Raw genomic sequence first — 72,089 nt, 5'->3', positions numbered from 1 at the left:
AAATATTTTATTCTAAAAATAAAGAGATGAAGGTTTGACAATGGGAGGACATTCAGGGAATCTCAAAATCTAAGGTGGAGTGGTGAGGCTGGGTTGCTTTTGTGAAGTCAAAATGGAGGTATTCAAGTCTATAGATGGAAGAACTCTGAGGTGTGGGTCTCTCATAGGTTTTCACATAAACACTGTCATCCTTCAAGATCATGGGCAAGGGTTTAGGTACAGAGAAAGGCCGAGTCACTTGCCAAAGTCTTTGTGTGTGGGAATGAAATCTGGGGAAGGCCCAAACAAGAGTATTAGAGGGCTTGTTAGTGGACGCGGGTTTACGTGAGGATGGAAATGGGATTGCCTGCAAGGAACAGCAAGAGGAGGCTGGAATAACGCTGACTTCTCACTGGGCTGTATAGGATGGACCATGGAAGAATAGGTAGCCCCTACTGTTACCATTAAATAAAGTGATATTCTGGAGTTTTGGGTGAAGACAGAAAGTAGATGTTCTGTGATGTGGTTGAGAAGTATGCCTGTTATCAAGTTATTGTCTCTCAGTTTTAAAACCACCCTTCTATGCTCTTTTTTGTGGTTCTGGGCCTAGGACTGCAAACTACATTGTAGCTTTGCCAGCTGCTCCCTATTAAGCTCTGACATTAGGGGACACCAGAGGGAGACTGGAAGGCTGGAAGAGGGAGAAGGGACTTTGTCCTTCCTGATTCTCTAGCTGGACCTCAGCAATGCTTGTTCAACCTGGCAGTGGATGTTTATCCCAGCAGCAGGAGGTGTCTCCAGTTGGTACTTTTTCCATACTCCTTGTCCAGCCTCATTGTTACCCTCGAAGACACCACCTCCAGCCAGATAGAGTCCCCTCCTTTGAGGTCCCTTTCCACCTCTGCATGGCTCTTCCTCCAGCTTCTAAACTGCAATAATCTCAACCTCTTAATAAAATTCATTTGATTGTAATTTAATTTATAGTAATTATTTTTAATAAACATGGGCAATTTATAACAACTGCTTCAAAATTTTCTTGAAAATTTAAATATTTCAAACATAAAAATGCATAGAATATGAGTGTAAAGAATTCTTAACATGTTGCTATGTTTGCATTTTTTAAGAGAGAAAACACAAAAAGAGTTGAAGCCCTTTTGAATAAACCCCCGATTACATTTCCCTCTTTTCCTCCCTCCACAAAGTTAATCAATATCCAGAAGTTGGAGTATATATTTCACATCCGTGTTTTTAACTACCTATATAGTTATCTATAAACAATAAATAATGTTTTTGTTTTTCCAAACTCTATAAAATGATATCATACTCTGTATGATTCCACAACCTACATTTTCATTGATCACTAGGTTTTCTAGTTTTATCCCTGTTGGTACGTCTACCCCTAATTTATTTACCTGAATTGATTTTATAATATTCTATTACATGATTATGCTGCAGTTTACATAACAAATGGTCACTGATGGAAATTTAAGATGTCCCATTTTTTCCTATTGCAAAGAGTGCTGGAATAAATGTCTTTGTATGTTGCCTTGTATACTGTGGCAGAGTAGAACATTTCTTTTGTCCTCTCATCACTATCTCCCTTTCCTAACCTTTCCTGAAAGTATGTGCACTCTCCAATTTACTAGAGTGCCACGTATTCTGTAAGGTTATTGTTCCAAATTATTTTCACACAAGCAGAATGTAAAAGTTCCTACTTCTCCACATTCTTATCAAGACTTGATATTTTCCAGACTTTTAATTTCTGCCAACTCAATAGACATTAATAATATCTTACCATTCTTGTAATCTACGTTTCATAGTTCTAAGTATCTGTCATCTGTTTTTTGATATATTAGTTTGCCTCTTCTGAGAAGTCCTTGTTCATATCCTTTGCCCATTTTTCTATTGGGTCATGTGTATTTTTCTTCTTGATTTGGAGAAATTCTTTATATATGTTATATGTTAATTCTTTATTACTTATACACACCACAAATATCTTCTCCCAGTCCTACTTTATCTTTTATAGAATCCTTTAATATACTGAAATTCTTATTATCTTAATATAATCAAATATATCAACCTTTCTCTTTATGATTTGTGGGTTTGGGTCTTAAGAAATGCTTTTATCCTGATATTATATTTTCTCCAATATTTTCTTCTAAAAGATTTAAACTTTAGCTTTTCACATTAAGATACTTAATTCACCAAGAATTTTGTGTTGCTTTTTTTCCCCTGTGGCTTAACTACTTGTCCTAGTGTCATTTTTTGAGTAATAGATCGTTTCCCCACAGACCAATGGGGCAGTCTTTGTTCTGTCCCCACTCTCCATTTATGAAGGGGTCTCTATCGCGGCTCTCTATTCGGATCTGCTGTCTACTTCTGTTTCAATAACACTTCATCATGATTACAATAGCCTAATGGCACCAATACTTCCTCCTTCTTAATCTACAGAAAGTGTCTTGGTTATTCTTTGTGCTTTTCTTTTCCATATGAATTTTAAGATCAGCTTGTAATCTTCCCACAAACTCCTGGTGGAAATATAAATGAAACTGAATCTTCAGAGTTCCTTAACAAATGTTTTCCCATCTCATTCTCCCAACAAACCCAAAAAGGTAAATGGGTCGCTATTCCATTAGAGATAAAAATATATATATATATTAGAAACATTTAGTAACTTGCTCAATACCATAGGGGAGGGCTGAGACAAGAACTTGGATTTCTAAATCGTGCTTGCGTGTGTGTGTGTGTGTGTGTGCGTGTGTGTTCGGTTTTTTTCATTTATTTATTTCTAAAATTGTGAATATCCCTTTTTTCCAACAATAGCACTTCACAGTCCTTGGTATGGTAATCTATACAAAAGATTTACTCAATGCTTTGGTGATTTTGATCATAAAGAAGAAGAGAAAAACAAGAAGGATGTGGTGAATAGAGGGAAAAAAAGGAAAGACTCTAAAATTTTCTTCACCTGAACTTGCAGACTTTTCTCCAGTCGTGGTCTTTCTTCCCTCTAGCTCACCAGTCTTTTATTTACATAAAATGAGACTTTATTACACACGTCAGAGCAGTGATGAAACTGGCTTCTCTGTTCTCGCGCTGTGTTTTTAGTTAACTTGTGCGGGGTTCTGTGATAAAAACATAAAATTCTTTAAATTGACTCTGCTCCTGTTTTTGCAAGATACGCATAGAAATATTTAAAGAATTTCCGTTTCAGAAGCAGTTCAATAGAAAGAGTCCCAAAAAAATGAAGATCCAATTATGAACAGTATAAAATGACCAAGAAAGGAGAGATTCTCAGAAGATGCACTATTTTAAGTATTTTGGTTAGTTGAAATATCGTCTAACCACAATCTGAATTTTTCAATGCATATATCACAAAGATTTCTTAGAAACTATGCTCAGATTTTACTTTGCTGTAATTTTAGTTTTTCTATCTTTATCAAAATCTAGCCCTGGCCAAATAGTATCTTAAAGAAAAAGAATTTGAAATCAGTATATATTAAAATAATAAGGTCACTAAGCAAACTATCAGCTGTAAAACATAAAAAAGTTAAAAATTCCACTGACTTAAACCATGCAAAAATTTTAATAGGATATAATACACACGCCTGTGGTTTTAAGAAGTGTTAATTAGTTTGATTTTCTAAAATTGTATTTGTTTACTTTCATCTATAAATCTGTATGGCTCTTTAAAATTGTAAGATCTTTTGTTGAAACAGAAAACAAATCTTGCAAAGATATTATTGTTATTACTGATAGCTAAAATAGTTTGTAATTTGAAAGTTGAGTAGGAATTATGATGGTATAAATGTGTGTCAACCAGAAACACAAATGACTAAAGTATTACCTGTTCTCCCCCACAGCCTCGCCCAACCAAAACCCTGGATACACTATGGGAATATCTCCAAGAGGCAATATTCATTCTCCGAAACATCTCGCACAGTATGTAGCTACTGGTACCTCAGGACAGATTGAAGAAAGAGAAAGGGAAACAGGAAAAGGGGCAGACAGCTGGATTAGACTGCACTGTGTGTATTAGTGATGGGTAGACTTCAAAAGACTTAGAGGTTCATTTTGGACAGGTGCCCAGAGATTCGCGGGCTTACCCAAAACCTTCCATAACTTCTGATTTTAAAATTGAGCTAGAATTCCTTTGAGACCAGACTTTTGGTCTTCAGTCATATTCCGTGCTCCTCGTCCTTACAATCGATGTATGCTAAGAAATTGTAAACTTTTAGAACCCTCAAAAATGAGATTCCTACTTTAAATAGATAACTAACAACGAAGCATGTTTTAAAGCTTTGAAGAAAAACTATAAACAGTATGTTTTTCCCTGGGAGAGATGGAAATTTCTTTAAAAATGAATCTATTTAAGTCCAGTTTGAAACAGTGTTGACAATTGAGCTTTTGAAGACGTGTCTGGGGACACGTGAACTCTTCATGGGTGTTCTAATTCTTCTCCAAAGATTGGTAATGGGTCCTTGACTGGTGTGACTCCACGTGCAGGACTCCCAGGGAGGGGCAGGCTGGGAGACGAGCAGAAGGGCTGCTACACCAGGAGAGCCTGGCTGGGAGAGTCGACATGGAACTTGCCCATCACTCCAACTACAGAAACGCCTTTTCACTGAGCACAGGAGAGCTACTCTTCAAAGAACATGATCATTCTTTGGTCTAATTATCATGTATGTAATTAAATGTCTCATGTAAGATTTATTATTACTAACAAAACTTACTATGAAAAAAGTTATTTTTATAAGAAAAGAGGTAAAAAAAACTATTTTTTGGTATGAATAATAAATTTCTAATGTTTGCTTTGAAACACAATAAACTATTCTGGTATTTATTAGTATGATTCTGAGTAAGGCATGGTTTTACTCTTCTCTACAAACGAATACCTAAGGTCTGGACTGAACAAGCAGTAATGAAATAGACCCAAACAGCTCTTAGTGCGGTGACCACAAGAATCTTCTTTTGACAGGACTTATACAGTGATCATGGAGAGGACTATTTTCATGACTTGATTTATGAAGATGCAGCTTCCTGGACTCCACATCCCACAACAGGTGCTGCAACGTCCAATCTTTATTAAATTGCAGGAGGCTCTCCAGTAGGCATGAATAGCAACGATTCTCCAACAGAATCAAATCCGCTAGCAAGCATGGCTACATCTTGGACCTTATAAAAGAAATTTACTATTTATTATACACACAATTTTACTTCCACAAGCTTTAAGCAATAACACCTAGAGAATAACTAGCTGTATTTAAATAGCCGAAAGTTTCTCTGTCTCTGGAAAGCCATTATCATAAAAATATTTGATGTTAGTGCAGATTTTACTTGAAAATGCACAGTTCCTGCCAAAATAGCAGATCCGCATGCTCTATCCTAATAAAAGTATAAAAATTAGTAACAGTTGTCCAATGTCAATCTCATGCTGAAAGCAGATCCTCAACAGATAGGAAAACTACATTAGGACCTACGTATCTGTATAGTTGTCTTCTAGGATTTGTCTAAAGCAGACCTCATTTGGTATTTCAAACCATTTCTAACTAAGACCGCACTTGTAATTTGAACTATTTTGTATAATTTCGTTCATACTTTCCAAAGCTTCTCCAATCACTCTCATTACTTACTTGATTTTTGAATTCTCTTGATAAGACAATAAATACTCTAAGAAGAAGACCAAGATCCATGGTATCTACTAATTCTACTAATTATTAGTGCGGTGTACTAAATGAGGATCAGGAATAAGAAGCAGAAATTAATTTCATTGTTAATTTAATTCAACATACAATTTAAACATTTTTCTTCCCCAAACATTTTCCTAGATCATTTATATGCAGTAATAAAATGAACAAATTTTAGCTTCATGCTCTATCATCTACCTTAGCTTTGGAGACTATGGCTGACTGAAAATTCATGTGAACGGGAATAAAGACACAGAAGTTCTAGATTGTTCTCCAAACTATTAAGGAAATTGATCCTGTGCATCCAGGATATTCCTTCTTCTATTAGTTAATCATTTCTGGAACATTGACTATGTTCAATATTTACCTTGGGAACCTCTCAAGAGAAAAGGTAAATTGTACTGTTCACATATATTGAAATAATAAAGAAAAGCAGAATAGTCGTCCTTTAAAATATTATATTAGATTACCATTATACCTTCATACACTCTGAAATAGGCGGTGTTTTTGGTAACATGTCAGCAATCCTCACAACTTTTAAAAATTTTGGAGCCGTGTTAACACATGTCCACTCAAATAAATTAACGCTTCCATCCCCACTGCCTCGTTCAGGACAAAGTAGCTCACGTGCTCTCTCAAACAGAGAAATAGAAAGGAGTTTGGACAGGCATTTGATAAATTACAAAGAAATGAACAATTTTAATCTCATACTACTACCCCGAAAACCTTTGAAACAAGGAATGTCATAGTATGTATTTGCCTTGAGTTGCGGGATGCACTCAGTACTCAAGTTGACTACAACGTACTCAATAATGTGTATCTTTGGAAATTTTCCCTAAAAAGAGACCTCCATACTGAAATAATCAGAGGAAAAGTATCAGAAGCTATACCCCTTAAATCAGCATTTAATTTACTGAACAACTTTCAAAAATCACATACACAATGTACTTATTAAAGGACAACCATATAAACTGCTTTGGAAATTGTGTATTGACAAGTTCATAATTTCTTACCTCTATATATTTAAATTAAGACTTCAATAAATAAACCAGTAAATGCATTTATTATTAAAAAGAATTTTCTTTAAAAATTCAAATCTTAACTTATTAAAAAATATAATAAAAGACTTTTTTGTACTTTAGTATGCAAGAATTAGATTGCTTGACCTCTCTTTTAATGACTTAATTAGCTGTCCTAAAGCCCAGCTGGGCCTCTGCTGACAACATAGCTAGATATTTCAATCAAGCAGCGTTATGGAGAATAAGTAATAAATGCTACCTTGTCACCATACAGTCCCAAACCATAGTGCATGCTGATAATGCTAAATTTGATCAGTATGCCTCATATTTCAATTAGTCGTGGTCTGAATCACTAAAACTGTGTAATGTGTATGAATTCCTGATATCAGATACAGAGCCACAGGCTCCCACAGTTAGAAGCCATTGAGTTTGCTTTTATTAGCAGCCAATTAATGGCAAAAATCTGCATCGCTTTTAAAATTTATAACCTCTATTCCAGCTGCATCCACAGCTCCTGCTATACTGTATACAATCAGATCCGTATCACTGTGGCAAGTCAAACAGCTGCAAACTGTATTCTGTCTGCAGAAGTAAAAAATCCTTTCCTACAGAAGCTTTTTTTAACCTCTTAGAAGTTCTTTTCAAAGCCCAGCAGCACCAGTCACTTTGCGACAATGAGCGATTTAATACAGAGAGAAGGAAATCTACACCAAGGTAACCTCTTGGGATGTGCTAGGTTTTCAAACGGAGTGAAACCCTACCAGTCAGGCACTGCACAAGGGCAAGCAAAGCCACTTCTCCGGCCCAAGGCTAAGAAAATATAAACATCTAAAACCTGACCCTCGTCCAGAGTTAACCCATTGACGTCTACACGGTCATTAAAACTAAGTGGTATTACACAAGTCGAATATGAAGTAACTTATGTACAATTTTGGTGTTCAGATTTGTATGCCTGAACCTTAGACGAAGCCCTAATAAAATCTGTGGAGATCACATTCCCCCATCAAGAAGCAGTTTATTGCATACCTCAAAATTTCTAGACATTATTTTTAGGAACCAGACTCTTTCCGACATATGATAAGACAGGAAATTTAGAGGTGATCAGATTTAGCAACAAAGCATAATTGCTTTCTGTATTACGAAGGCTGTACTTTCAAGATTACCAAGGGAATAGTTCAGCTTTATGGTATTATATATTTTAAGTTACATTATAGTACAAGCTATTCTCTGAAGTCTGAAATACTTTGATATCCGATCATTAAAATGCTGTTTGGAGAAATAAAGCAGTGTTTCTTCATCGGTCTTCTATAAAATACTACTAAATTTGAAAATGCACTATATATGTATATTTATATATTTATGTTTTCTATATTATATACGCTTATGTTTATAAATGTTTATACATTCCTATATTTATATCACATAGGGTCGTGTAGATAAAAGAATTTACCTGGAAAAAGAAGAGCGTGAAACAATACTCACCAGCTCTAATACATGGCAATAAAAATGTCGTGCTAGGATACTACAAACTGTGCCATGGCTGTTTAAAGACAATAAAATCCTATTTTACAAAATTCAACTGCTAATAACCAGCATTCTTTCTAACTGCTTAAATACTGCAGTAAGACTTATAATGCCACTGTGAAATCCTAAGCTAGTACTTCAAAGGTGTTGTATCTGTTACAAATTTAATCTTCACTGCTTTGTCACAACTGATTTCATCCCAGCGGCTTGGAGATGCAGCACCGCAACATTTCTGTTGTCCTAGACAACCTGAACCAAACTGTTAAATACCTGTCTGATGCCCAAGAATCATTATCATAACACCGCTGATTGAATCTCCAATAACCCTGAAAATGTGCAATTAGTCTGTTCCAGTTAACAGAAGAGGAAAAGTGAGTTTTACAATGTGGGCAAATTGTAGGCATTTTCATGGTAGAGACAGAAATTCTGTGCTGTATTCCATGAATGGCACAGTATTGTATTCATTGGACTTAAAATATTATTCTCCCTGTAATACTTTATATCAGTACACTTTACAATTTTGTAATGTAAGTTAACATATTTTTGAACCTCAAATACTTTTTTTTTCCCCTAAATGAGGAAATACGTTATTTCATTAAGTATCATGGATCTTGGAAAACCAATATCCATTGGTTTCTGTCTAAATACCGAATGCTTTTGTCTTTGAGAAATCAAATTCAATGTTTTGCTTCCACCCAGGTACACAGTGACACAAAGGGTGCAACAGGAGCACGGGAACTGACGTGAAGAACTGCAAATTTGTGTTTATGAGGTTGCCCAGAAAAGCAGTAATGGAGCAGGGCATTGAAGTCTCCTGGTACCTTGGAGTTTAATTATAAAGCACAGGGTTAAATTCGACTCCTCAGAGTGACAGTGAAAATTTATAACTCTCAGGGACAGGTTAGGTCTGTCAACCGGCATACGGATTTAGGATTCATATACAGTGTGTAAAAGTCTGTAAATATACAAGTACCCATTCCCCATGGCAACACTGTGTTCTTATTGGACAGGATAGCAGTTCGTATGCAAAATCTTTCAAAATTGCTAATCTATTGGTCCTCTCATGGAAGCATCTTAACTACTTCATTTGCCTGGACTATTTTAATAATACTAGAGCATATTTCTCAATGAATATTTAATTACTGAGTACTATTGTTTAAATGTACCAACTTAGAAAAACAAAAGCATAGGGAAGTGTATTTATTATACGTCTCAAAAAACTACTGAGATATCTGAAGTTCTAGCTAAAAATCGCTGTTCTCTGTAAAATACACATCATCCTTACAATGTCTGGCTGAGCACGGTATAAATATGATCTGAATATCTTCAGTGAATTTAACAGCCAAGTGATGGCACAAGGTAATTTCAAAAAAATGAGAACACAATTTTGTTTATATTAATGTCTTGCATAAAATAAAATATGAATGAATCATAGTTAACACAAAGATTAGAAAACCCAGTGTTCTGGCAAATTAAGCAAAAAGAGAATATACTGATTATAAACACTCTATCCCTATTAGGAAATAATTACATTATATTGAGTAGATTTTTGAGATTATTCTTATCAATATGCCACTTAAAATGGTTTAATTCCAAACTACAATTGACGTAAGTTCAAATGCGTCCTTTAACTAGCATGGTGGGACACTATTAAACATATATTAAGTTGCCCATATGCAATTCACACTTGTGACTTTTCTCTGCCATTCATGAATTATGCAATTATCCCTAACTCATGGAAATGAAAGTGCATTAACTGCCCACTGTCATGTATTGTCTCTGTCTATGTCCTTGTGCACACATTTCCACAGTTCATTATTCATGGGTTCATCTATGCAAGTGTAAATGCTCACATATAGTATGAAAATAGTCACCCACGGATAAATAGCAACTAGACACTTGTTCGTGAAGATATATATACTTCATTCCAATAAAAAAATTTTACAGGGACCATCTCCACCCTTGTTATGGATGCCACATGGCAAACAAAACGAATGCCATCATTATAAAGCAAATGAGGCATTTCCTCACACACGAAGGGATGAAGATATTGTTCTATAAAACTGAAACAGAGCCCTTTCCTCTTTGACTACTCTCTTTCTAGCTCTTTCCCCCATTAAAAAAAAAAAAAAATTCAGCATTGATTGAAACGTCAATGAAATATTATTCTAAAAGTGTTGTACGTTGTGTTTCTCATCCTTACCTTTCGTCCATGCGTGTTGAAATATAACAATAATGATAGCAGTTCACTCCTAGAGAAGACAATAATTTGAAATAAATCATTTGGGAAAAATAAAAATATAGTGTCTTCTCCATTGCATGTTGTGGTCATGTGGGTTATTGCAAATTCTGAATTGAACATCCTAACAGTTTGCCCCTGTTGGGATGTATTCTTCAGGAAGTTTCTCCGATTTTAGTCAAATAGGCACTACTGAGCACTCGTGCAATATCTGTGATATAGGGAATGATTAGAATTCCTTCTGATTTACATTATTTCTAACATAAGCAGAATTGTCCCGATTGAAGTAATTCTTTCTAATAAAATAGAATGAATTTTATCGGATACTCGGGATTTTAATTTGTATGTAATGAAGCTTCTTAAAAATGTTGCTTCAGGCAATAAAAGCAGGATTTAACGACTTAAGAAACCAAAGTAAAATATTTTTTCCACAATATAGATTTTAATTTTATTACAGATAGTCAAAAGTCCATGTTCAGAATTTCTTTAAAAGGTTGTTCCAGCAAGATAGCCTATTCACTGTAAAATATACTTATATAAAATTAATTGGAGCATTTTTTGGTGGAAAAACAATTGTACTATAATCATCTATGTATATCCTTTGTTAAATATTATTTAAAAGCAAAACTGAAATAACCTGGGTTCATAAACAGATTTTATTGGCATCTTTATTGTATACTAAGGATGAATTAAATACTTAAGGTCACACTAGCTATAATATTTTTCTGAAAAGTACAACTTTTCTTCATGATTATGCATACTTCTCTTTTTGATTCTTTTTCAAAGCAGATTTAAAACCAGTCATCTTTGTTATACCTTCATATTTAGATGAACCTTACATAATTTTCACTAAATATTATTAAATATTTTAAGTTGGTTAAATTATATTTTTAAATTCTGCTGTATTTCTCAATTTACAAATAAATTTCATGATCCACGACTTTTATAGATGTTGATATATAAGAAGATTCTACCAGTTTTAATTAGACACAGTATGACTGAAAGCAATAAAGAAAAATGCCAGTAAGTATAAGATCAATTTTAAAACCAGAAAGACAATAAAAATAAACAGGTGGAAATATTCCGCATTTCAGATTGTATTATTTAGGAAAGACTTTTCTCCTTAGGTGAAACTTTGAGAAAGATCCCATTATTGTTAAAGTATAACAGAAATAAAATGGGGTAATCTCTGACACACCATATTTTTCATGCACATAAGTTGCAATTCACAGAAATACTTTTACCAAAGCAATAAATATACCCAAGAATGATTTCAGATAAAGCAAGTTTTCATTACTATTTAATATATTCACTTACATCATAAATAAGGTGTGACCAGCAGAAGGCACTGTTACAATAAATATATACATTCGGCTGCTCATTTACAAACTGGTTGGAAATTCTGATGAGAGTTTCACCAACTTTTCACAGCACAAATCTTCTTTTCATGTAGACACTAAGTTATGAATTTGTCCTATAAATGTAAAGAAAAAAACTCATACAATTCTTTTTTGTGTAATTTTCATTTCTATTTCAGCCCATTCACAATTTTATTACCCTCATTTTTAACTTACTTAATTCATAAAAGAATTATGTGGTCACACTTACCATTTGTAACACTGCATTTAAGGAATGTTGCTCTCTTGAGAGAGAACTCAGACCCCGTTGGAGAGTTAAACACAGATTCATATAGACCTTGCTTCAAAACAAGCTTCCAGTTTCGTTTTTATTAACCTTTAGAGGTTTGATCATAATTTGCTAAAGCATGAATGGAACTACTTGGATGTATGAACACATCTCTAATTAACTCTCTGTCAAACACACGGCTAGCGATGTTGTTTAGTTTGTGTTCGTACACAAAATCTCTTGAATGCCTCTCCAAGTTTACCAAATCCATGTTAAAGGAGCCAGCATTGCAAAAAAATGTTACGGCATATGTTTGGATTTTTGTATTTCAGAGTCCTGACTACTTTATCTGAATTACAGATTTAGAGCTTTGTGATGTGTGATAGTTATGATAATATGATCACTAACGGCACAGAGACAGGGAGACCCAAATCCCTTTGAAAATCCCTTTCTCTATTTCCTACAGCTGCTGCGAGAGTTTAATATCTGATAGAATGATGAAAAAGAACAGGCCGAACTCCAGTTTTAATAAAAATTTTAACAGGTCTACATATAGTTATGAAAAATGTTATTTGCAATGCCGATTTTTAATAAAATTTTCTTAAACCAAAGAAAAAATCCCCAAGGGGAAGCTGATATGAATGTGTTTTTCATATGTACTATTTAAGGCTCTTTAAAGGTTATGAAAGTGACTGATAAAGTAAGTTCTATTCTAGACAACACAAACCTCAAGGCACTTACACTTTTGCGTTTTAATCAAATAAATAAGCAAAGCTTTCGTTTTGTATATCAGATCAGAAACAAATATTATCATATTCCATAGTGAATTTTTATTGTTAGCAGTGAAATTCATATTACTAAATGACTACATTTTTAAACAAGTCAAAGCACTGCTAATACACACATCAAAGTATTTGATAATCTGTGAATGCATGATGCTAAGAAATAACATGTTTTCATGAAATTCGTATTTTTCTTCTTGTGTTTTTCGAATTTGAGAAATTTAGAAATTTTATAAAATTTGAAAACATTTATTTTCATGAGACAAAATAAATAAAATATAATGAAATGAAATTTAATTGAATCCAGGAAATTCAGAACTTCTAAAGAGTCTCACTATAAAGTAAAAATATCCTAACCGGAGGGTCTCACATTCAGTGACCTGCACTGGGACACGGCAATGCAAAGACCTGGTCATCAGGTTCCAACTCCCCAGAAAATAAAGTCCTGGATGGGAAGCCCCTGCCCCCAGAGGTGTTGCTATGTTCACAAAAAATGGAAACAAGGTGTTTGTAAAAGATGAGAAGGAAACTTTATATCACTGATCTAATCTGCAGCAACAGTGCATGGGAAGGCTTTGTAACTTCCAATATGCTAAACAGGAACGACAGGTTCAGTTTTAATGTTAAAACGTGTGGACTGACATTATTACCATTAAAGCCGCTGCATTCTGGTGGAGCACTGAGCTCTCCAGCAATATTCTCCTTGTCACTGTTTCCGAAACTTTTTGAGTACTAAGGAAGATACCATACACCACGTGCAATATATTAACATTTTTTTAAACTTGATAGATTTTTTAATTAAAACTAGCTACACTAATCCTAGATAACCATTCTGTTCTTTACAGAGGGGCATGCAAAATGGAACTATAAAGCACAGTCTGTATTGTATCCCCAAATAAGTAATCACTTTTGAAGGCATTAAATTTATTATGCACTGAATAGAAGAAAGTAAAACATTACCCACTTTATTACCGAGCGTTGTAAGGTTGGAATATGGAGCCATATTCTAAACCTTTTGGCCTTCTTGTGCAATTTATAGCAGGAAATTGACAGCTATTGGTTCACGACATATTTATAATCCTACTATAAAAAGATTTTTTAAATGACTTTTAAAATTCTAGAACCAAATCAAAATTGTTGACCTAATTTGTTTACTTGATATTTCCCTGTCTTTTTAGTTAAACGATATTTTTTGAATGGCTCAGAGAGCAGTTACCCTAATCAGGGGATTTAAAATAAATTGGTGGCATCAAGGTAACAAGAATGAATGAGAGAATAATTTATTGCTGTGACCATTTCCCCCCTCGATTTCTGAATTGGGATTACAGTGAATTCTCTCCAACAAAATCCCATTTTTCAGGTCCTTGTAGACACCCCTAATATTGCTCAAATAGGAGAGCAAATTTCTAAGATGATATCTGAAATGCAAACTCTTGCTTATAAAATTTATGATTGCACCAAAAAGATAGAGAAAAACACACTGCTAAAATAATGCTACAGCATTAAGTATGTCTTAAATTTCCTACTCAAAGTATTTTGTCTCGTTTTAAGGAAGACAGCTGAATGTTCTATGAGTATTTGCTTCAAATTATAAACTAAATTTTGAGATGCTAGTTTAAATATCTTTGATAAATTTCATATTTTAAGATATCATACAACTTTATAAAATAAAAACTGGAGATTTTTTCATCTTTCCAGGAAAGCTCCAAGAACTATACATGCAAGAACAAGTGTGCTAAGAAAATAAGAAATCATCTTATTTTAAAATGTATGCTTGAGACTTTAATAGAAGCTCTAGCAAAAAATTTACACTTCCAGCTTCATAGGGCCTTCAAGCAACATGCATGGATTTTCTGCGCATCAAAATGTCTAAATAGGCACACTTCTGTTCACTTGAAACAAGACATTGATACTGGTTCATAAGACAATTTTTACTCTCATGGAGCAAGGAACTATGTTCTACAACCAAACCCTTTCCAACCAAAAAATGAAACTTTAGCCAAATACAGATAAATAAAAGTATTAGTTTTAATTAGATACCATATAGAATTTATGTAATATTTTTATTCAATGCATCAATAATTTAGCATTTTAACACAATTCTGCATTTTTCCTCCAAATTTTATTGCAATGTTTAACCAGTGTACTTTGGGTTTCAGGTTCATACAGCTTCTGAACAAAATTGTCTATATCTGTGTGAAGAAATGAGATGTGGTCCCTTTTCTTCATTGATCTCATGCTTTCCATTTTAATTTGTATTTTTATCTATATTTTTCAATGGATTTTAAAATTCGGCGTTTTGGAAAAGAAAAATTATAATTACCTGAAAAATTTAGGTTGCTATTTTTATTATAGAGGAGATAGATACAAAAATTAAATACCATCTAAAATATCTCATTGCTTAACTTTCATGGTTTCCATAGAAACCACTTCAGGTATTTCTAAGCCGCAGTGACTCTAACCATTAGTCTCTATAAAGGCTTTTGTAAGCCTGGCTGGTGATTTCCACCCCTAAAACTTAACGGTGAAATAAATCACACTGAATACATGTATTTAGGGTTCAATTACACAATATTTTTAAGAATAAGCATATTTACATAAACACAAAGTGATGTGGGAGGAAAGGGAAGAAATAAATTCCTCAAATAATACTGGTTTTATTTTACTCAGAAATATGGAGCATTTCTCATTTATCTATATCTTCATAACAAATTACCATGAATTATGAGACTTGCTATACATTATTGCATACCAAGCAGTTCCTAGCTTTGAATTTCCTCATTGGCCTTGATCTGTATGGTCCTAACTAAAGATTCTGTTTTGTTAATTACATGTTTCTTACTTCATCAAATGCGTTTTTAAATCTTGTAGAATTTCCTTCAAGATTTTCAAAGACCAGGAGTACCTGCGTGATCAATTTTCTTTGTTTTCATTTTCTGAAGGAACAAGACAGACTTTCTTTAAGAAGCCAGATAACTTAGAAAACAGATAAATTAGGATGCGATTCTTCATATCACAAAAGAATTCACAGATGGCTTCCTGTAAATAGGGAGCTCCCCATTTAAGTGTTTGTTTACAGATCATTAGCTACTTGACAAAGAGGCTACCGGGGTAGAAAAACCTAGAGCTCAAGTGCTGGGAGACGCTGCCAATTGGAGATCAATCAAAAATGAATAAAATAAAGCATCCACAGAAGCAGCGTGTGAAACAGAAAATATGATTTGCTTCACATGCATGTACTTACTGCCTGTGTGTACACACTCACACTCACACTCTAAGTACACACAGACACACACATATACATACCTAAAGAGGCAGCTTGAACATAGAGCTGCATTTCCTTAGTTTATTTTAGAGATTTTAAAAATGATTCACAGTTTTTCTTTTTTGAGTGTATATTGTGTTAAAATACCTCCAATGATAGAATAAATGAAATTTCTTTTGGGCTTTATAGTGGAGTAATTTTCACATGCCTAACCCTCTTGTACAAAGTAACCGTATTCTTCTTACCACAGCAAACTTACTGAATTCTTACAGTGGACAAGACATTTTGCTAAACACTAAAGAAAAAACAAAGTGCTAGTCATTATAGAGATAAAATATAATTTTAAGGGTTTTTTTTTTAATAATGTGGTCATTAGTATGTTTATAGATTTACTATTTAAAAATACTAAATTACAAAGGATTATGTACAAGAATAATATCTTTGTTTTGATTTTGAAGATAATTGATGGGTCCCAAACCAGTAAAGCCATGTGCTATTAGCTGGTAAATGTAAAAGGACGTGGGGAAAGCTTTGACTTCAATCGGTGTTCCTCCTCTTATTAAATTTTGAAAGAAAAGAAAAACGCATATTGGGGAGAGAGAAATAAAGGTGAAAATATCCAAATTCCTACGAAATATCCTCTTGGTTTATTGTCAAGGCAAGCATTATCTTTTATTTATTAACTGTTGATGACAACCTCTTGAGGATTAATGAATAAAATTAAAATTTTACTGAAAAATTAATGGCGGATGAATTTCAATGGTTAGGTTCTCTGAGGCTTCTTTAATACAAGGAAAACAAGTCTTAAAACGTGAGAGGTTTTGCAACGATTGAGACGTTGCTCAACCATCCTCAGTCTCCAGAAGGATATAGTGACGGCTTCCAGCATGCCTAATACTATGCTAGACAGTTGGGCAATAAAACGTATACAGATTGTGCTTTCCAGGAGTTTACCCGTATTAGCTCATATTTTACCCTATGCAATAATTATTCATTCTCTACACAGTATCCTGATGACAAGCTCGGAAACCTTGTTAGATTTCCAAAATAAGTCCAAAAACTTTTAGTGCTTTATTTCTATAACAAACTTTGATCTTAGCACCCAAGTCTTATCTAGGGCTCTGAAACAAATCTAAATAAACTAGACAAGGAGGACTTTTAATGCACCATTAATTTTAAAGTATTTTAAATCAATTTTCCACCCACATTTTAGAAATAAATTCAAATTGCTGAAGCATCTTATTTAGAAAAAAAAAGATCACATATAGTGTAGAAGAGAGTTTCCCCTTCTTTCAAGTAACTGGACTTATAAAAAATTGCTTTGAAGTCTAAGTCGTGATACTTCATTTGGATTTGAGGAGGAGGGGTTAAGAATAAAGCAAAGTTGTGCAGAAAAAGTGTAAAAGAGAGAGAAGAAAAACAAGTTTCTTATTACAGCTAAATCATTTCAGAAAAAAAGAGAGAAGGATTTGGCAGAAACCACTAAGTCAAAGTGTAAGACCCTAGAAAGACAATATAAGACAAACAAGTGTATTAACAGTGGTACACTTCAAAGAATTCATAACAATTCATAACAGTCTCAATCTTCCTTCCGACTCTTTTAGCGTAGTTCCTTTATTTCAACACCATTTCGTCTCAACATTCCATCACAATCTGAGCATTCCATACGAGGAGCAGTGTGTCAGCAAATTCAAAACAAGCATTATATATTTAACTGCTAAGAAAGCACAAACTCCAAAATCATATAAGTATTAAAAATGTGGATTTTTGAATGAAATTTTATTTGAGACACTAGTTTCAGGATAATAAAACAAATCAATTATATTTTAGGCTCATAAATCAAGCGTTTAAGCCTCTAAATACATTTGTTTCTCTTCCTAATACTAGGCATAAGCACGTAGAGTATTAACATACCTTGAATATTTAGGAAATGCTTAAATTGGGATGATAGATTAAAAAAATTTGACCAATGCATTGATGGCCACACAGGGATTTGTCTTCTTAAGACATGGGTACCCATTCTGGTTAGATTGTACGTGAGATAAAGTAACAGTTTAGTGCTCATTTAAAAAAAATAAGCAATGTATCAGGGGACACAGTCTATTTCAGTTTGTTTTGGTTTTGCTGTTTGTTTTAGCGTAAATTTACAATGACTGCTTTATGTAATATAGCATTCTGGAAAGCTCACAATTAATACTGAGGGTCCTGGGTTCTCCTTAGGGCTGTATTCCTGAGAATGTGCTGAATTTCATGAAGTGGGTACGTGTACCTGTGGGAAGAGACAGATTCCCAGGGCCTGCAAGCTCATATCTCCGTGCCTCCCACCAGCGCCCACCAAGCCTGGGTGGTCGCTCAAAACCACTTCAGTAATTTGTTAAAGAAATTATTTATTCTTTGGCATATTGGCAAAGAAATTTTTAAAAAGAGCAACTCTAAAGATACAAAGAATTTTATTTAATTTGTTAATTTGATGATTTTAAAAATACATCTCAAAAACATAGTGCTCTGTTTGAGTATTTAAAACTGATATTTTGAAAAGATACATTTACTATTTACGAAACAAACCCATTTCAAATAGTTTTTAATGATATGATGCATATGTTAAAATAGGACTCATTGAAAGGTATGAAAATAAAATATTTCCAAATAAACTTCGAAACTTTTAAAAATAAACATGGCATTTATAAAGCAAGAGTATTTCTTTCTCACAAAAACTCTATATTTCAAACAATCTTATTTGTACCACCTTCTTAATTAGCTTGTACAAAATAAGACATATTATTAAATGTACTTCTTTCTATGTCTCTAGCTGAGGACCAACTTCAAAAAATGATAATACATCTTTTACAAACAGAGGGAAGTATTTGTCGTTTCAGTACCAGTCTTGTTCTATGCTACATCAGAACTGTTGCATTTTGCACTGAATCATTCTTTGAAAGCAATATAGGTATGTTAAAGGTAGGTTAAAATTTGTGTGTCTCTGAATCAGCGACACAAGCAGTGGAAAACTGAGTGACAACTCAGCTGCAAGTGAAATCAGCAATTATGATAGGTTTTTCTAAAGAATACTTTATGTTTTTATCTTAAAAATATGCCTTTTTCTTGTCTATTCAGTAAAAAAAGGGGAGGGAAAATGCATTTCACATAAGAATAAAATGGTGGCATTATTTGTTTTTTAACCAATACATCAAACATCAGACAAATATTGATATTTACTTTGAATGAAACAAAAAGAGTAGATGATTGTTCCAATTGGTTTAAGAAGTTTAGATTTAGGAAAAATTTCAGGGGATGTTATTTCTGATTTGAAGATAAAATTCCATCATACCAAAAATCATTACAATAAATATCTCTAAAGTTTAGCTAACAAATCACTAGCTTTTAACCCTGCTGATAGTACACTCATTTTAAGAAGTAAAAGAAATACTTGATAAGCTAAGAAATTTATATAATTTCATCATGATTTAATTCTTTTCTAATAATATTGCCTGTTTTGGTTCCAATATGTCCAATATTTTAATGAAAATTCCTTCCTACCTGGATATTTGAATATTGAACTTTGGCTCCTTCTTAGGAAACATCTACTAGGCAATTTAAATTATTATTGAGTATCTGGAAAAACTTCCCTTAATGAACATTAATGACACATTGATGTCAACTGTTTCAATATTTAAATAGACATTAGCAAAACAATTTTAGGTTTAAAATAATGGCTGGAATGGAAAAGTCTAGATAATTTAAACATTTCAAAATTACTGCAATTCCATGTGTAAACTTAAAAGGTCTTATTTTGGAAATCTTTTCATAAAATGAGGTAGTGGGAGAAAGATGGTCGGTGAGCCAAGTCAAGATCAAATAGAAGAAGCCACACTATTCAAGGTGACCGCACCTGGTCATCGTGTCTTTTTTGCTGTGTAGGGGGATGTGGAAAGTGGTAAGGACAACAAGCCCTGGAACAGCAGCTATCACAAGGAGGCAGAATCATTCCAATGGAACTAAAGATGAGCTAAAGCAGAACTAAAAGATGAGCCTCCGAAGTGTGATTGACAGATAAGTGGATTAGAGAGATGGTTGACAGAGCGATAGATGGATAGATAGATGGATGGATAGATGTGAAAATATGTTTAGAGTTCTCTGTGTCAAGCTATTGCATTCTTCTCTTTAACTGCCTTTATTTTCTTTCTCTTTCCATGGAACTACCCCCTCTTCCATCACACCCTCTTTCCAAGAGTTTTGACGATAAGGTGAAGAGAAGAAATTTGGTCTAGCCTAGAGATAGGTGACTGAAACAACAGACTACGGTCTAATACTCAAAACCAAAGAAAGAGATACCTGTTTTTTTGTAAGTTCTCAATGAGATTGGAGCCATAACTAAGGCTACATGTATCATAAATAGTTGCCTCACAGAATTTTCACTTTTTAACTAGTTATTGTAGGATCCTCCCACTAAAATCATGTGTTCCTTCATGCATTACAACTCTGAAGAATGGTATTATTGTACTTAGCTTGAGAATGTTTTATGGAAATAAATCTTTACAAAATATTCAGGAAATTGTTTTAAAAGTTTCAGAAATTATTCTTTTTTATCCTAACTTTCAAATTACACGGGGAAAAAACTTGAAATATATTATGTGTTGATACATTAATGCTTGGCATCTAGTTTATCTATCCCTTTTTTCATTGACTTTTCTCACAGACCTGGTAAGGTCTTAGGAAAATAAACATTGTCACAGAATGGTCCGTTCACTGACCTATAAAAATTCATCTTATAGTATCAATTTTTTTATCAAAATCATCACCATAATTTGAAACCGAATATTGCCTTGGGGAAATATCTTCAGAAACATTCTTACAACAAATTTTCTTGAACACTGTATTCTAATGTTTAAGAAAGAGCAATAATATGGAAGGCAAAATACCAGCAAGTTATAACATTTTTGTTTTTTCATCTTTAAATAAATGAACCAATTAGGACTAAAAGTTAAGAGGCAAATTATGATGCCAAGAAGTTTATGAGACTCAAAATCTCTCAGCTTTACTCTGTTAAATACACAAACATTGGATTACTGTGAAGGAAAAATATGTGCTACGAGAAATTAAGGTTGGCCATACAAAATGGTGAAATATTTACACAAAGCATATCCTCATTTTGTGTGTGTTTTTATTGTAAGATGATGATAATTCTTTTGCCAATATTTTTTTCCAAACATTTAAGTTTAAAAAACACTTGGATTAGCTGATGGGTATTTTTCTACAAAGAGCCATGAAAAATTATTAGAATTAGTACAAAATTTATATCAAAAAATTTATGTCACCTATAACGTGAAACCAAATTACTTTTTTTAATGTACCAAAATGGAAGATTATAAACATGAACATGCCACTATAATAATTTTAATTCAAGTATATTCTGGATTATATATTTTTATATACATATATTTAAATTGTGGCAACACTACAATGAATATCAGGCATTCTTCTTAGGACAAAAGGGAAGAAATATTACAGAATATTATATTATGTTATCAATCCCCCTCTCTAGGAGACTACATTAGATAGGAATAGGTTGGAGTTATAGATTGCTTTTCCCTTGCTTCTCTATCCTCCAAATAAACATCCTAGGACATACAATTATGTAAGCAGTATTTCATATGAGAAGTAGACTTTTATATGAGGAGTACGTTTTAGCAATGAGCTTCCAAAAATAGATAATGTATAAGATCAATAAAATGTTAAAGTAAAAGCACATTTATAATATACTGTTAATTAATGAACTGTATAGTCAAAGTCTAGTATGTGCTTAAATATCTTAACCCTTTTAGGTCCCACTGCATGACTGCACTGCATCTTTGCACGGTTCATTGTTCCATGGACTTAGAGACATTATGAATCAAATTCTCTCTTGAAATGTAATTCTATAGAGAACTTGACATCTTTGTTAGCCAAAAGGCTTTAGTCACCAATATGCACATCATAAATAGCAAACAATTTATTCTTAAAAATCTTCCAAAAGTAATGTTCCCTGTATTTCAGTAAGTTAGAGTTAATGTCCATTTCAGAAAATTTTGAATTAAAAATGTCAAATATAGCATTTTTGTCATTGTAAAAGTATTTAATAAGATGTTCAGGGATTTATTATACATATATATACTTTTATGCAACATTTTCCTTCAAAAAAGGGATTCGTGCTTTTCATTGGTGCCATTCAAAATCCTTATGATTTACTCTCCTCTCCAGAGTCTGACTGTACATGGCGTCGTGTTGAACTTGCAATCCTCATGCTTGAGGAACCACCACTTATGTGCCACTTTTCATCTTCAAAGTTCTTTATAAAAGTTAATTAGCGGCAGCCAATTACATTTCTAGGGAAGAAAAAGATATACTTAAGCAGTATCCTATATGAAGAATAGCCAATATATTTATATAACAAGTGCTATACCATCAAAACCAAGCCCCAAGACCCTGGGAGTCATCCGCCTTTGGAACACTGTATAAGAGAATTATTTAATCATTATAGCTTAAAGAAACATGGAGATCATCTGTTTAAAAGCTTCCTCATATTTTCCAGATAAAGAAAATGAGGACTTAAAAGATAAATGATGGACTCGAGACAACACGATGCATTAGCGACAAGACAAAACTCCTTCACTACTAATAGGTTATTGCTGACACTGAGCTCTAACAATGCGCCAGGCATGGTGTCAAGCACTTTGCCTAGATCATCATGTATAATCAGCCAATACCCAATGGTAATAGCATTCTCCCAGTTATTACTCCCTGTTATTTTAAAATGGTAAATTACTAAAGTGCAAGGATAAGAACTGAAATATTGAAGTCATCTTCTTCTACACAAATAATAATCTAATAATAAGAAAATATTTAGCCCTTTTTTACTATATATATTTTTTATTTTTGTTTATGTTCCTATTCAATTACTTAATTAAAATATAGAATATTCAATTTAGCAATAACATCCAAAGGGAAAATATTTGTCATATATTTATAACCAAGAAGTTAATTTTTAAACTACAATTTTCCATTTCATTGCAAGAAAGAATGTTTCTTTAAACAATGTCAAGTGTCTCCTAACTTTAACGCTTAAACAAAGAAATTGATAAGGCAGAAATCCTCAAGTCATTTTACACTTTTCCCAGAGGACTGTCAAACTTCAAGGAATGTCTTCACTTCCTCCTTATGATCATCCTCTTCTTGCTGGCAATAAAGAGGCCTCACAATTATTTTAATTTTTTTCAGTGAAAACAAGTCTCTTATATATAAAGGTTTATTTCCTTTCTTCTCTTCTGGACCAGATATTTCTTGTCTCAAAGTAGTCTTCACCAAAGGAAAACAATGGAAGCTTCCATTTTTTCTGGTGCTAAAAATTCCTAAAGCCAACAGATGCTCTTTTACACAGATTTGCTGAGGTTTTCTTGCTTTTGAATGAACTTGTAATGGGATACAACGGAACTCAGTGTAGAAAAGGTTATGTTGGCAGAAAGTAACATATAAATATCTTTATCCCTTAAAGAACAGGCTATACTACAAAAACCCGTCACTGTATTTTTTTAATCAAGAAAGTTCCTGCAGCCCATTTAATGACTGTAATAATAACACTCATCAATAATTTCAGAAATAGAAAATCATCCCGAAATAAGACAAACATGTTAAAACAAAGTGTAAAAAAAGTAATTACCCATAGCCTGAAAATTACTGCCCTGGCAATCTTCATATAGTCTCTCTCACAGAAGTCAAAACTACCAAACATAAATATTTCAACTTATCTTAAAAAATGCATATTATTTATGGTGAATGAGTATTTTGCTCATTTTTCAAACAGTTCTATTTTTTCCATTGAACTCTTTTCTTACTGATTGTGGTGGAAACCAGTCTTTTCATACTAAGCATTATGCATATATTTTAAGCCTAAAACCTTGTGTATACATTAATTTCGATGCATTTTTTTCTGAAATTACAAATCAGTATGAAGAAGTTAACTATTGATTTTGAGAACCACATGATGTTTATATTGATATAAATGATATTACTACAGAATATGCAAAATAAAAACTAGAGTCCTCATATATGAAACCATTCTTTGAAGCCCAAAAAGCAAACCTAATTTAAAGCAACCATAATAGAGAGCATTTTTAAACAAACCCTTTTAGAGGACATGAAACTCACCCAGATAGTTTTCTTGCCGCTCAGTTTTATTTATTTCATAGTTTCATACCCATTACATAAATACAAGTTACATCCTTAGAAATGATATCTAACCAAACCCAAAGTTTGTTTTTCTTTCTTTCTTTCTTTCTTTCTTTCTTTCTTTCTTTCTTTCTTTCTCTCTTTCTTTCTTTCTTATTTTGGTAAAAGAAAAATAGTCTTAATTGCTTTCCTAGATAACTAGGTAATTTCTCCCCTTTGCATGAATATCTGACCAACTTAACTCTTGGTCACGATCTATTTAGGATCTAACTTTCTATGAGATAAACTTCTTAAGTACATAACACAAGGTCAGTGAAAACAGCTACAAAAACAATCTGAAATTTTCTTCTAAGTCTTCCTTATATATGTCCAAATATTTTTAAATATATGTTTAATGATGCAAAGTGATGATTAAACTTTCTCTGTAAGAAGAGGAAAGAATAATTATCAGTGGTCTGTTTTATAATCAGCCCTTTATCTCAAAGCTCTAAGATCTACATGAAGGCATGAAAGGGAAGGAAAAAGGAAGTCCACACTGTAGCTGTGGTGACCTAGTTGCCAGGGACGCAGTTAAATCTTTCTATGTTATTATGCTTGGTCCATGTTGTGGTAGGTTGAAGGTTGGCCCCAAGCATAACTCCCTTCTTCGCTGTAAGAGGCTTATACCCCTCTGTCTATTGCATGTGACTCAAAGTGTCTTCTTGCAAGAGGAGGACACTTTCCTGTCCCACTGACATCAAGGTTGGCCATGTGACTTGCTTGGTCTGTAACACGTGGACAGTGTGACAGTGTGCCAGTTCTAAGTAGAAGCTTTAGGAAGCATTGTAAGTTTCTGCCAGCCCTCTTTTCCTGTGCTGTGAAAACATGTCCCAGATGGGAGCAGCCCCTTTAACCTAGACTCCAGAATGAGAGGATATGAGGGTCAACACGTAATATAAGGAGAATGAGAAATGAACCTCCGCTGTAGGTCATTGAGATCTGGGGATTCTTTGTTACTGTAACATGGCCTAACAAAAGTTGATTGATACGTATGCTGTATGAGATTAGTGACATTATACTCATTTGATAGAGAAGGACCCTGAGGCTCAGAGAGGTTAAGCAATTTTTTGAAAAAATTTGAGGTGCAGAGTTTGCAAGCAAATATTCCATTAGGAGAGAATATCTGGGCCTTGGTTTTCTCATCTGGTGAAAAAGAAAAAAAAGAAGGAATTTTTTTTTTCTGCTTCATCTCCCCAAATCCCCCCGTACATAGTTGTATATCTTAGTTGCAAAAAAGAAGGAATTTTTCTCTCTTAGAGTTATATGTAGAGTTGATTTGTGGATTAAACGAGTTAAAATAGGTAAAAAGAATAGTGCTTGGCAATAAATGTTAATTGTTGTTTTAATTATTATCGTTAGTTCTAGAGCTTTCTTTGCTCTCAAAGACTTAATTGAAATATAATGGTTATTATATTATTAAACTATCTGATAAGTAAACCACTTTTTTAACAAGATAGTGGGCCTTTGTCATGAGAAATATACAACTGCTATTGTGAATATACCAAGAACTTGCAAAAAAACATTCCTCAAGAATCTAGACCAATCAATGTAGTTAATCAGTTGGTAACAAGCTTATATGTGCAAGGAAACAGTGAAGAATCTCCAGACCAGTGCTGTCTGATAGAGCTTTTTAGATACTGAAACTTTTCTGTAGCCGTACTGTCTACTCCATAGCCACTAGCTACATTTGGCTATTGAGCCCTTGGAGTGTAGCTAGTGCAACAGCGGAACTGATTTTTTAATTTTATTCAATTTTAACTAGTTTGTATTAAATAGTCACTTGTAGCTAGTGGCTATCAAATTGGGGAGCTCAACTTTACAGCTTAACATATTGTAAGTGGCAAGGGCAATGAACTACTGTAATATTCAGATTAAGGCAATGCAATCCTCTTCCCATTAAATAAGAAAGTTTGAGGAAAACAAAATGTAAGCAATGGAATATTTAGGTGATTGCTACTCTGGAGAACAATCTACAGGGCCATTTGTACATTATGATGAATTTGTCATAGCCTGGTATTCTGCAAGCTGTGAACAGCAATTAACCAATAAATTAAGATGGCCACAATAACACTGTTTTCATAAAGCAAAGCTCCTGAGGAGAGGGGAAAAAACAGAGCAGCAGACCTCTTAGAGCTAGGAACTCTGTTTCAAGACAAAAAGCAACACTGTTTTAAACATCATCTCTGGCGATACCATCCTAGCCTAAGTCATAATCAGCTCTCAACTGGGCAATTTCCATAGCTGGAAAATATTTGTTTCTGCTCTTATCCCATCCATTCCATATTCAACCTTGCTATTCGTCAGAGTAAGATGTTAAAATCACAAACCTTATTATGTCCTATTCTGCTCAAACCCATCAGTGTCTTATCATTGCTGTTAGAATAAAATCCAATATTTACTCTGACCTATAAATTCCAGCAGGATCTGGTTGTGTCTCAGAGCATGCCCTCATCTGATGCCCCAATTCCCCTCATTCATGACATTCCAACCACTCTGTCCTCCTTTCAGTTCCATGAGACATCAAATTCTTTCCTTCCCCAGGGCCTTTGTACCTGCTACCTCTTTTTCCTAGGGCATTCTTTTCACCTCTTCCTCTTCTTTGACTTAGTTAGCTTCTACTTATCCTTTATGCCCCAGCTTATAAATCCTGCCATAGAGAGGTCTTCCTTGACCACTACTACCCTATTTCTCTTTCAACGCCCTGTGCATCTCCTACTTATCCCTTAATTTTGTGTTTATTTCCATAATCCCTGTCTCCCACACTACACTGTACGCTCAATGAAAGCAGGAAGTGTAGCTGCTTTGTAATGGCTTTGTTTACCTCTTCATTTTTAGCTGTTAGCACACTCAATAAATACATGTTGAATGAATGAATGAATGAATGAATGAACACCCTCTTGTCTTGACTACACCTTGTTTCTTTAAAGTACCCTCTCTCTTTCTTTCTCTGGCATCCTTAATTTTACTGTCTACACTGGCTTTCCTCTGTCAGTTTTCAAGCTACAGTTTCCTCCACTTGATCAGCTCTCTGCTATAGTCTGCCTTCTGTCTTCACTACAACCTACCTCCTATAGGAATGTCACTTCTTTTCATTCATAGCCATGATTCTACAAGTGGCATTTTCCCAAAGCTTCTATTTCTTCCCCATCAATTCACAACTTGCTCCTTTAAGCTTTGCTTTCTGCCCCACAATGTGTAAAAATTACAGTTTCAAATGTTAACAATTTCCTGTAATTGCCAAGTCAAATAAACTTTTATATAATGGGAATCACCAAGAATCTCGCCATATTAGCTATCAACTGTTTCCACTTTTTCTATTTACTTTCATTTCTTATATATGTATTCATATAGTTGTAATTAATGGTGAATTTTTATACTCTAGTACCAAAAGTTGCTATGTCATCACTATAACTTTTACATACAAGGATGTCCACATGTCGATGTGCTACAGTTAGACTATTCCCCTATAATTAGATTTACACGGGTTTTCACTTTCTCACCATTGAAAAAAATGGAAAGAATATCTTCATCCATTTAATATTTCTCTTTTTTAGATTCTATCCTTAAAATAAATTTCTAAAAGTAGGAACATTGGGTCAAAGAATATGAATCTATTTATTGGTCTTGAGATGTACTGGTAGACTATAAAAGATACAATCAATCTTCATTGAAAACCATTAAAATGTGGACATACCATCTTCACCATCTTCTACCAGTGAGCTGTTCCCAGTTCAAACCCAAATTGATGTCTCGATTGATTTCTCTGTCTTCCTGAACAAAAGCCTCCTCCTCACTTCACACTGAGTCTTCACGGGCCTTTCTCAGTTCTCCTTAACTTCCTTTACCACAATGCTCTCTTCTCCCCAGCCATCTGTCTATTCTTATCTTCTCCCTGCGGTCTCTGCTTCTAACTGCATCTGCACTTAAGGTCTCAAGTATTTGTTACTGAGCTGGACCTTGGGAAGCTTGCAAAAATTGTTTTGCTTTGTTGTTCTTGTTTGATTATTTTAAGTGCTTGCAGGGATGCTTAAATTTTGTAAAACTTAATTTAAAATTAACAGGGGGTGAATTGTAGATATAACTGAAACTCGGGATGCTAAACTTTAGCAAAGTATAGTTAATGAAATAATATGATCTTAGTTGATGGAAGAGTCATACGACTTGTGAGGAAGAAATCTTTGAAAAATTTTCTTAGATTTCATTAAAAAGCATATAGAAATGAACTCTGAAGTTAAAATATCCTACTTTAACCCAGTTCACTGAAGTGATGTATATGGAAAAGAGCAAAATCCCTCTCCCTTCCCTGTAGACACACATCACCTCACCCTGGAAGACAGTAGTTTAATGAGGAGAGGAAGGAAGCTACTGAAACAGAGAAGGGCAGATAAAGGCAATGCTGCGGCTGCTGTTCAAAGGTTAGGATTCAGGAAGAAGGAGCTTGTCTGCAGATGTGGAGTAGTAAAGTCAGTCAGTTTGCCTGCCCTGCTCATGACTCATCCTCAGAGAATCCATCTTGAGAGACCAAGCTCAGTGGAAGGTGGGCTACATGATCCTGACCCACATGCCCACTCACATCCACAGCGAATTCGACTGGGAATGGATTTAAAACACCCAATTCATGACTCCCCGCTTCCAAGAAGTTTCACTCTCCAGAATATGAAGTCACATACACACACACACATACAGAATGTAACTAGTAAGGTCTGTAGTGTAAAGGGAGCACAGAGCTGCTCAGAGGAGCGATGGCTCTCTGGCAGCCCAAATCCTTGGAGGCAAGTGCACAGGGAAGGGAGAAGATACTAACACGCTTACAGAGGGTGTGGTCTGCACACAGAGGGGGCATGAGAGAGATGTTCAATCAGAATCTGAAACCAGAGTCTACAACCAGAAACAGAAAGAGAACGTATAGAAGAAAGAGAGACAGGTCGGCTTTCCCCTCAGCGGTACCTTCTGAATAGCGCTCCATGAGATTCCCATGTATTGCTACCAAAAATCCCCCTCTCTCAACCTCCGTGTAATCAAACAATTCCTAAGAAGAATTACAAGCCAGAAACGTTCATACACTGAAATATTTTCTAGAAAAAAATATCACGCTGTCAAAGAATATTTATGATTGGAAAATGCTTATGATGCAGTTGAGACAAAGCAGAGTATGATCTCCACTGTGTTTAACCCACACATGCACACACACACATGTGCACACGCACACACATACTTAGAGACCCAGAGCCTAGAGCAGGAATGGTGATTCAACAACCCACAGCAGTTGACAGGTGTGCTTCCACGGGGTTCGCACCATTACAGGCAGTTCCAGCATCTATTTTGTTACTATTTTTTAACTAAATAAATTAAACAATCATTTAAATATTTTATGCCTTCAAAATGGAAAGCATTGAGAGACTGTGCATGTGCAGACACTGGAAGACCATATGCATATGTTTATGATTTAGTCACTCAGTTTATTACTCCCCTGAACACCACCAGCCACTGTGCTGGTTTTGAACATTATGTACTTTTAAATTATACTTATTCTTTGTCATCTATAGTTTAATGTATATCTACAATGGACCATTAGTTAAATAAAGGCAACATAAGAAACACCGATGTTGAAATGTAAGTTAATGAGAAACAAACAGACCCGAGAGAGAGAGAGAGATAATATTTCAAATTTGCATCAAGATGATTTCCACCAGCTCCATATGTTAAATTCATCTGATCAAGATGGCTCTGGTATTCCCAAAACAGAGGAAATAGTGTGACAATTGTATCAGGTTGACTTTCATTTATTGGGAATTAAGACTACCCACCCCCACATGTTTTTTTTTTCCTTAAGAGTGCTTGGAAATAACCTGAAACTTTCTCCCTTATTTCATCATTTGGATCAAGCATAAAAATTATTTTTAGAAATGCATTCACTGAAAAGACAACCCTTGGAAACATGAGGTAATGAAAACATGTTTTGTCTATTTTCGATACCATAAACACAGATTTCAATATATATTTTAATGAATATTTGGCCTAAAAACCATTATGTTATTTAGATATTTATTTGTCAACAAAACCTATTTGTTCTTACACAATTGAACTAAATTAAAGAGCACGCTTCTCTTGGCCACATCACTTGAGCCGAGCTCCACGTTCTTTGTCTGTTGAAAGAAGGAATTAGATGAGATGATCTTTTAAGGTCTCTTCCTGCTCTAAAACTCCATAATTATGAGGAAAGAAGACCAGGTCCAGTAAATTCCTACTTGTCCATACCCCAAATTTAATTATATATGCATGTATCTTCCCAAATGCTTTCTCTGTGGTATAAATGTCGCTGAAGACCAATATAGATTATTTCTAGATGTCAATGAAGTGCAGAGAGAGCATAGAAAATTAAATACAAACACTTCACTATATCATCCAGATTGCAAAATGATGTAAATTAATATTATTTAATTTTTACATATAACAAAGTTTTACATATACATAGTTTAAAGTGCCAAACAGTGCTAAGAAAACCAAATAAAACCAGTGGCCTTTCGCTGTCCTTCAGTTTCTGCATTCCAGAAGGAACACCTCTCAACTCTTTTAGTCGATTCTTTCAGCAGCTACTTTCCTATCGCTAAGCAATAGTCTCTTCTTACTTTGGTTTTTCAGCTATAGGCATAATCCATGGATTTCCCACAGCCTAGCTCCTTTTTCACTATCAACACCTCCACCTCACCTAACATGCCACAGATACATACTCCCTGTGCTCCACCACCCCAATATTTACAGCATAATCGCACTTAGAAAACTATGCTGGGTTTACATCGTGACTCTGTAAAACTATATCCACAGCTGAAGCGTTTGTACACGATGATTGCTTTAATTTTCTGCACAATATTCTATCTTCTCTGGAGTTCAAGATTGTCTTATTTTTTTAATTTACCTAGTTTTGGGGGGCGCTTCTTATTAATTAAAATCCAAACTTTCTGTCAATTATCAAGGTGTTTAGTAGAATTACATATTCATCTTCTTAAAGAAATCTCTTCTTGGATCTTCCTGCCCTGATCCAATGTGGACCAAATGTTCTCCACACACAGTACAGCGATCACCCTACATCTCACTCTTGAATCGCATCCCTTGTTTCCTGTATCATACGTTAAACATACACAGATGATGGAAAGATACAGATATAGATACAGATAGATAGATATCATGTTATATCTTCCGAGGATGAAAATGCAACAACAAAAAATGAGCTTGTCTGTAAAATGGCCCATCATTTTGATGCTCAGTGGATAAATGTTCACTCTTGACCATTTTTAAAGTGTTAATAGAAGAGATATACTTCCTTACTACATAAAAAGACACTTTTTTGATTCTGGGAAGTGAATTTTATTACAATTATTTTGAAATTCTAACTACAATATCATATAAAAGAGAATATTAATAATTTTCGTAACACTTTTTCTTTGGGGTACATTTGGATGTTTTAAACTTTAACCCTGTCTAACTTCTTATTTGATCATAAGCACAACCCCTGCTCAAGACAGTATTGTGTTTCCAGGAGTAGAACTTATAGTTAGTTTTAACACAAACCAACATAAGAGAAAACTAGGGAGAAAATCGGTAAGAACAGTATCTAAAAACAAGATCTATTTTTTCCTTTTCACTCCCTACTGTCAATATAAAAAATGGATGTGCAGTACTCAGTGCTATAAATATGCAAGCAAAGCCATTTAGGTTTTACAAAGCACCCTCACATATGTCATTTATCATCATAGTAACTCTGCGAAATAAGTCAAAGAGTTATAACTATTCCCATTTTCTGGAGGAGAAAACTGAGCCATAGAAAGAGTAACTCATCTATGGAGCCACAGTGAGTCACTCTCAAACTGGCATCGGGGCCCATGGTTCTTAACAGCTAGGCCTGTGCTCCTAGTAATAATATTAAGAGTAATATTGATAATACTACGATGATTATTATAATTATTATTTATGCATCTATCTAGGCACACATACTCTTTTCCTTTGCTCTTTTCAAACTCACTCATTCTGCCCGTTCACACCTCTCCCCCACACACATGTATAAGCTTATACCCCTCTCACTGTTCCCAGGGAACCAATTTTAACAGTGTATCTTTCCACGTATTTTGCCATGCTGATATAAATACTGACACAAGTGTCCATACACCCCTCACCCTCCCAAACACACCCATACAAATATAAGGGAATTTGACATTGCTAGGCTTACAAAATGAGATCATATCATAAATGCTTCTGTGAATTTTGCTTTCAAAGTTAGCATACCTTGGAAATTCCTCCAAATCAACTCAGTTTTAATGGTTGCATAATATTTCATGGTATTGACGTGCCACTGTTTTTCAATCATTCCTCCATTTATGAGCATTCTCTTAATTTTTAGTTTTTTATCACCTTGAACTCACGATGCCCATTTATGGGCTATTAATGTTCTCACTCATTAGCGTTTTAAAGTCAATGTTGATTCAGAATCCAAATTAGTCTTGAAAAATTATAATATTTTCCACAGAGTTGTAGAAGAGCTGAAGAGTCTTTACTTTTTGCAAATGTAGCTATTACTATTTTTTCAGAATTTTTAAACTTTAGGAAGTGAGGGAATTAATCATTTGAATGAAACATACAACTACATGTTGCCTAAAGCTTAAGTGTATTTTTCTGGCTCCGTGTGTGGGCTGCCACATACTAGCTGCTGTAGACTGAATGTTCGTGTCCCTCCAAAATTCACATACTGAAACTTAGTCCACAATGTGATGGTATTAGGAGATCCAGCCTTTGGGAGGTGCTTTACTAGTGCCCTTATAAAAGGGACTCCAGAGACCTCCCTTGGCCCTTCTGCTTTGTGAAGTTATAGCAAGAAGATGGCGACCTGTGACCCGGGAAGCCAGCCCTCTTCAGACACTGAAGCTGCCATTGCCTTGAACTTGGGCCTCCTGGCCTCTGGTACTGTGAGAAATAAATTTCTGTTGTTTGTAAGCTCCCTAGTTAAGGGTATTCTGTTTTAGCAGCTCCAATGGACCAAGACGCTAGCAATGTGACCTAGTAACCTTTCTGCACTTGAGAACGAGAATGACCATATTATTTTCCTCATAGTGCTGTGGAGAGAAAGTTAAATGTAACTTTAACACATGCAAGGTACATAGACTAGTGCCCAGCACATGGTAAACCGTCAATAAATAAGTGATATTGTTATCAGTCTCATTGAATGTCATTATTATTACATTTTAAGTAGCTCGGTTTTTACATGCTCTTTCTACCTAAGTAAAATTCTAGTAAAACTGCTTACCATTGCTTGACTAAAGATATTTTTTGAAGTTTCCTCTAACTTTATGTGCTAGGAAAGAACTTTCAACATTCAAAATAGCTTACAATTAAAAGTACATAAAATGGCTTCCCTTACAGCTTCAGGAAGAAAAGTAAAATTCCCCAAGAGGTTGTAAGTTTTCAGCACTCTCACTGGAAACCGAGAAATCGACCTAAGGGCTTCCTTGACGGGTTGGCTGTGGCTGCCAACAGCCAAGGAGCAGACATTTTGTTTACATGAGTTGCCATCCAGCAAATGGAAACTCAGCTGGAGGGCTGTTCCTTTGTCTTAAATTTCACGTTTAAGGATAAAAGTCGCCTTGAATGTATGAAGCCGCCAATAGAACGTGCAGCATTTCAATAACCTAGTTCAAACATTTGCATGACAAGTGTAGTAAAAGAAATTCCAGGACAAAAAGGAAAAAGCTTTTTTGAGGTTGACTGTCTAGAATTTGCCAACTTTTAAAAATGTGTGGTGAACAAAATACATATCAAATTCTATACCACTAATGAGAAGAAACATGATTCGATAACTGGGTTGTAGAAAATATTTCTTCCATATATAAAGTAACAAAGTCATCCAAGATTTTTAAGTCCCACGCCAAGAACACACAAAAATGTGGATGACTACATGGTTCTTTTTCCCCTTGGTGCTTGACTGTCTTTTCTACGTGCCTTTCTGAGTGCTCAAGGAGAGTTACTCAAACTTGACCATGTGTTTCTTAGTTGGAAGCTTTTTAGGCATGGAGAAGGGCAGGCACCGACACCAGTCAAGACTCTCAGGTCCAAGCTCACTGCCTCGCACTTAGCACTCTTTCTGCCAACCGGAAAATCATTTGTTTGAGCCACTGAGGCTTACAGATCTTTATTCTTTATCCTTGATTTTTCAGGGCGGTCCCCCCACCCCAGTGACCCTTACTAAAAGCAGATAGCGCTGGAGAAGGACAAAATTCTGATGCTGTGCTTACTTTTAGCAACTGTAGTAAAGCTTTTCCAGGGCTGGCCCTTGATCCAGCAGCTCATGTAGGCTCAGCATGCGGCAGCGCAAGGCAGCTTTAATCTAAGTCTCACTTCATCTCCCCGCTCCACACCCCCCCCCCGCCCCCCCGCTTTCTCGTTAGGATAAGTCTCAGGGAAGGAAGGAGAAAGAGAGAAAAAAGAAAAGGAAAAAGAAGGAAGTGATGGAGCCGGAATGTCACACTAGGAAAATGCACTGCTAATTACCGCGGCTGTAATTCTTGATCCGGCCAAAGTGCAGGTGCACAATTACTTTCCTTGGGGGCAGTCTCTGTTTAACCCCTGCTTCTTTTCACCACCTCTTCAGCACGCTCCCTCTTCTTCAACAGCAGTTATCTCCTCACGGTAATAACTGACTCGCTGCCTGAGAAAACGAAACCCTAGGCAGCATCCAGGTGAGGAGAGCCTGAGCCAGTGCCCCAGACAGGTTTGGGACGGATCGTGACTTTCCAGGAATGAGAAAAAGAAACCCAGTGTATTTCATGCTGGCTTTTTAAAAGACTTAGTGATGTTCAGAATGACAGCAGTGGACATGAGAGGGTGGCAATTTGGTTCCTCTCTAGGGAAACAACGAGCTTGCCTAACATTCCTAAATGCTTTAGGCCTTATGGCGGAGCTAAACTTAAAAAAAAAATGGACACAGTATTTGGTGCAGGAGAGTTGTATTGCACTTGGGAGAGTTATTCACATGCATGTTCAATATATTTACATATTTTACATGAATTTACCATCCATTGCAAAGAAATGCCCCTACCAACATAACAAAGCATGACCTTAATGATTTGCTGAATAAGGGGTACCTACTAAGTGTTTTAAGGAGTATATTACATTTCAGTTGGCTACACCTGTTCCATCTAATTTATCCAAAGCTCTTTTTTTTAATCTTCTCTTTGAAGTAAGAATTATCTGAATTACCATATATGTAGAAGTGAGGAGACAAGAAAATCTTGTCAAAACACCCTATACATATACGCACACACATATGTGGGGTGTGTTGGCCAGATATATATCTCAGAAGTGCACCTATTCTCACCAGTTCTGCTGCTTCCATCTCGGTCCAAGGCATCATCACCTTGAGCCTGACTTCATGCCATGCCTGCTAACAGTCTCACAGCTTCTGCCCCGGCCACTCTGTCTAGTCTCAATACAAGGCAAGCTACTTCATTTGCAGGAACCAATGAAAATTAAAAATGCAGAGCCTCTTTTTCAAAAAAGTAGGAAAAAAGTACCATTGGAGATATGAAAATATAAAATATTTTCCTTTCTTCCATGTCTCTTTCTTTCAACTTGCCAGGATGTTTTGTATTTGCTATTTAAGATCGCGTTCCTGGGGGAACAGACACACTTGCTGGGTGAACACAGCACTCACAGTTCAGAGGACCCGGAGGAGGAGGCTTCGTGACACACCCAGGAGCACCCACAGGCGAGATTGCAGACCGCAGACACTGCGCCGGAGGCTGGAGAGAGGAGCAAAAGGGCTGGCGGAGGCACGTGTTGATTCATGCATTCCATCTGGCATTCTGATTTCTGAATTGAGATTTTGCTTGTGATTTAGAGACCATCATGCTTTTTTTCACTTAAGAGTGACCAAAAAAGTCATAAACTCTGCCAGAGTTCACGCCCAAGAACTGGGACAGTGAGAGAAGTCAAAAATAATGATCCAGTTACATCTTCTAAGTCATGCTTATTTATGGCTGATTACCTGTGATTATCTAATGCTTAGAAAGGGATACAGCATAATGGAAAAAACAAGGATTTCCAAATCCAATAGACTAATGTTCAAATCCTTGTTCTAACTTAATTAATTACACCCCCTTACACAAACTATTTAGCTACAACTTTCACTTTCCTTTTCTGTAAATGGTGAATCTTGAAATCGGAAATTACAGCTCACGCTTAGTTATTCCTTTAGTACCTAGCACAGTGTCACATAAAATAAAGACTCGATAAATAAGTATTTGTTAAATGGATAAGTGAAAGAATGAGCCCAAAAAAGAAAGAAGAGGAATGAATCTGGCTTCCCCATCTGTTAAAAGTAATGACCCCAATTGTTAGCTGTGGCTACATATAAGTGGGTAAGTGGATGGATGGGTGGATACAGATAGACTCCAAAGAGAACTAAAAGCAACCACAAATTTTAGTCAAATTACAAAATGCCAAAACATCTAGAAAATTTAACACCCCTCAGAGATGTGTTAGAGTCTGAGTTGGACACTAAAGTGTCCCCACAACCACTCTTCTCCCAATCCTTTTCTAACACAAATTGAGAAAAGTCCATATTTATGTAGTTTTAAAACCTTACAGATCTGACTTTCTGTAGATTTTGAAGGTAGTTCGAAAAAGGGTGAAAGTGTTTAAAACTCTAGAAAGTAATTAACAAAGAGAAAGACTTTTATTTGGCCTAGAAAAGAAGGGGCTACTTGGAGACATAATGTCTCTATAAAATTGAAGGCTTTGTAGTAGGGTAGATAGTGATTTTTATGACCATAGCTTTATCATAGAACTTTTGTGACTGAAGAAAATTTACTACCAGACTTTACCTGGAACCATTTAAAACCTTGCCTGTGTATTCAAAAGCCTACAGAGACAGGGCAAGTGACCTAAATGAGGGTGATGCTGGCCCTAAGCAGTGAGGAACAGTAAGGATTGTTGCACCCAGAGGATGCCCTCCCTCTCTGCAAGGTCAGCTGCTAAGGAACTCCAGATATCGTACCCTGTAGGAACTTGGATCTAGATTTGCTAGAACTTCGCATGTTTAACAGAATCCTAAAATTAAAATTCTATCTGAAATTTTCCAAGTTTTACTTGTTGGCAATTTTTAAAATATCAAAACAAAAACCCACTCTGTAGGCCAAACAAAACAAGCTTTGTCCTGCATATACCCAAAGCTCTTAAAGGTTTTGTTTTGTTTTCAGTTAAATGTTAGTGATTTTCAAAGGGGTAAGAGATTAGAATTATCATCCACAAGTCTATTACCAGCGATCATGTTAGATTCTCAAAGAGATTTCAACAGGGAACACCACAGATAAATGAACATCTTCCTTCCTTCCCTCTGTCTTACTGTTTTTGCTTTTTTTTAACTAGTTGGGTTTTGCTCCAACTTCCTGCTAATCTCAATGCTGATAAACTTGGTCTGTCAAGTGTGCCTAGAGAATCACTAACGCTTTGAGCTTGAGGCCTCCACAGTCTGCCCCTTTGCTCCTTTCCTCTAGGATTACACCCTGCTCTTGGCCCTGCAGGGAGGAGAGTAGGAAATTATCAAGGAAGACAAACCCGACAAAATCAGGAGGATGCCCTGGCTAAGTTTCTCACAACATGTTCTGTATTTGAGCTGCAGCTAATCATGAATGTGTGTGTGTGTGTGTGTGTGTCTGTGTGTGTCTGTGTGTGTGTTGGAGGAGAGAGAGAGATGAGGAAACACCAGTAGAAGAAGGACACATCCAGGCCCATCCAATGCACAAGCCCCATGGAGAGGTGAAATCCCAAACCTTGGCCATCAAAGAAAGAGAACAAAAAGAGAAGAGAGACAAGCTTTGGTCCCAATTTAATTAACTTTATTTAAATCTCTTTATTTCTCCTACAGAAACCTTCTGTCCCTAAGGCCACTTCTTGAGTCTTTGATTCGTATCAGAGTTTCTCTTCCTTGAGGAATGTCTTTGGGAGACGAAGAGGGGAAGAGAAAGAAGGACCTTTGGATGCTCCCTGGTGGTATGGCAGCCAATGTTAGGCAGAGTAACTTTCATTGTGCAAGTCCCCAGAATGTTAGCATAGCTTGCTAGAGATGACACCACCACCACCACATCCCCACCACCAGCCTAACAAGGTATCAGAGGACATCTATTGTCTGTTTAAACTTGTCCCTTTCTGGGGTGCCAGATGTACCAGGCATTCTCTTGAGGCTCCTGGAGCCCTGTGATTTCATTGCCGTCCAAGCAGTGTTCCCCACATGTCACACTTTCCCATTTATAGTGCTTGCTTTTCTTAGTCCTTTGAAAAAGACTATATGGGTAAAGCATTGCATGTTTGCAATTAAATGGGTTCTGAAAAGATTTATGCAGAAGCAAATGTGAACTGATATTTCATGTAGTATGATTGTATATCCACTTGACTTCTATACACGGTCCCCAAAAAGAAACCGAAAAATATTTTCTAGGAATGAAAACCAAGATTTGTCATTAATACAGTGTTACAGTCAGAGCAGACAACTTTTGGAGGAAAAGAGTAAAGAGTAAGAAAATAAAGCAAAGGGGATGCCACATGATTTTTCATTTAAGTTAAAATTTCTTTGCTTCTATGTTAGGCACAAAGAAACTTCAAATCAGAGAAAAATCTAGGTAGTTGCTGCTTGCTTCGTTTTCTTGTAAGTACATAATTGACAAGAGTTTGCTGGTTAATTTCTGGAGGTGAGCATGATGTTAGTCAATCCACAATACAGGGAGAACTGCTAAGACATGGTTCTTTCCTACAAAGAGCTTCGATCTAGTTAGATTGATAAGAACAAACCATGAATCTTAAACTTTTTAGAGCAAATGAAGGCTCAGTCTCTTAATTTATGGTGGAGGAAATTCCAGGGAGGCCGGGTCCTAGAGTTACAGAGCTGGCAGAGAACACGGCTAGAACCCAGCCCCCTAAATCCTGAGGCCCACTCATTAAGTGTTACACGAAATAGTCCAGACTATGCATTGCAACAGTTTAGTTTCACGGAGAAATCGGGTTTTCGTTGGGTCTTAAAGGATTTATCAGAGGCTTATCCCCTGAGGAGTAGGGATGGGGACCAAAAATGACTTCAGCAGATCTTTGAATGCCCTATGATTGTATGCAAAATGTTAGATATAATTATGTTTTCTGGGAAATGTTTATAGCTTTCATCAAAGTCTCAAAAGACCTCTTAAAGCAAAAAAGAAAAATAAATGAAGAATTGTAAGGCAGAGACCCCTAGACAGCCAGGTGCAAGAGGGGAAGACAAGTCACTTGAAACCGATCACAGCAATTAAAGCAAAAGAACCAGAAAGAGCAGAGCACATTGTAGGTGCTGGGGTGAAGAAAAGTTAGGTACCTCAGAGGGAGGCCAGATTACAGAGAGCCTGCAAAGTCCAAAGGAGGAGGTCAGTATTTGTGAAGTAGAAAACCATTCATCAATTCGGTTCTACTACCAGTATAATTCAGTACATATCTGACAACCTTGATAACTAAAGGGAGGTGTTCTGAAGGTATTAGTTATAAAAAGAACTCTGACACACGCAGTTTTCACTCTGCAGCGACATGATTACTTACGGGTTTAAGACAGCCATTTCTTCGTGCTATATTTTAATATTCTGAATTTCTGTATTGCCCCTAGAGTGGAATCCAACACTGAAAGATGCCTGGTCTTATAGAACAAATTAGCATAATGACTAAAGACATTTTGGAGAGTCACTTTATAAAGCGTGGGCCTGCGTACATGCACACGTGTGAACTATTCCTATTTCAGTGGCACAGAGATGGCCTCTGTGCTGAATCCAGTTCCAGGACAGGTGCCCCAGGGGAGCATTTTAGTACCATTTACCAGCCATTCATTTAAACGTTTGGTAAATTAATTTTTCCCCCACTAACAGCTAACAATTCCCTTAGGAAGGAGCACTCTTGTTTGACTGGGCGGGTGTCCCTCCCACTGAGCCTCACCTGCCCGTGGCCAAGTTCTGGTTAACACGGGCTCTTCCATACCACTTGAGAAATGACATGCTTGACTGCCGTGCGTGCTGACAAATGTCAATCAAAGTGTCTTGGAGCCACCCCGCCGTGTCAGCCATCATCTGAGTCACACTTTCCCAGGAACACTTAGTCTGGCATCTTTGCTCTGTTTTCAGATAAACAGATCCAATTCCTCAACAAACAGACCACTACAGTCCTTTTGATAACAGTGTAATAATTCAAAACAAATGCCTCTCGGCTTTGATGGCAGCACTTTTATGGGTGGTGGGAGACCCTCCCACCAACATCTGCTTGACTTTATCTGCTTGAACTTTATCCTCCAGCTGAAGATTTATAAGCTGAAATCATCCCAGCCTATTAAAGTCAGACTGATGTTGGTGCACTCAGCAGAGAAGGAGTGCACTTCTCAGACATCTACCTTTTGAGAAGCTGCTGTGAGCAAAAGAATATCACACGTTGGGAGGATTTTAGATTTGGCTGAGCCTAAACCGAAGCTTCAATGGCAGGGATCTTAGGAATCCAATTTGTGCATTTTGAGGACAAGTAAGTTATTTAGAGAGTCACTCTTTAAAAAGGCAATGTGAAAAATACAGAGGTTGTTTACATTAAAGTCTGTTTTCTTAGTAAAATCCCTTATGGGTCAGGGAAATGCAATCCAGATTTCTCTTGCTTTTTTTCCTCTCCCTTAATTTCCTTATAGACTACAAATTTTTAAACGACCACTCAAATATACTTTAAACTTATTTCCCCCAAACACAAAGGATGTGCAGAGATTTTAATTTGATAAAAAGAACCACAAAGATGCAACAGACTGGGAGTCAGAAATCCTGAGTTCAGATCACAAGTCCTCCACCCCCCGCGTTCATTCAGTCAAGCAGAGAGCCAGACGACACTCACTAGCTCCACGTGCGTGTGCGTGTATCTGTGTGCATGCGTGTGTGTGAGCATGCACATGTGCTGTGTGTTGTGGGGGAGGAGCCTGCCACCCTGGAGGCGCTTCGCTATATGAAGGCTGAAACCTTCTTTCTGTCATTCACTCCTTCCCGTGCGGAGTAAAGGAAAAGCTTCCACTTCTGCCCTGCTTTTATCTCCTTTTAACTCTACTCACCTCTCATTTCTTTGTTTTCCTTCCAGATTTTGCTTTTATTTATCTTCTCTCTCTTATCCTCTCCTGTCCTCTCTTCATTCTTTTCCCTCTTCTTTGCATCTCCCTGGACCCCCTCCCCACTCAGTAGTCAGGGATTGGTGTCATGAGTGAGGGCTGAGCAGGCTTCCCAAACTCATTCACATACTTTGTCTCAAATTAGACATATTTTGGATGCAATTGTTTAGGAAAATCACTCTAAAAGGACCTTTAGAAAGTATTAAATCTTCCTCCATTTTACAGACAAGGATACCGTGGCACAAGTAGTTAGCAACTTATCCAAAGATATAGAGAAATCATTTATTTATTCATCCATTCTTTCAATAAATATTTATCAAGCAACTATTAGGCACTCAGCATGTTACTCAGACTAGAAACATACTGATAAAGAAACATATATCCCATTTCCAATCTCATAAAACTTATAGCCTGTAGTGGGGGAGGGGGGTGGGAAGTGACTGCTGTTACTACAGTAATTAACCACACCAATGTACGTCAGAGTGCTCCCAAGAGGGCGAGGAGAGTCTCTACGTGGGAGACTTGACTTCTTGACGTCAAGGATGATTTTCCTGAGGCACTGATGCAAGCTGAAAAATGAGTTGGAGTTAACCAGGCAAAGAAGAGATAAAAGAGCATCCTAGACATGGGGAAAGCCAGTGCAAAGCTCCTGTGGCAGGGAAATACGAGTGACAAAAAGAAAGGTGATTTCATTTGGCTATAACAGAGAAAGGAGAATGGAGTAATGTGAGGCTGGAGAGGTGAGTGGCGGACAGACCACGTGGTGCCTCATAGTTCTGATTAAGGTCTTCCCCACCGCCCATTTATCTAAAGAAAAATAAAGAGTTTTATGGAGGAAAGTGGTCCAATTAGATTTACATTCTGAATAGGTCACTCTGCTCTAGGGTGCATACAGAGTGATTGCTCATGGGCTGATTAGAAGACACGGGTCCAGCAAGAGACACTCGCATCCTGGACTAGGGTGGAGGGAGCAGCGATGGAGATAAACGGGCAGATTTGAGATATTACAGGGGTAAAACCCACAGAATCAAGTGATGGATTGGATATGGGCGGTTAAGAAGACGGAGGTGTAATGAACGACTTTAGGTTTCTCAGCGGCTGAGCTGGGCGGATGCTAGAGCCGTTGAGCGAGATAGGAAACTGAAAGATGACCGGGTCTGAGGGAAGATCATGAGTTCAGGCTCACATGTGCTGATTTTGAGGTGTCTTTGAAACATCCAAGGGAGGATGTCAAGTCAGTACAAGAACCAGATCTGGACTCTGAGACTTCTAGTTCTTTCCAGTAAGCTCCTGCAGCTTTGGCGCTGTGTTCATTTGCAGAATGATGGCACGTCTTCTGTGTTTTCAGTTTGTTTATAGGCTACAACACTCAGGATAAATGGTGGGTAATGTGGCTGAATTGATGATGAATTTTGACACTTAATGCACAGTTTTTGCTTATGCCAATAATTTTTGAAAAACATTAGTAAGAAACATAACATTTAAGTAGGCTGCATTTTTTTGGAGATGATTTAGAGAATTTTCTTCACAACTTGGAATTAATTACTGGTAACTGCTAAAAACTTTAAATGATTTGATTTCTATCTTTTACTAATTAAATTACTTATTCAATTACTCCTAGAAGTGGGTCCTTCAACCAATAAATTGTACACATAGGCATCTATATTTTCTATATGCGTAGCTCATCTGTCAAAGTGACTAGTACTCAAATATTAAAATAGCATCCACAGATTTAAGGAACCCTGTTACAGTCAGTGGAAGATCCTGCATCTAATTCTAAATTGCCACATACCTCTACAAAGGCACCCAATTCTTTTGATCCCAGTTTCCCTATACATCAAAATCCAGATGCTTTTTCACCTACCTGGTATATGCACAACTGTTATAGCCCCAGAGATCATGTCACTAAAGCGTGTGCTCCTGAGACGTGCTCGACACGTACCATCAGGGTCTGCCGCTAATCACCAGACACATCTCTTATCACCTCTGCCGACCCCCTGCCGCCTAGTATTTATTTGAAAAATACGAACATGTGTCATACTTAAAATTTAAATTCTCCTCACTTTGTTGAGGAGACACCAATATATTTTGTCATAGATACAATTTTCAAGAGGGTCAAATATAATATGTAGAATTATGTCTGTGTGACTGTCCAATTTCATTTTGCTCTAAATAGCAACTGAGACTCTGTACACGTATTAAAAGTGTTCTGCCCCCGGGAGGAGGAGATGACCCCAGAGATTAGCATATGCTCTCATCACTGTCAGTGCACTAGGCCCCTTTGGAGGAACACTCTTGTAAAAAGGCTCTGTCTCTTCAAATTGCAAACACACTGATATAAATTTCCAGTTTATAGCAAATAAAAATTCTGAGGTCAAACAGCATGAAACAAAATTTATGATGACTGAAAAAACACAAAAGAAAGGAATAAATTACACGAGAATAGTGTAGATCGGTGCTCCAAGAATACAACTAAAGCAAAAATCTTGAGAGTTCTTATGTTGATTTATTATCTTTCTTTATTGTTACCTGAGAGCAATTTATTTAACCTCAGTGTCCTGGTAAAATGTAAGTAATATCGTGGTATCAGCTCAACCGACAGTGATATTACATTTATTTTCAATTTCCCTTCTCCAGGAAGTTTTATGCAAAGACAATAAGCTTTCTCGGGGATGAGCAGTGAACAAGAACGAAGACTTGATCCCTTCCGAGGAGAGTGCCTTTGCAAGCCTAATGTCTGTGGGATGCTCCAGAGAAAGGCTTCCAGCTCTTAGAAATTTTTTCACTTTTAAAACAAATTTTAGCCCCAACTTTTGTAGAGTGGACTCGTTTAGAGTTCTGACTCACTTGGACTAGGCCCACGATGTTTTCTGTGAGCACTTCATTGGGGCTGCTTCACCAGCTGCAAACACATGCCCTGCACAGTGAGTTAGCCATGCCTCCTAAACGTTCTGGGATCAGGGACAATCTCAGATGCTGAACATGATGTTCAATCCCAACTCAATAGCAAAGACATAATATCAACTAGAAATCAACTTGAGAAAGGTAAAATTTATCGGATGAACTTTCAAAGTAGCAAAAATTTAAGTGGCACTTTTCACCTCTTCCCTAACAATTTCTAGCCTGTATTAGACTGAGAAAAAGGATTTTTATGGAAAATGAATTCAGTAAGATGTGTGAATCTGCAAAAACACAGGCCTAAAATTGATTTATGCTCTTATAAAAACATTTAACACAGCTTTCCTGTGAACCAATTTGGTGCATGACATTTACCGGGTGAATATAATTAAAGAACACACTAATTAAGTGTATTCGATCTTAACACCTTTGAGGAAACTTTAAAAATAGCTAAACCAGAAGCCAGAAAACTTTTTATTTACTTTTATTTATTTGCATGTGATTTGGCTTAAAAGTTCTCTACTACTTAGTATTTGCTTCTCTGAGCTCCTACACTATGAACTATGCTACCTCCTTAATACCTAAAGAGAGATTTTCACTAGTCTTGATGTTTCAAGTCTATGAAGTTTTGTAAAAGTTTTAAATTGTATGTTATGTATACATTAATTATAATTGTTGCCAGAAGATGGAGGAGATGAAGTAAGGAGTGTAGGAAGAAAAGAAGGATTCCTCAGAGTGGAAACAGGTAATAATATTCAAGATTAGAGTTTTTACTTTTTATCATAAATATTTTGATTTGAAGTCTTTCTTCTCAGAATAGATTCCCAAAACCTCAGTGACTACCCACAAAAGTAGACGTTATTTTTGAGCTTTCCTTCAATCTTGCTTCAGCAAAGTAAGCATGAGAATCATCTGAAATGCATAGGCAATTTACACACAGAGAGAGCACTGGTGATGCACCAGTTCCGTTTTTCGCTGAGTGACAGCCCAGTCCCAGGCATAGGTTTGCACGAAACCATCAGCCTGCTCGACTTGACATATTTAATAAGGAAAATGCTGGGTGATAGACTGAGATTCAAGAGGCAATCCATGCTGTTGGAGCCAAGTCGTTCTACACGCAAACTTCTGTTGACCACCTGGAATTTGAACTCATGACCTTGGCCTCGAGAATAGCATTTTCTAACCAAGTGAGAAGCTCAGATCAAATAATTTAAATATTCACCCAGTATCAAGCAAGTATGCGTGTGCGCATGTGTGTGTATGTAAATACACAGGTCCTCAAAATTTTCAAGCTTAAAAGAATTGTTTGGCCACATTCTCCTACTGTGAAGATTTTCAGTGCCGAAATCATTTAACAACAGCGATAACAAAAGTGAGGAGCAGAATTGCTGTTCTGATGTAATTACTCTTTTGCTCATGCTCTCTCATGTCCTGTGGATTTGCTTTAAATCTGCTAGACTTGTGAGGCCTAATGTCTAAATGAGATACATAGAAAAACAAAGACACAGAGGCACACGTTACATAGTCCATCACTGCCTTCACACCTCTAAAACAAGATAAAAAAGATTTTTTCTTTTTTTTATTCTTAAAGGTATAATTGACTTGGAAACCAAAGTCTAAAAGAGAGGTATCCATCCTTCAGTACAAAGCATGAATATATCTCAAGTTAAGAGAATATAAGTATTAATTGCAAGCTCAATAAGCATAGAAATTGCAAGACATGGTCTGAAACAGTATGAGGTTCTATATAGAATGAAAAATACCATTAAGATGCTTTAGACCAAAATCTGAAATAGTATCTTTCATCATCTGAATTAACAATATGGTTTCTGAGAGGTTGCCATGGGTGTAAAAAATGCATAATGACAGCAATAAATAACACAAATGTCTGTGGCTAACATTCTATGTGGAGGAGCATGAAACACTGGCATCATTTAGAGGTTTGCCAACATACTGCTCTGCTCTATCAGGCTTCATTTGTCAACTGAGAGTAGCTAAGATTTCGACATTTTTTCTTATCTACATGAGTATTCTTAAGTATAATATTTATAGTATCTGTGCAGTATATATTGCATATAATTCATTTTATTACCATTTTGTTCAAACATTCCATGCATGAAGCAGCTTATTTATTATATGACTTACTTTAAATTTTTCACTAGCACTTTCCAGAAGAATCTCTGAACTTCTTAGAATATTAGATTCGAATCAGAGAGTGCTAGATTTTTCATATGTCCAGGATATTACTTAATGAAGGCAACACAGTAGAAAAAACACACTGGGCTCAAGTCAAGAGACCTGAGCCCTAGGAATTGCTTGGCCATTCACTGCGTGCATAATCATGGGGTTTATGTAAAACCCAATAAGTGACATCCTTGTACTTTAAATGAGTTCTGAACCAATTAAAAAAGAGCTATGAACTTCAGGCAGAAGGAGGTCAAAATATCACTTTTATTACTTATAAGGTTGATACTAGAAAATGTGACACATAACTGCAGACAAATCGGCTTCATAAGCCTAAAGCTCTCAATAAGACAGTTTACCCACCCACTGACAGCTGAACAACGACAAGCCCTCCAAGCAGAGACTGCTCCTATAAGCCAATGGCATTTAGAAGGAGAGCAACGTGTGTGCTTTCTGTGGGCAGGAAGATTCCAAAAGGAGAGAAGGGAAGAGGCTCCCCACGTCCCCACTCATTGAATCTGGGACGGGCTTTGATCAATAGAACGCCACAGATGTAATGTTATGTGAGTTCTGAACCTAGACCTCAGCTTGTATTTCGTTTCCATTCTCGCCCTCTTTGAATGTTGTTATCCTGTGATGAAACCCAGGCTGGTGTGGCAGAAGCAGCCATTGTGCGGCCTGCCACCTCTCTTTCAGATTGCCCAATCAGTGCCCTGGGCCTGGAACATTCCCCTATATGGAAGCCTAATGCCAAGTGGTTACTTGGCCCCAGATTCTTCTTCCTTATTAGGAGAAACTCACCCTGTTCTGGGTACACAGTGAACTTCATTGTATTACTTAAGCATGTGTGTAATATGGCACGTGGTCAGCCCCACCAGGATGTCTGCCCCGACCTCCACCCCACAGGAAGGGAATAAGATCTTTGTCTATAGCAAGAGAGGGGTGGTGGGCTATTGGGAGGCCCCTGCTGGGCATGGAAGACGGGAGCACACTACAGACACTGAGCGTGCTGCATCTCTTCTCCTTCCTGTGAGTAAAGCTTGTTCCCACCAGTGTTTTGTGTGTTGAATCATTCTTGGCTACTCAGAACACCTTACACAATGCAGTGGGCCAGAGTCTGTGGTCTCTTCCTTCTGGTGGTCGGCATTGTGACAGTCTTTACTGTCCTCCACGTGGTGGGAATCCTGTCCCGGGATTGATAGCTGGATCTTCCTGCTCTACGGCTAGCCTCTTTGAGGATGAAAGACCACGTGCAGAGAGAGAAGCCCAGCAGACAGCCAGCACCAAGCACCAGGCTGTGAGTGAGGCCATTTTAGACCATTCAGTCCGAGCCTGCCCACCATCTGACTAGCGACATGGTGGTGGACATCTGGTAGCAACATGAGGGACTCCAGCAAGATCAACAAAAGAACTGTCTAGCTAAGCCCAAGACAACTTGCTAACCTTCAATTTTTTAAGCAAATAAAATGGTTATTGTCTTAAGTCATTAAATGTTGGAATAATTTACCCAGTGAGATAACTGATACAGAAATGTTCACTGATAATGGCATGCTACCACAAAAAAAAAAAAAATGCCTAAAATATGTGGCATCGACTTTAGGATTGGGTGGAGGGCAAAAGCTAGAAAAGCAAGAGGAAATTCTTCATGGAGGCTAGACAAGTAGTGAAGAAGCCATATGGAGACTGAAAAAATAGGCCTCCTATATGACACAGTGACCGAGTAACCACCAAACACATCGACTGTGCTTGCCTGGAAGACAGCAAACATACCTGTAGTGGGTGGGATGGTGGACCTCAAAGATATGTCCATATCCTAAACCCCAGAACCTATGATGTGACAATTCACAAAAAGGGTCTTTGCAGGTGTGAGTAAGTTAAGGATCTCGAGATGATTACGGGGGAGGCGGGAGTAAGAACATAATTCCAATGGTAAATGTCCTTGTTAGAGAAGAGGTGAAGTCATGTGAAGACAGAGGCCAAGTCTGGAATGATGTACCCACAAGTCAAGGCGGAGGAAGCAAGAAGTGTCCTCCCCTAGAGTGTTCAGAGGGAGCATGGCCCTGCTGACACCATGATTTCGGACTCTGGCCACCAGAACTGTGGAAAAAGAATATTCTGTTGTTTTAAACCACCAAGGAAATGGATACAGCCCCCAACGCCCTCACTGGATGGATAGAGTGAGGCTAGAAGAGATGCACAAAAGGGAAGTGCTTCCAAGCGGAAGGAAACCCCAGCAAAGGGGCACAGGTGCTCCCTGACTGCAGACACGAGTCACACAGCACTCTAGGCACCTGCTGCCACATCTGTAAAATCGCAGATGGCAAGGTTGCTTCCCTAGCTCCCCGTAGTCGGTTTTAAAATTTTGTGGTCCTAGAATTTAAATCAGTTGCCCAGGTTGGGTCCGTGAATTCCTTTACATAAGTGCACACATTTTTAAACAGTTCTTTGAAATACATATATTTATTAAGTTTTAAGTTCTACCTTACTATTTCTATTCCTTCTAGCAAGCTCTTTGCTTTTAGATGAGAACATCAACATGCAATGGGACGTGAGCAATTTTTTAACTGATCAGTGTAATTTCCTGTTCCAATTTAACTATTACAATTGTTTTGTGTGTGCATTCCAAAATAATATTAGATGAAATGACTTTTTTATGACTGGAAGTTCATTGCCAAAAAGTGTAACAACAGATTTAAGAATTATTTTGCATTTTGGCTTAAATAAAATGGAAATTATATTTGAAGCAGACACAGCTCTGAGTTTACCACTTTTAGTAAATGTTTACTATGTGTACAAGTCTTAAGGGTTAATGTCCTCACAACAGCCTTATGAGGTAGGGGGGTTGTGTTATCACATTCATTTTACAAAGAGCTTAGATAAGTCCTCGTGGTCCCACAAAGAAGAGGGGGCAGAGCTGGATCCGAGGCTCAGCATCGGGCTCAGGAGCTATTTTCTTAACTGCTGCCCCATCCTGCTTCTCTGTATACAAATATACAGAGTTTATGAAAGTATAAACGAGGAAGGATATTGTTGAGAAATATTAGAACTTCCCTTTCTCACTGTTCTGCTTCTCAAACCCTTTTTTTTCCATCCCACACACTTTGGAGTGGGGAGAAGACCATGAATGAGAACGAAGAAACATATCCAGGTATATATTTGAAGGTTTTGGTATATGTGGCTGCAGTCATTAAAAGTTGACACTTCCTTTTAAATTATCTAATTGCCAAAAAATGCTCCATGTGACGGAGAGGTTTAAACAAATAACCCAAAAGAAAGGATCTCAATTTTTAAATAATTAAGACAAGTCTTGACCAAGTTGTATATAATATGTTAATACATTTACAGTGCTGCCATTGTGCTCCTGTGTGGGAAAGACACACTGTACATAAACTGAAGTTAAGTTAACAATCAGCTCCAGAGTCTGTAGGAAGGACGCTGTCCTGGGCAGAGAGAGCACAGACACGTGCTCTGTCTTCAATTTGCTCAGTTTTGCTTGTAGAATATATGAGTGTCAGTGTTTGTAAACCTGTAGAGAAATAGTAATTTTAGGGCACCTGTTACATACTAATGGATGTTTAAAAATTAAATCATATTTTCTTATTAACTAACATTCTACTTTCAAAAATTATTTGTTTCTAATTCACGGATGTTTTCAAGAGCTTGACAGACACCCCTATAGTCGCCATCTCTTTAATGCGTAGTTAATGGCCTGTAAAATATTTAAAATCACTAAGGGAACTGGCTCTTCAAAGGGGAACAGTTTTACAGCACCGTAATCACCCACTTTAACTGATGAGCAGCGGGAGCAGGGGGAGTGCGCCAGCAGGGAGAGGAAACAGAGGAAACGTGTGCTCTGGGCCGCTGAGCTTGGCTGGACACCAATGCCTCACCTGTGCAGAGAGAGGCGTCAACAGTCAGCTCTCTCTCTTACCAAATCAGACATCCTGCCTGGAGCATTTGAATTTCTACTGATCGTCTTTTCCTGGAGTGAGGCGCACATGTAATCACTGTTACTTTCAGATTTTCCATACTTTGTTTTCAGATCTTCATTGCGATAACATTTATCTTTCTCTTGTTCCCTCCACTGCCACCTCCCACCTCATTTTAATGCTTTCTATTACGCTATTCTGACAGGCAGAAATTGCCAGTAAATGGCAGTTTTTCCCCTGGAATTCTGAGCCACTAATATAAAATTTTGTAGGAACCACTTATCAGTAGAATTGAGGGGTAGAATTTAAAGTGAAATAATTCACTTTAGATCATGATATTTAAATTAGGAAAGTGAAAAAGGACAATAAATAATTAGGGAAAGTATAAGTTAACTTTTACACAGTATCTAAAAACTAAATTCAAACAATTGCATTTTATACAATCTCTAAAACCTAAATTGAGAGAAATTAACATTTTGGCTGACTGTGAAACGCATCTAGCATCGCCATTGCCACATCTTGAGCTTGCCTGGAACGTGCCTGTTTCCACAGATCTACCTGCTGCAAACTTCACCACTTGACAGTCGATTCTCAAGAAAGAAAGCACAGTTTTCTTTTACAAACTGAAGTCGGGTCATGTCACTTCCCTAGAATGGCTTTCCATTTGAATCAGAGTAAAAAGTCAAGGTCATGGCAAGGTTAGTTCTACAGGACTAGCTCCCAGGTTCACTCTACCCTTCTCTGCCCACTCTGCCCTCGCCCATTCCATGCCCCTGGTATCAGCTTCCTTTCTGTCCCCAAAAAACTGGACACACGCTCTCCTTAGGACATTTACACTTTCTGTCACCTCTGTCTGGGACATTCTTCCTCCAGATGACCTCATGGCTCACTGTCTTACCAACTTCAAGTCCTTCCCAAAGTCCAAGGACATCATTTCAACTAGACTTATTCTGACAACCTATCTGAAGTTTCATCTCACTCCTAGCTGGCACTCCCCATGTCCGTTCCCTGCTCCCTTCTTTCTCTGTCCCGTAATACTTCTCATCCTCTAACATACCAGGTAAATTATTTGCTTGTCATGTCTCTGTTTTCTGTCCCCACTCCATCCTCTACTGGAATGCGGACCCCACAGGATCAGGAATCTTTGTCTGTTTGGCTCCCTGCTGAGTTATCCCAAGTGCCTAAAGCAGGGCCAAGCACACAGTATGTGCTCAATGAGGAACTGTGCAATGCCAGAAAGTTCCCTCCCGAGTCCTCCCGCTGGCAGCTACATTCCCTATCACTGCTCCACCTTTCCACCCGCCTCCACCACCCTCTCAGCTCCCTGGAGCAGTGGGCTGCAGCCTCGCTTAACAGGATGCTGGGTGTGGGAGGCCAAACTCCTTTCACTCCCCCACGACTTCATTCACATCTCCTTCACGCAACGCTCCATAAAGTGTCACGACTTGCCAAGTGGGGAGCTAACAAAAGAGAATCCCACAGAATAAAGGTGGGACACAGAAATCATGCATCTGATGGGCCTATCTCTATAGTCCAGAGGAAAAGCACCAAAAATTCTAACTCATCCAAAGAGGGCTCCCCACAGACGTGCCCAGTGCTGCCCTTGCACACTCGTGCTCAGATGGGAGCATGCTTCTTCATAGCTGCGTAGCCCAAGTCTTCCCTAACTTACGTTTAGGCCATTCCCACCCCACACCCAGGACTTGATCTCTCCCTGGCAGCACTCTTGCTCCCTCTACTCCACAATCATGTGACAAAACAGGCCCTGGGAGTACGTTTTCCAGAGTCTGAACTGAACCAGCTCTGCGCTGGAACAGGCCTGCCGTGAACACCCAGCGCAGGCCCTAGCACACCAGGACGGTTTTCTCCTCCATTTCCCCGCCTGGGCGAGGCACACAGTGAGGCTTCTCCCTGCTCATCTAGCCGTGACACTGCATCAGACACGTGCAGGTGAGTGTACACTCATGCACAAACACCCTTAAAGACACACATCACCCAAAACAAACAGCCCTGCTCAGAAACAGTGATGTATGTTAAGGACAAAGACAAGTCCCTAAACGCAAAATACTCTATGCAGCTTCTCCCCACCAGGTCCTGGGGCTACTCCTCCCATCTGCTCACCTCCATTCCCAGGCTGTGTTCACCACAGATGCAAATAACCAAACAGGGGCCCAACAGTTACATTGATGGTTATACAAAGACCCAACCAAAACTCCAAAAATCCCTGTAAGTACGAGGGAGGCAATACGAGCATTTATGATTCTCTGAAGAAAATCAAAGTCTATGGAGTCAGAATTTGGTAAAGAAGAATTATACTTACAAACTGTGTACAAGATGTCACCATCAACTTGGGGAGGCCTGACAAATCTAACTTTAGTAATTTGAGAGAAACCTTAATAAGGGAAGGAGGTAAGCAAGAAATCAGAGAACCCTGAGTGGAGTGGGATGGAGCAGACCACCAAATATAAAATTGCCTGGCTGGCCAGAAGTAAGAGGGAACATAACCTTTGAAGGCCCTGACAGTGAAGTGAGTTTCAAATTTAAAAAGCCAAGTATCATGAATGATTTCAAAACCAAACTGCATTATAGAACCATCTGAGGTTGTCATCACTAATACTGATGATCATGCTCCAATTTGAAAGACTAAAAGCAGACATACCATATAGGGCAGTTTTCCATGATCATAATCCACATGTTTAAATAATTAGAAAATAAAATAAAATGGTACCTAAGCATGGAGAAAGATCTGTCTCTAATTCAGATGACTGACTATATTAGTTGCAAAGACCTAAGGAGAAAGAATCCAAAGCAGAAAAGTAATCGACTCCCGTTAGCAGTATGTATAAAATTACAAATGGCGATGACACATACACACGCATGCACACACACACAAATAATCTCAAACAAACTTAAGTTCAGTTGTTGGCTCATTATGTTAAAATACAGCAGAATAACCAGATTCCAAACATTCAGTTTGGGGTCATCTTTTTCACCAGCTCGTATTGCAGTTAAAGAATCCAGTCCAGTTAATTCTGTAGAGGGAGGTTGCTGCTGTTCACACATCCTTAAGATTCTGGGCTCATGGATTATGTTTTGTAAATCAGTTAACTTACTAGCCAGAGATTAAGGTAAATTCTGCTAAGGACTAAAAGTTGACTTAGAGCATTAAGAAGGATTAATGTTTAGCTGTGGAGAAGCGAAAGCACTAAGATAGCATGTTTACGCAGTGCTGCAGATCACAATTAATCCAAAATTAGTATAAAAGATCAACAGCAACCCCTTTGGCACGCCAGCTTGGCTTAGCCCTAAAACTCACGACTCACCATGGGGGCACCCGGTGAACAAAGTTCCCTCCGCCTGTCCGAATGGGTCTAACACTTTTAGGGCAAAACATGCGTTTCAAATGTTTAGCTGGTGTGCCCTTTGTTTTGAGAAAATAAACACAGAAGTCAGCGCTCTAGACCCCTGCCTACCTCCACCCACGAAAGGCGGCTGGGCGGCTACCGCTGGACAGCACGAATTTAACTTTCTATCTGATGTGAAAGCAATACTATTGTTTTAAAAAAACCACTATTATTCTACTTTGCATCAGCAAAGTATACCATAAAAGACATGACATTTTAGAGATATAAGATACCTGTTAAATAGTTATAAGTCTATGAGAAACTCATTTACATTTTCGTATTTGAAATATAACTATTGAAAAGACTGCGCAATTTATATTTGTCAACTTACACGTTTACGTGCAGGTTTGCTTCCTGTATTTACTCAAAATAATTTTAAGAATTTATTCCTTTCCCATGAAAACGTGCTCTCATTAAATAGGCGAAAAAGTACTTTCTTTCAAAAGTGTATCAGAATAGGATTAAAGAATACTTACCTATCCAATTACAAATGTATATTTTTCTCATCTCTCCCAGCAGTCTTTCCTTTTATTTTTATAAGCTATTTTGACAGTTTAATTTCATGAAAATTTAAATTACTTTAAATTTGATGAAACTTTAAATTACTTTTTACCGAAGGACAGAGAAGCAAATTATTAGCATATAACAGGAAAATATATTTAATCAAAAACAGAACTTGTAAATTGCTCATATCTTACTAGTTTTATCAAAGAATAATATAAAATATTATGTATCACAGTTGTATCAAATTACTCATAAAGGCTTTAGTCTTTTAGGAAATTGCTCATAAAAATTCCCAAACTGAAAAAGGGTTTTTTTCTGGATTTCTGTTTGTGAGCCGTAACTCCGAATGGATTATCCTAGAGCATGTGATGACGAATGATAGTTAGCTTCACCAGCAATTATTGAACACCTACTACAATCAGTGCTTTCTGTTACCCGCGACAATCTCACAGCACGTCTGAGGTCAGTAATAATTAGCCCTTGCTTTACATGTTAAGAAAGACCTTGAAGTTCAGGGAAGCTAAAAACAAGCAAAAAACAAATAAAAAACACCCTTCTCTAGGACTTTCAACTTCTAAGTAGCACAGTTCAAATATTAACAGTCTTTTGATCAAATTCAGTCATCTGTTAATGCATTGTTTTCAGATCCAGGCTATACTGTCAAAGTTTTAAAATCTATTTTATAACCTGAATATTGAATATTTTCAATAAAAATTGTAGTAAAACAATACTGCTTGAGATTCAAATAGTTAATAAAATTGGAATGACCAAAATTATGCTCTAACTCTAAATTTTTTTCTTGAAAGTTAGGAGTTTAAAGAAGAGAGTAGAGACATTGTTTTTTAATTTTTTTCTGTTTAGGATTTCAAACGTAGAGGCTGAAAGAATTTTTTTTTTAGTACGCCTAAATTTAATTCCAAATCTCTTCAAATTAGATGTTAAAATGTAAAATAAGATAAAGAAAACTTTCTAAAACAGTCTTGTTGGGAGAACTTAGTAATTTGGGGGAAAATGTTAGATCGTCCTTAGAACAACAAAGCAAAAGAAACTCTAAAAGTGATGGAAATTTTAAATATTTTTTAAAGTACATAATAAAACCAATGTAATGTAATATTTATCAGGTATGTTAATGAATTAAAGTTTTCTCAACGTTAAAGCAAAGTAAGAGAGGACAAAGGAAATGATGGGCAGCTATGAATATTTAAAATGTGAAAGCTTTCTGTGTGCTTTTCACTTCCTCACTTAAACTAATAAAAGATGTGCATTCAAAGGCCAAGATTTAATAAAATATATAATTGTTGCTGTTCCATCAAGGACATTCTTAAGTGCAGTGGCATGTTTCCCTGCGACTGCTTGTGAGTGATGGTGACCTGTGGCCACTAGCAGTTGGAAGCCCTGCCTTGACTGTGCTAAGGTGCCAGTCACCTCACTCGTCGCTGCTTTGCCAGCTGTCAACACAGTGGAAAAAACGACAAATAACATCTTAGCATTATTATGAAAACGTTGATGACCTTGCTAACCTTCTGAGGGGGTCTTGAGGCCAAAAACAAGATGATAAGGAGTTGTTTCAGGGAAAAGCAAAGTATTCAATGTGTAAACTGGGCTAGCCACATTATTCAGGGAACACCATTTTTAAAGAACAACTGACAAGCTACATCATTTGGGTATTTGGCAGTCAACTATCCTTGGGGGAAAAAATAAACGAATTGACCCTGTTACTCCAAGGAAAACAATTCTCAGCTTTTGTGGCCAATGACAAAATTCATGCTTTCAAGTGGAAATTAGAATTTTAAAAAAACTTGTATTCATCAACCTGAGCTTGACAGCTTCCCACTTCTTAAACACTGTTCTGATGATGTGGTTGGTGACACCAGTGAGTGTGATTTTTTTTTTGGCAATTGTATAATGAAATGTGTGAACATTTAGAGTCCAGGACATCCCTGAAAGAGAGATTAGAAGTGAGAGAGAGAGTCTCCAGGTAGCCTTCAGGAAGGAACCATGTTTCGTCTTCCCTGTGATGGAGGGGTCACATGGCAAGAGGGTGAGATGGCCTCTAGCTGCTGAGAGTAGTCCCTGGCCAACAGCCAGCAAAAAAAAAATGGGGACTTCAGTCGGACAACTGCAAGGCACTGAATGCTGCCAACAAGCAGGGAGATTGGCAGAGGATCTAGGGCTCTAGATGAGAACGCAGCCCTGGCCAACACCTTGATTTAGCCAGGGCAGAGCCTGAATAGAACAGACAATGCACATCCAGACTCCTGACTGTGAGAACAGAAATCAAGATGCCAAATTTGTGGGAGTTTTTTGCATAAGACTAGGTAATGAATACAAGGCGCTAAGGAGAGTCCCTGTGGTTCTAGTTGACTCATCATAAAAATAGGCCTGGCACATAGTAAACACTCAATAAAGACTTGTTGAGGAAAGGCAGAAAAGCAGAAAAAATATTTTATTGTTGGATATGATATACACATACTAGAAATGCTGGGTAAACTAATTCTTTAATTCACAGCAGGTCTAACAACTTTCTCTTTAATAAGTTGCACAATTCATATGTTTACTGCTCAGCAAATCAATGTATTGTTCTTTGTATTACATGGGTTATAGAAGGTTAGGTGTTATCATATATATAAAGATTATTTTTGAAAAGATATTCAGGTCAGCAACGCTAGAACACATATATATCTTTATAATATTATTAAAACATATCACAATGATGTAAAAATATATTTTTGTAAATAGCAGCAACTTATACTAAGTAAAATATGTGTATACATATTTTATATGTATATATATATATATATATATACACAGCAGTATTACATAAGCCAATGAAAGGTTTAGGCCAAAACTCATAATAAGGCAGGAAACATTACAAAGACCATTTTACTATAGAAAATTAATTAAAAACTCTAGCATACGCCTCAGTCTCCAAAACATATGGCAAAAAGAAAAAAAGAAAGAAGAAGAAGAAAGAAACTTGCCCAACAACCTTCAAGTCCATTAATGGCCAGTGAAAATGACAGCCCGAGGCCCGCACAGGCCGCTGTGGCTCATTGCTGCGCAGCTGCTCACAAGCACAGGAGCTGGACCTCTGCAGAAGGGTTTTGCGATGTCACGTTTTGAAGGCAGTTGACTTCCAAGTGCAGCAGCTCAGACCTTCTGGCTAATTCTATTTTTAGGGAAGACTTGGGGTTGGAGGAGTATCTCTGTCCTTATTTTAGATCGATTATGACAATGGTTTGTTTCCTGAGTTTCTTAATTTTCAAGTGAGAATCAAATAATTGACCGAAAATCAGATTGGTTCTCCAAAAAGTATTTCAAATTGTGATAATGCTATAATTATTACAAAATATTTATTATTATAGCTAGTTCCCAGAAAGAATTTCCATCAATTTGAACTAAATTACATGTGCCTCCATGATAAAGTAAGGTATTGGTGCCTATTCAAAAAAGAAATTCTAGATCTTAGACTTGGAGTGGCAAGAATTCCTTCTGTTACAAGTGAAATTAGACTAAGTAAATATTCTCAATCCACTATTGCCACATAAAGTGGTTTATGTGAATTATAACATAAGGATGCTGTAGGCCACAATATTTTTGGAGTGTTAGAGAATAAATAAATATGTGTGTGTTAAACACATATGTTAAATTCAGGCTTATGGGTTTTCTTTCGTTTGGGTGAGGAAGATTGGCCCTGAGCTAACATCTGTGGCAATCTTCCTCTATTTTATGTGGGATGCCGCCACAGCATGGCTTTGATGAATGGTGCATAGGTCCATGCTGGGGTCCAAACCTGCATACTCCAGGCCACTGAAGTGGAACGCATGAACTTAACCACTACACCACTAGGCCAGCTCCTATTTTTTTAAGTATAATTTCTGTGGAATTCCTATACTTACATAGTTGTCATAAGTATCAGACAATGTCTAATGTTAACTTAATCTTCATAAAAGAGCTATGAAAGAGTACCATCATCCCCATTATAGAAATAAGATAACTGAGGCCCAAAGAGGGTAAGAAAATTGCTCAAAATCATAATTAGAGCTGGGATTCAAACCCAGAAGTTCTGACTCTGAAATCTATGCTCTTAACCACTAGACAAAACTCCTCAGAGAAGTCCTCTGGGTGGCTCCGAGGCAGTGAGGATGCTGGAAATCTGAGAGCGAGCAAAGGAGATGAAAACGAGTGTGTGAGGGGTTGTAAGGAGCAGGCCATGGCTCAAGACAAACAGACCATTTCCCCTCCCAAGGGTTAGCCCCTTAGTACCATCACTTGAGGGGGCTCCATACTCCTGACATCCATCATAGGAGCAATTCCAAAACCTCTTTTACAAGGAATGAATTCACTAAGTAATCTTCAGAATCTTCTCTTGGATTTGCGATTTCCATGACAGCAAATCTCTGAGTAGTGTATATCTAAGTCATTTCCTATTTTATCAATTTCCCCAGAGCTCAATTCCATACATATAGTGGCCTATAGATGATGTATGTGCACTGAAAAAAAAAATCTGTGATTTTGCAAGTATTGCAACGATCCTAAAGCATCTTTTTGCTCATGAAGCTCTGTTTTTAGGAATTGGAAATATATCAGTGTTCTCTCAGTCAAATAGTGTGTCCTGCTCATGAATCTTAAATCTGCCTCTTTATGGCCTGCCATCCCATGACTTATCCAAAATGGACCTTATTTCTGCACACAATTTGTACTCTTTGCCATATCAACTAAACAAAACTATTTACTAACCCCTACCCATTTTCTTCCAACTCAACATATCTTTATAAACTTTTTCTAAATAATATGCGTACAAGAATATGTGCTAATTTTTAAAATCAAGTCTTTCCAAAATAATTTTTCATGGTTCCTATAATCCCAAATGTTTTGAGAGTCTACACATTTTTTTACGATTTCTTCCTCCAACATTCTTAGCACGTAGGCAAACACCTTTATTATAGTGGTACATTTTCTTCTGAAAATTGTGGTTAAGAAACTTGAGCCCTAGAGAGAGACTGCTGGGGTCCAGACTCTGGCTCCCACCACCTGCCAGCTCTATGAACTTGGTCAGCTCCTTAGCCACCCCGGGTCTGAATGTCTTTCTCTGTAAGTCAGGGATAATAACTAATGACACCAACCTCATAGGGCTGTTACGAGCATTAAATAAGACAACGTGCATGACACACTTAGAACGTGTGAATGCACAGTGGCTCTGACTAGAGGTGACATTCAGCGGGAGAAGCAGCAGTCACAGTAATCATCACAGGAAGAGAGGACTTTGGAATGAGGTGACTCCTGGCTTTGCCACTAATTAGCTTTACAACCTATATCTGAATCTGGTTTCATTATCTTAAAATTGAGATAACAGTACCATAATAAATTTATTTGAAAAATTAAATAAGCCAATGGGTGTATAATGCTTAACACAGTATCTGACATACTATTAATGTTCTACAAATAATAATCACTATTATTATAGAGTATTCCCCAATAAAGGTTAAGAGAACTCACTTTAAGGAAAAATAACTCAATTCAACAAGTATTTAGTATACTGTGTGAGGCTCTGTTCTCTGAGAATGTGCCTAATTCCAACCCCTGTGACATGCTCTGTATTCTGCTCACCCCTGGACTCTTTGTACATGCTATTTCACTTTCCTGGAGCTGCTCCCCTCCCCACATTCTGCCCCCAAGCCCTCTAGTCCATTCACTCAGCTCACTCCTACTCAGTTTTCAAGTATTAGCCTAAAAGTCACTGCTTAAAGTGACCTGGCAGCTTGAAAGAGGTCCTCAAGTTCCAGAAAGGAACAGAACCTGCCTGAGACGTTGACTGCCACCTTGGCGGGGCCCTAGTCTAGGTCAGGCACCCCCGCTATATGCCCCCCATAGCGCCCTGCACTTCACTTACCATTCATGCCGGTTTTCATTACACCTACTCTGCTAAGCTCACAAGGCAAGGAGATAGGGACCACATCTGAACTGAGGACTGCTGTAACTCCAGGCATAAAGACGATAGCCAGAGTAGGACTTCATAATCATAAAGTGAATAAATAGGTGAAAGAAAAGGTAAGATAAATATCATTTGAAGAGGTAACAACAATCTACTTAAGGAGCTTTGAAGGAAGGAAAGATTCTATCCACAGGGGAAACTTCACAGGAGAACCGGCTTTTGAGAAGGTCTTGAATGCTACATGGGACTTTGGTATGCGGATACTGCAGAAGGTCGTCTAGGGAGAGGGAGCAGCATTCTTGGAATCTCACAGTGTTCTCAACAAGCAGCCTTCCCCTTCCCCACCCAGGTTCTGGACAAGGTGAGAAATAAAACAAAGAATAAGCTAAAATACGGACTTTACTATTGACAGATGCCGTGTTGAGGGATGTAGCTTAATTCAAGAGCCAAATGTGTCTTCTAATAGAATCCCACAGTTAGGCAGGCCAACCCAGCCAGTGACAGCAACCCCAAACCTGTGTCCTGGCACAGCAAGGTCCCAAATTCAGCAGCTAGGTGCCAAGTTAAAAATGGCAAAGAGATCCCGAGCATTGCCCATCATTCTTCCCAAATATATCCGCCAGAAAAGTTCTTCCCCCCAGAGATGGAGAAAGTGTGGGACAGAAAGAGACCAATACTGTGCTAAGGGAAAACCTCTCCTCATGGAGACCAGGAGGGAAGGAAGGCATTTTTCTCTAATCAGAACAATCAAAAGGTGTGAAGTCCAAGTTGATGGGGTACAGGACATCTGAACGTACATCGTAAGGGACGAGGAGGAAAGGATGGGTGAGTGCTATGGGAAGTGTTCCAACTGGTGCGATGAAATGTTTCTACATAATTTGTTAGGCAAGATGTAGCCATCTAGAAACATCTAAATGGAAGAGTATTATGTGACCCAAGCTTCTCCCAGTGACAGCATATCACAACAGTGGAAAGCATGGAGCCAGAGTGGAGCTGGACTGCCTGGGTTTCTCGCCTTTTTTTTTTTTTTTTGGTCTGACAAAGAACAGCATAGAGCTGTTGGAAAAGCCCTAGCTTTGAGTGAGGCAAATCTGCATTCAGTTCTCTCTTCTGTCACTTGTTAGTTCTGAAATCTTGGATAAGCCACTGAATCATCCTGAGACAGTTTTATTATTATTATACCTACGTTGCTGGGTTGATATTAAATGAGATAATGTACATAAAGCGCCCAGTAGTTAGCCGACACTCAGTTAATGGTTACTATTATTTTTTATTGTTATTGTGTAATCTTGCAGAATACATATCCCCTGAAAATATGTACTAAATGTTTTCCTCCTGTATGCCATTGTTTTAGGGCACAGAATAGCACCGCCCCATAGAAGTGACGTGATGAAAACCAATGTGGGGTTGCAAAGAGGAAGATAAGTCAGAGTGCCTGTGCCTTCAACAAACGGCTGGTTGTGCAGGAGTGTGAATGGCTTCAGAATCTTGTCCATAGTCATATTTTACCTGGTTGCTTAAGTCATTTATAAACAATTTTCTAAATATAATGCAGGTCAGAGATCTGAGAGCTGAGAGCTCCGGCACATTTACGTCTCAAAGAGATCAAATAATGCTACATATCCTACCCATAGGTAAGTCGTTGTTTGCTAAATACAGTATTTTTCTCTTTTTAAAGCTATATGAAGATTAGCTAAAGTTTTTAGCAAATGGGATAAAATGGCACATTGGGATGCTTAACATTGAGTCCATATCATTTCATAATTTGGTATTAAAGGAGGACTTTGTGTGAAGGAAGAACGTTAGTAAATCGATTCCTCTTTAGACAAAGCTGCAAGAGTTCTCTTTAGTCGCAGTGAGCAGTACAACAGAACCTGCGATAATCATACACAGATGATGGGAATTTGTCTAATGTTTTATGGTGAATCATTGATGAGGCCAGCAGAAGGGAAATTTGTAGAAATAAAATCACCTTGACAGTAGAGTACCAGGGTCAAAAAGCAAAGTGAAGTCAATGTTCTTAGCTTTAATAAAAACAGTATGATCTGTCATCGGCACAGCGTTTTTACACTCTTGGACAATGCACTCTGAGATCTCCTGCTGGGTTGCGTTTGATTTTTACCAAAACCAACAAAGGACAACTTATAGCCAGTGATTCATTGTGACAGGAGAAAGCCATAAAGATCTGCACGTTCAGACCCTTGTAAATAAACAGTCTCCGGCGTGATTTTTCAATACAAAGGACGTTATCCAGGCTGAAGAGAAACAACTACTGGGTTTTTCTCAAGTATGAATCCATGTCCAAAGATTAAGAAAAAGCAATTGTTTTGCATGTCATTGCCACGCATCTCAGGCTGTTCTCCAACTGGGCTGAACGTAGCCTTTACGTAAGAAACAAAAACGGAGGCTCTGATGAAACGGAATAGTGCCATGTAGTCTCCATAACAATACCGCCGGATAGCAAAACCAAACATACAGAATAATCAATAATTAAACACAAAGATTAAAAGAGATCGTCACTGGGGTTCTACCTAGGAAATGGTGCAAATGGTAACAAAATCTCCCGTTTTTCATCTCTAGACAGTTTTCTTTCCTAGTCAAAGGAGGTACGATGCAAAACCAGAAAGAATCGATTTTTTTAAAATAGGTTTTAATTGAGTATCTCCTTTGTTATAATTTTTCAAAAAGAAGTTCCAATTAAACCAAATTAATAAAGATAGGTGGCATTTTATTTCCTGATAACTATTACCTCATTGCATCAATTTTGTCATCTTGAAATGTTTCTTCCCTTATTTTTGAAATTATGTACTCAAGTTCCAAATATTATGACTGATTTATATTGTAAGATTCACAGTTTATAAAATGATTGTTAATATCCACCAAATATCTAGAATCTCGGGTATCACGTAAGTTAAGATAAATGACCACAAAATATATTCATTTGGGAAGTAATGCTAATAGGACATCCCACCATGATAATTCTGCTTTTCAGTATGTATGTAAAACTAAAACCATACAAATTCCTGTGCGTTTCAGAAATTAGACCACTGTAGTTTCACTCTGAAGTTTACATTTTAAAAGCCATGGCCCCAAGTAAAATAACGAAAAGGAGAAACTGGATAAGGCAAAAAATTAATTAGTGGTTTTAAGCTGTTGGCCATACCTATATTGTTTGAATTCCCTGACCTTTTCTTTCCCTTACTTCTTATTAACAACTGAAAGCAGAAGTATTTTTTCCACAACCATGTTTGCTACGGAAATAACTGACACAATGTACGAGAACAGAATATCCTGATTTTGCTGGCATTAATAAGATACCTACAGCTTTTAAAAATGAGATGCTAGGGGCTGGCCTGGTGGCTTAGTGGTCGAGTTTGCGCACTCTGGTTTGGTGGCCCAGGTTTTGAGGTTTGGATCCCAGGCACAGACCTGCTCACCCCTCATCTAGCCATGCTGTGGTAATGTCCCACATACAAAGTAAAGGAAGATTGGCACAAATGTTGGCTCAGCAATGATCTCCCTCAAATAAAAAGAGGAAGATTGGCAATAGTGGTTAGCTCAGGGTCAATCCTCCTCACCAAAAGAAAGAAGAGAGAAATGCTGGATTACACAACCCCCCAGTATGAATAATGTACTTACCCTCTGAGAAAGAGACTTTTTCCCGGTCAAGTTCCAAGAGCATCAGCTTAAGTCATGAAACATAGCTCCCTTCCCCCACATTTGTAAGAAGATCCCAATGTTCTACTTTGAACTATCTTAGTTCACCTTTGAGATGATTAAAGATATAATTATATTGTCCTAAGATTTTTTTTTTTTTTTTGCTTTTTGGTTTCACTTTTCAGAAAAAAGGAATGATGAGATAATAAAACGAACAATTTCAAAAAGCAAACTGATGTTACTTCATCTGGTTAATGCAAAAGGATTTTTTCCCCAGCACATCAGAAAGCAATTTACTTAAAGGAGAGATAGTTACGATAAAACTCAATTTAAACAATGTGGTTCAAGATTTGATAAGATTTAGAAGCCTTCATTATTTATATTAAACCCTAAATTCTCAGTTCAGTTAACCTTTCACATCATCACAAGATCGTTCATGAGCTGTAGGACACAGCCATTGTATGGTAGGCAGTTAAATTTTGGAACAGTAATTTGTAAACATTAGAATGCCTAAGGATTTTTTTTAAAAGTCTGGAATCTGCTGGGTTCTTGGACTTTTTCATTTTTGACAACTCTCCTTACTCCAGGCTGTCTCTTCTGTCCGGGCAGGGTCTCTGAGATTCCTGTCTCCTCACCTGGCATTCCCACTGCTTCCACACTCGCTGAGTGAGACACTCAACACGTTAACTTCAGACTATCGCACAAAAGCCTCACAGTTGGCCTTCCAACCTGGAGCCCCTTCCTCCTCCAGGCTCCCCACATCCTGGCCAGATCAAATCTTCCGCAAACATTAACTTAATAGTCTCTGGTCTCCTCTTTCAGAGCCCTTATAACTATTCATTTATGCCCAGAAAAAATGCAAGTCGGCCCTCGCATATCCCGACGTCATGGAGGAGTGCCACTAACACTGGCCCATTGCCAGGCTGGCCTCTCTCAGTCTAAGGCTCCCAGTGCTCGCCAAGCTGGCCAACTTCTTCTATGGCTTCAGGGAAGATAGATTTAGTCCCTTCTCTATACCTCTGGCTGTGCTCTTTCTCTCGCTGAAATGCTTCCCCCTCCTTTCTTCCTAACTTAATCTTTAAGATCCACCTTCTCCTTGAAAGCTTCATGAAGCCCCAACAAGCGTAGTTAGATGAATCCCTTTTTATTCCTCCCATATTTAAAAACGATAATAATTACTATTATAGCTACCAACATTTACTGAATTATTTCTATGCAAACAGCACCATGCTGAGTATTTATATACTAAAATACTATATCTTATTTTATGTAATTCTCATGAAAATCCTATGAGTAACCTGAGGCTTGAAAAGTTAAATATCTTTCCTCTTGTCATTGGACCAGAAAGCAAGAGAGCTAGGATTTGGAACCACAAGTGTCCAACTCTAAAACCATTATTCTTAAAATACCAAATGTGGTTTTCACGTATTTCTTTCATATGCATCACAAGGCTATCTTGTGAGCAAATACTTTGCAGATCTTTAACAAAAACCCTGCTGATTGCTAAAAGACTATATGCAGTGTCATTCAAATGTATTAAACAGCATATCTGAATCTCGTCTGTTGCTTTCTCTTTCATATCACCTGCTTATCTCTATGGCTAGCAATTAACTTGATTAGTGTGCTAAAAAAACACAAAGTTGCCAAAATGTAAAATAAAATTTATTACTATGACTCTGACCAGGAAGAGTATAAAATGGGGAGGGAACAGACGAATATGGAAGAGCTGGGACATAAACAAATGTAAGCCAGTCTGTAGTTCCTCGAACTGTACTGAGCAGATAGAAAAATGAATGGGGTAACTAGAGTCATGTGGGATTTTAAAAAAGATTTCACTAGAGGAAAGTTTGAGCAGGACATGCATATGGGCATTTATACTTTATGGTTGCTCTTTAAAAGTCTATGTCCACCTCAATACAGAGTCAAGTGCAATATCAAAATTCAGTGCCAGCTCGATAGAGATGCAGATGACTCCATGCCTAACCATCTAGACCACAGGCACAGCACATGCCTGAGGTGCTCCGGGCCCAGGGCTAGGCGCCTGGTGAACAGTGGTTCTGTGACAGAGGCAGCCACAGACACCACTTGCATGCAACTAGGATCTAGCTCTTCAGCCTCCAAAATCAACTGAAGGCCCGCCTTCTACACAAAGCCTTCCTTGGTAATCCTAGTTGGAAATGATGTCTTCTCCTTCTGAATTCTTCTAAAATTCTCTTAAATCTTACAGCACTTAGCACTGTGTTTAAAAGCGCAGGTTGTGGAGCTAGATTATAGGGTTTGAACCCACTTTTTGCACTTCCTAGCTCTGTGACTTTGGGCAAATCACTTCATCTCTCTGTAGCTCATGAGAACAATAATAGAATCTACCTCATACAGTTGTGGTAAGGACTAAATAAATTAATGCTATAAAGCACTCGAAGCACTCCAGATATATGGTGAGCATTCAATAACTAACAGTTATTATATCATTATTACCACCTCCCACCACAACTGCCACCATCATCATTTGGCCCCCATCTTATATATCCTTGTGCATTCATTATTTTTACCTGTGTTCAGGCGGAAACCCCTTCAAGAATGGTACATGATCTTCTTCAGATCTTCATACTGCGACTGAAGCTGTGTCTTTTACAATTAATAGTGTTAATTGACAGTCATTGTATGCAGATCCTTCATCTATATAGTCAAATGCATAAAAACCCCTGCCACTCTTTTCTTTAAAAGATAACAAAAGGATCTCATTTCTTTTTCTACTAGAACTCTGATTTAAGTCTCAGGAGACTATTTCTTTCCTATCAAAATCACAATATGGTGCCCATTAACTCTGCAGGCAGTTTTGCCAATAAACCCTAGAAGATCATATCCAAAGATGGACTCAATTTTGAGAAACAGGCAAAGAGCTTGATAAATACAATGCTACCAGTAAAAACTCAAAGAATATTCTCTATAAACATTAAGGCAAGATGTGAGAGAAAGGATCTTAGATAAATCATTTCAAATATAGAGTCAATTGCTTTGCTTTCAATCCCCTTGAAAGGAAAAACGATTATGCTTTTTAGCTGTCAGAACAAAACTCTGGGGTAATTCATAAGGCATTATATTAACACATATAAAACAAAATGAAAAACAGCTTCACAGTATGACCTTACACTTGAACAAAATCTGGAGCAAGTGTATTGGAGGCCAGATTAATACCCAGTTTACCAGGCAAATAAATTCCACAGTGAGTCATTCTCCTGCTGCTTTATTCTGCCTATGAGGAAATCACAGCTCTAGTTCTAAATAGAGCGTAGATATTTCCAAACAAAACAGAGGCCACCACTCAAAGCCGGGCCACAACTTTTTTCTTTCTTTTTTAAGTTTAGGGTTTTTTAAGGCTTTAGAAAGCAAATCAGTTAAGAAAGATTCTCAAACCACAGCAGAGGTTAGAACTGCACTTAGTGGAGAGGTTATAGAATAGTGGGGTGCTATTTTGGTTACCTGAGTGTATTTTACACACAGTATATTGAACAACATCGTACACAAAAAGGAAGTGTATTTACTACAGCGGAGACAGTCGGCTGACGCTCTTCAGAAGCAGATATTTCAAAGTTTACTTTCACATGGGTTTTCACTTTTTGACCTGCTCTTGACCTGGGTAATTCTTGCAGACCAGTGAGTTTAACAAGGCCTGGGATCTATTAAAAGGGTGGTAGCCTGCCTTTTACTAAGTAGCACGCTGATGGTTTAAAGTAAATGTTATGGTTTGTCACAGGAACCAATTTGGTTACCGTTTGTTCTTCCTGCCCCTGCCTGCTGATATTTTTGCAAGTGTTTTCCATTCTTTAAATTCTATAAAGAAATCTGCATGCTGTTATTTTAAACTTCGGTGGCATCTCTCTTTTTTTAGCGATTCCTATTTTAAAATTGGGCAGTGCACCCGCGGTTTCTCTCAGGGTAGCGCACCTCTCGGTAGAGCTGAAACTCACGGGGTGCGAACATGAAGCCTGTTATCATCTGAGCACTAAATAATTACCATGTCCCGCTCAGATTTAACCAGGTTTTAAAATTCTGCGAATATGAGCATTGGCCTACTTTTGACAGAAAAAATAATATGAGATACATGTTGATTACAAAGTAAAAGAACTAATTTAAAGAGTTTCCATTTATTTATCATATTAATGAGCTAGATTGAGAGCAGGCTTCGTAAGTTTCTTGCCAGCCAGGTCTGTAAGACTAAACATAAAACGGACTTTTTTTTTTTTTTTTTTACTGTTTTTTCTAATATCAATTAACATAGAACCAATTTGAGAGATGGAGTTAAAAATAAATACCAAGTTGATGGTAAAAAGAAAGATACGCAAAAATTAGTTGGCTCAAGTTTGCCCAAGAACATGAGCTGGTTTTGACATGAATGTAGAGGGAGATTAAACCAGGCGCTGGAGTGAGTCTTTTTTCGCCTGTATAGCATTAGGGACAAAGATTCCATTTTTGTGCAAATCCTCAGACTTATGTCTTTTGGGATGCTTTTTTTTTTAATTTATTTTCCTCAAAACAAAGATATACAGTGCTGTATACCACTGCTTCCACGTATTATTACCCATAAATGTTACCAATGCTTTTAAGTATTAACAATGCTTCTAAGTGTCATAAACCTTTAAGTTTATCATTGCAAAATAACCCCATAGTTGTGATGACTAAACCAAGAAAAGATGGGGAGCTGGAGAAATCGAGTAGCAGTGACATGTTACACCACTGATAGCCATAAAACATAAAACTTACCAACACATACGCACATGTGGTTAATATTTGCTGTGTATTTTATTCAAAATAACATATTCAAATCGTGCTGAGGCCATTCTGTTGCAAAAGTGTTTGCACCTCCACTAGTATCTAAATAATAGCTGACACTTAGTGATGCTAAGTGCTTTGTGTGTATTATTCCATGTACTCCTCACATCAACCCTTTGTAGAAGATATTGTTATTTTCAATTTGAGAGGAATATCCTGAGGGTGAGAGAAGTGAAGAGACCTGATCATGTTCACAGAGCTAGCTAAGCGGCAGATGGGGAGTCCAAGTGCTGTCCATGTCAGAAGGCCTGGGCACTTTCCCCCACTCGTCACCACCTACGGAAAGCAAGGATCACAGAGAGAGTGAAACGGAAAGTATGGCTTAGAAATGCAACCTCAAATTAACGTAGGCACAGCTTTTTGCCACTTTTCGTAAATTATGCTGTTCAGGGAACATTGAAAAGATTGTTTACTAAGCACTGATAGGAAAACTTTATTATTGTTTTATGAAGGATACAAATATAACATCCATTCAAAGGACATAATCTAATTAGCACCAAACAACTAGCCCTCTTACTGTTATTTATAATAGGAGAAAGAAAAGTATGATGTTTTGGGAAGAAATGTGATTGATCTGCAAATCACTTAGCAAACATGTGACAAATGTCCGCAAAGTGCCAAGCTCAGGGCTACCTCCTGATCATGCAAAAACAAATGACTGGATCCCTGCGTAGAAAATAAGGTCTCATAGACAAATAAATGCAAAATGCTGTGTGAAGGGACTTCTTGGAGATTTGAAGAAAATACACAAAGTAAGGAAGGCTCGACTCTCCTTAAAATGTCAAGGAAGTGTACAAAGAGGAAGAGAAGCAGCCAGGGATCAGGGCTGAGTGAGCAAAAGAGATCAAGGAGCTGGCAATGGAATTAGCATACGTAAAGAGAGAGAAGCAGAAAATAGCAAGACATGCCAGCCTCTGGTGAGATTCTCCAAAATCTCTGTACATCAGAAACACCTGGGAAGTTTAAAAATTCTGATGCCCAGGCCCTAAGCAGACTCACTGCAGTAGCTAGAATCTCTGAGAGTGGGAAAGAGGGAAGAGAGAAATCTATAGAGATGCTAAGTTCCCTTTGGAAACCAGTAGAGCTAAAGATGGACTTGAGGAAATGAATCAGCGGTCCCAGACTACAGCAGAAAGGAAACAAAATGTTAACAAGACCCTGTACAAGGATTCTAGGAAAAGTCTGGAGGCACTCTACAATTCTTTTTAAATGTAGATATACATTATATATGCTCTTTTGTATGTGTGACATACATTTCACAATAAAAAAGACAAGGAACTGAATTGCCTTATTTTATTAGCTGCCACTTATAAATGAGATCCAGTATGAGCTCTTTCTCATTTTATTCACTCATACTTTATTGGATTTTCACCAGGACAATTCCTTCCAGCAGGAGAAAATGCTATTTGTATTAAAACTATTAAGGCAATTATCTCTCAGGGCATCCTCCCAAAGAAGATCCGAGACAATTGTAAAGTTGTACCCAAAAATCCATCAGTGGCCATGGAAAGTAAGTTGCCACTATTTTTGTGATGGTGTCATGAGCACATGCTAGCTATATCTAAAGCTTCCACATAGGACCAAACCCAGGGCCATGTTTACCAGAATTCAGCTATAGTAAAATGTTCTGCTGGAAAGAAACAAATTGAAAAGACACCTAGCGTTTTATCTTATGTATTACAAAAAATTGTCAGCATGGAACTAAGAAATAAAATCATAACAAAGAAATACAAAATAAAGATCACGAGACTGAGGACTAACAATTTTTTGATTCTACCAGCACTGAGATGACAAGGTAAATAATTCTTTAATAAACGCTGAGCAGAAAATCTACAGTAAACAGGGATGCAAATGATGAATGATACATTCTCCACAGATGTAACGAGAGTGATGAGGTTAAAACGTATAAGAAAAAAGCAGCACATGAAGCATATTTATAGTTTTTTGATCTGAAGAAAAAATTCATTGTGTCTAATAATTAAAGATGAAGTAGAATAATCGAAGAGTGCAAAATGAAATTCTATCTCCTCTATCCACAGCCAAATAGGATTTTTCAAAACTATTATGCATTTTTTTATAAAAGAGGGTAGAAGAAGGAATGACAACCAAGTCTGTTATTTTTTATCTGGGTCAAATTTGTGGTGATGGAAAGGAACATTTCTACCTGATGATTTCCGATTCCAGCTAGCACGGATTTGAGGGAGGCACATACATCTGCAGGCAGAGTTCAGCTTGCAGTGAGGAAAGAACTGTACCACTTCTGTTTTCATAGGCAATGCCATAATGATGAATTATAATATAAAGCAATAGTCCAAGCTTATTTTTAAAATAAAATATTATTGATTGAAGCATGTAAAACTGATCTCATGTGGTATATCTAAGACTTTTAGAGGGGCTTGAAATAATAGGGAAAGTTTGTTGAAGGACAAGATAATGCTTGAACCCATTAGTACATGAATTGCTGACCAGAACTAAATAATGAAATTATACATTATTAGTTCAACATAGTTGTGCATCCATAAATTCTAATGTCATTAGTGATTTATTCTACTTATCCAAGAAAAACGATATGAAAAGATCAAACTGAGAACAACTATGAATAACCAATTCACTTTGATATCTCTATTTTTATTAATAAAATAATGCCCAATATTTGCAGGGCCTATTTTTTTGTCAAGGAGCTCAAACACTTTAGAAGTGACAATCCTCTTAAATTCTTGTGAGATTTGAGAGTTAGAATGAATAATGCCTATTGCATAGGTAGGTAAATGAGACCCAGTGATATTAAATGACCAGCTCTAAATCACATAACAAGAGAAAACTGTAGTCTGCAACGCCTATGAAAATATAAAAATGTGAACTGCTAATCATATATCAATAATGTGGGTTCAAGTTCAAATCTAGAAAGAGATTGGAATGAGTGAAAGTGATCAGGCTGAGAATAGTGAAAATAAGAAAAAAGGCAGAACGTATAAACAGAGTTACAAATATCTTATACTGCTACTGCTATGTCACCATCTATAAAATAAAAAGTCTAAAAGCAAGGATCACTAAGATACATTTAAAGAGGAAAAATTCCAAATTTGTACAGAAGAGTAGTATCTTTATAAATGTATTTCAGAGTAAGTTGTGTTTTTGCAAAAATGCATGTAAAAACCCATATTAAAAGAAGATCCAGGACCAGCCAGTGGCGCAGTGGTTAAGCTC

The sequence above is a fragment of the Equus asinus genome, chromosome 3, assembly GCF_041296235.1.
Source record: "Equus asinus isolate D_3611 breed Donkey chromosome 3, EquAss-T2T_v2, whole genome shotgun sequence".
NCBI classification, from domain to species: Eukaryota; Metazoa; Chordata; class Mammalia; order Perissodactyla; family Equidae; genus Equus; species Equus asinus.
Note: the sequence above shows the minus strand (reverse complement) of the source record.